This window comes from Octopus bimaculoides, chromosome 18, assembly GCF_046866305.1.
Source record: "Octopus bimaculoides isolate indiv1 chromosome 18, ASM4686630v1, whole genome shotgun sequence".
NCBI classification, from domain to species: Eukaryota; Metazoa; Mollusca; class Cephalopoda; order Octopoda; family Octopodidae; genus Octopus; species Octopus bimaculoides.
Window position 1 is genome coordinate 33,027,474 of NC_142945.1, and position 72,089 is coordinate 33,099,562.

A 72,089-nucleotide genomic window follows, 5' to 3' on the forward strand; every position below is an offset into this window, starting at 1 on the left:
ATTTTGTCCTATCTCTCTCCCTGTCTTACTCCTGCCACCTATATTATTGCTATTCTGCAATATATACCCGTGTTCACCACTTACTCCATCCCTCTTCCCACCTCTATCTCCTAATCTCCTTTTACACTCTTGTGAACCCTTTGCTCACCCTATCCAATCCTCTGTATCACTCCACTTACATACTCCTACTTGCACCTTGAGGGTACGTCCTGGTTCATCTCCCCCACCACCCCTTCTCTTGCTGCTCTCTCAGGGGTAACCATGTATCACCTCTACAACAAGAGACTCGTTTCTGTCTTTGCTTTGCATCATATCTTAACCTCTCATCACCTGGAACAAAGCCCTTCTTTTGAAACTACTACTCCCTTAGTTGAAGGCTTTTTGTTTTGCAAATTACTTTGTGACATCACAGATCTTGCTGATTTAGGAACAGATAACAACAGTGAGTAGAGCATATGATTGAAATTTGTATCAGTGGTTCAGCTGGCAGAAAACAGAAAGGTCCTAGAGAGAAGTACTAAGTCAAGTAGTCTCCTTATATTGGAGGATGCTCTTCAAAGTGGATGCTGACACAAAACAACCTCTCAATCAGATGTCTTTTATCAGCCTCAGGTGATGTATGTATGTATGTATGTATGTATGTATGTATGTATGTGTGTGTGTGCATGCGTGCATGCATGCATGCATGTATGTATGTATGTATGTATGTATGTATGTATGCATGCATGCATGTATGTATGCATGTTTGTATATATGTATGTATGCATGCATGTATGTATGTATGTGGTGTATGTATGTAAGTATGTCTATACTTGAGGTAGCTAGGAATTGGTTCAGAGGCTTCATTTGAATTTAACTGCTGATCTCTGTGTCTACTGCTCCTACGGTGAATTGTACTCTCAGCAGCATCTAATACTCCTAGCTTCAATCTGAAGCTAGTCCAAGAAAAGATTTATATATCACTTTGTTTCAATGAGAGAGAGAGAGAGAGAGAGAGAGAGAGAAAATTAATATCAATGTTTTGTGAGCATCCACAATAATGAACTTTCATTTGAGGAAAACAGTACACAATAACAAACGTAAGAATTAGTTTTGTTATAACCTTGGTAGGATATGTAACTTTGGTAGGAATATTATCTTTAATGATATAAATCCCTCCACTGTGTCATACTTGTGGAGAAATTATTCCTATAAGCATCAAGACAGTATTGCTTTAAAACAAGTTTTGGTCAATGCTTTAATTTTTCAAACAATATTTTATCTTTTATTTAGAAAGCAGATTTATATTAAAGAGTCTGTGCATTTTGTGCTTCCTGTGGATTTTCATCTAAGTATCAGTACTTTTATACCTTTAGTTGAGATGAATAATTTAAATCTACAATGGTTACATGTGTATCTATGTATACACACAAACACACACACACACACACACAGAATATCCATCAATTATTTGCCATTCATAAAGTAGGAATAGGTTACTTCTCAACAGAAATCAAGATTTGAGTTTGAATCTTTGAAGAAGCTGGACTAAATTAGTTTCTTTACACAAAGGAATTCTGTAGAAATGTTGCTTCTTTTCCTATTTACTATCAAGTAGCACTTTCTAAGAATTAGATAGCAAATTAGAGAGTATCACAATACAATTTGTCTTTGATTGGAACCGATGGAATTATTGTCAAAGCAGTAACAAGAGGGAAACCTGTTTACCGATAAAAGCATGAGTTTATCGTTGAAAGGCTAGAATAAATTTAACCAAACCATTTTCTTTATATGTGCCATTTCATGACCAAAGAAATGAGAATTACTCATCTTCTGAACATAATGTAATTTATTTTCAGTCTGCTTTTGTGAGAAGTTTATCTCCTATGTGAGTGCATATGTAGAATATTTAAGGTGATGTTCAACAAGATTTTGAGATTGGTTAGCTTAAGTAGCGAAGTTTATATAGATATTATACCTATCTCTTCTATTTATGCAAGTTGGAAAAATGAAATAATTGAAGTAAATGCAAATATGAAGACAACTAATTCCAATATTTTGTTTACTACTGTGCAAGGTTCTGAATTTGCAAGTACTTCTTTTTTTTCTACTGAAGTAACAGAAAATAATAATGATTGCTTTTTGATGCACAGATATCTATATTAGCTAACTTATATTACAATCTTCCCCTTATTAAATTTTGGATTAATTTTTTTTGTTTATAAGTATCTTAAATCAGTTATCACAACTGCTTGTGTAAAGTATTTCATTAGAATCTATGTCCTCACTTGTATTATTCATTAACATAGATAAAAGGGTTTCACTGCCAATTTAATCAATTATGTATTTGTTGAAATATATCACTATTTCAGTTATGTACATATGTAACTTTAACTAATTTGTGTATTTAACTACAGGCATAGTAATATCACTTCAACCTCTTCAACAAGCAATAGTAATAATAAAATGGTTTTTTTCCATGGCTTTCTTCTTTACCAAAATGGGATCATAAAAGTGGGAGCAGCAATGATGTTTGAAATGATCATGATTGTCTCGGTAGGAGGCCAGTACAATAATATTATTTGTTCATAATGAAGTTCATCTGGTAAACCAACCTTATACCTTTACAAAGGTATTAGTTAAATTTGGTAAATGTAATAAAACACTTTGCATTTTCACAGAAGAGATGCTGCTATGCAGTAGTGAATTATTCCACATTGTGGTACCCTCTTACAGCTGAGTGAACTCAGATTACATGAGTTAAGTCTCATTACTACAGATTAAATACATGTGTCAAGCGCTGCATGTTTTTGTGATTTTAATACTTGTCTTTTGAATTTTATTTTGTTATGGTTCTTGGTATTGCAAAGAGCATAACTACTTACTTCCTCTCATTTCTTCACCATTTCACTATTCTCCAGCCAGATAGTAATTTGCATTTTATGCTGTTGAACATATTGATCTTCCATACATGTCAAGGTAACACGTCATTCATCATCTGTTTTTTTTCCCCAGTCTGAGAGACTAGATGCATATTAGGACAACTCCAGAGTGACAGGCTACTGTCCTAATGAATGATTGGGCATCAGGAGGAAGGCTGTCATATCTGAACAGTGAATTCAATTTTGTGCATTCTTCATTTATCTTGAACAATTTCACACTTAACTTCTGAGAAACACAGACACCAGACCTTTCAAAAGTGCTTGTTATTCTGGTTGTAACACTCAGAATATGACACAAGCCTGTGGTTTTAAAAAATTGAACTCTTTGTTTCCTCCCCTGTGATTACATATGGTAGATATAACATAAATGATAGTGTATGTGCTATAAATTGATGGCATGTATCTCTTTGTTCAGCCAGTTATACAGGCCCTGTCTTTTTGCATCATTTTTCTCTCATGTATTTTGATTGTTATTGCTGTTACTATTTCTTAAATAAATAAATATATGGGAGAATCTTATAAAATCTGACTGAGTCTCTTTGCAATTGTATCTAATGCAAGAGAGAGTAAAGAAAAAATTATATATCTGTGCTTTTGGAAATACGGCAGTGTATTAGAATTACACTATAGACAGCAACTACAGCAAATACCCAAGAGTATCGCAGTAGAAATAAAAACGAAAGATTAAAGAAAAGTTACAGCACTACCTGCTTTAAATCTTAAACCAAAGACTCAAGCAAAACATAGAGTGAGATCATTAGATATTCCTGTGCTGATACATTTGTACTCAATACATAGGACAAAGAAATACAAGTAGGAGGTTAAGGGACACTGAAAATAGGGAGGATTAATGGCTGATTGCACTATGGGTAGGTGGTCAAAGCAGAATTGATGAAAGATTGTATGTGATCATAAGGTTTTCAAAGGGATTTGCAAGTACAAAGGGCTTTACAGCACCGTTACAGATCATAAATTCATGCTGGAACTGTACTCAACTTAGTGCACCACAACAAAATGTGTGAAATTGATGGCACAGGGGAAAAAAAAAAAAAAACTAATTGCTACATCTGTTGTAATAAGAACTACCTCCATGCAGCTCACTATAAAATAACTAAAAAGGCAGGACAAGAAAATGAGGTAGAAAAGTAACAAAGAACAGTCAACGAAGCAAAGCAAAAGGAATCTCAAACCTTAGTTTCTAAAGCACAATCAATCAAAACATCAGGAATGGAAGAGGAAATCACTTTGTACTCAGTCCTAGAAACAAATAATCTGGTACCTTGTTCTTTAATCTTAGCAACCAGTAGTACCACCCCGTGGTTGTGTGACAAGGAACATATGAGAAGAATGTATAAACTGTTGAAGGAAATACAAAAGAAAAAAACATGTCCAAATAAAAATCAAAGCAAAGAAACTAAATGGGTGAGAAGGAACAACTTCTTCAAAACAATGACAATATTTCTCTTTAGGAAAATAATAAAGGAAATAGAGAAGAGATCAAAGGACAAAGTTTCACTTTCATTTAGAGATCAAACCAAGAATTATGAGATAGAATCATGTATTTTCAGTGGCAGGAACATTCTGATGAAGTAAAATTAACTCTGGAACAGTTAGGGTTGATATCCTGAAATACATAGGCATGTTGAAAAAGGTAGGTTATCAGAAAAAAGAAAATGAAGATACCATAAGGAAGTGAAACGGTCCTACCATAAGGATGTGAATATTTCCAGCCACAAGAAACACTAAAAGTGTTAAAAAATGCCTTTGCAATGACAGCAAAGCAAAGTCATGGGGTACTTCAAAATAGGCCTTCCCAAACTTTTTGAACTGTGACACCCATTTTCAAAAGAAATTTGTTGTAATATTCTCTGCCCTGCTTACAAAAAAAAAAGATCAGATGCAGATAAATCTACATTAGAAAACAGCAGAAGATATCAAACTTCAGGGGAAATGCTACCCCTGAAAGAGTCTCTTGTTCTTTAAGAAAAATCTTAAAATATTTATTATTTATTCTTTCAAGGGACGTAAATTGCATAGATATTTCATTTGGGAAATGGACGATCTGGAATGAAAGGACAATTAATCGCATATTTAACAAAAATATGTCAATTGTTTTCTTTTAACAAAAATAATGAAATATATTTTTAGCCAAGAATTCAAATAAGAACTATTGAGTTTTTAAAAATCAAATTTAAAGTTAATGTTGTTAATATAAAATATACAAAATGAAGTGAGTTTAAAAAGTAATGCAAAATATACAAAAAAATCTTTTCTTAAAAAAGAATATAAAAAGATTATGTTTATATATTCGTTTTGCAAGATTCTTGATGTGAAATCATGTGTTGAAACAAATATTGTTGTATTTGGGGATGGTCATGTTGCCAGTTTAGCCAATAAAAACACACACTATAAATTTGGTGTTAATTTGCTTCAGCTTTATTTTATTTTTTACATTAATCATATTTCAGCCAGAGGTCTTTCGTCACACTTCTGTGACCTCATCAGTGGTCCTTTACTTTCTTCTTTCCTATTTGTGTGTCTTTCTTTACTAATGATCAGCTATTTTGTATTTTGTATTCCTATTGTACAATAGGAATACAAAATACAAAATGGCTGATCATTAGTAAGGAAAACAAACAAATAAGAGAGAAGAAAGCAAAAGACCACTGATGAGGTTACAGAAGTGTGACGAAAGACCTCTGGCTGAAATATGATTAATGTAAAAAATAAAATAGAGCTGAAGCAAATTAACACCAAATATAGAGTGTGTGTTTTTATTGGCTAAACTGGCAATATGACCATCCTCAAATACAACAATAATATAAAAAGAGTTATCTCAAAAACAATTTTTTCATCTGAATGAAAATCAAATTCAGAATTGGTGTTAATGTAAAAATATTAAAGAAAATTTTTTCTCTGTCAAGCTAAAATAGGTCCAAAATTTATCGCAGCCCTAATTTATTTTTTACAAAAACAATAAAAACAAACATTTCTCATTTTCAGCTATAAATTTATTACTAACAGAAAATATATTGTTACTGAGAAAGACGTACTTGTTTATTTTTCTACTACAAATAAAATCTTGGTTCAATATCTATTAATGCAGGTCTCAAGGAAATTTTAACTTTCTTAGTACTGGAGTTATTTTTTTTTAATTCTAGTCAGCTGTATATGGTGATTTGTACAAAAACATTGTATCAAATGGTAGAAGGATTTCAATCACTAATTTGGACAACACTTGAAATTCAGCACAAACACCAAGCCAAAAAGCATTTTAAATTTTCAAAGAAAATTCAAACCTGATAGTTTAATCACTTGAAAGTTGTATTCTACTTGGGCTTTTAATGTTTTACACATTCTGTTTCAACTGTGAACAGATTTTGGATCCTATCCAAATTGGTTGTTGTTTAATTATGGCAGAAGATATTTGTAGAAATCGATTTCTAGACTTTCCAAATGGTCAAGTATTATTTGCTTGATCAAATCAAAATTTAATTAATTTTCATAATTCCTCATTTTTTATTTTGTATTTCTATATGATTTATTTTCTATGAAGACTTAATTATAGATTTAAGTAGAAAAAGATTGTTCTCTCCTAGTAGAGAGAAAGCTCATTAACTTTTCTAACTTGCATAACCAATCTTCTTCATGAGACAAAATTTACTAAATCTGAACTGTGTCCTGACAGAAAAATTTTGACCTCATTTTTAAACTTCTAAGAGCAGATTCGAAGATCATCTATTTGTGAGCCATTACCTTTCTGTTAGTAAATGTTTGCTAAAAAAGGATCACATTTCATTATAGAGATTTGAAAAGATGCAGCTACTGAGTGCATAGCTCAATTCATAATTTTAACTGCATCTTGTAACATTGCATTCAGATCTGCAGAAAGTTTCTTGGACACTAATGCCTCTCAGTGTATCATGCAATGAGTGAAATAAATAAGATTTTGCTCACAGATTTGGCTTTAACTTGAAATTCAATTTTCCTTTCTGTCATATCTGTTGCACCATTTGCACATACTCCAATGCAATTATTTTATTCAAAGTCAGCTCCTCCAAAAAATTGTCAAGTTTTTGGAAAACAATTTTATCCATCCAGTGATCAACAGAAAAAGTCTTCTTGGACACAATTCTCAGGATAATAATGATATATCCCAATAACTGTATGCAATGTCATTTTATCCAACTGAATTGTAAATTTAGAGCTATTATTAATTCTTCCATTAAGTTGCTCAAATTAGTCATCCAAAATTTCTGGATTATGACTCCTAACAGTATTTTTCGACAGAGAAACTCTCTTTAATTAATCTGCATATTTGTTTCCATTAACAATTTGTGATTTCAATTGCTGCTGGTAACATTTTCTTTACTGATGCTGTATGATTTTTTTTTTTAGATCTTGCAATTAAATAGGCAGATTCAAAAGATGCCTTCAAGTATTTCACTATGTCAGTAGTGTGACTATGATCCTCAAGAGATTGCTTCTTTTGACTGAAGGATTCTGGTAGTCTTTCAAACAAATTCTGTAAGCTTACCACCACAGGAAAAATGTCTTGAATTAAGATGTTGTCTTAATTTTGTAGGCTTCATACTTCCAACCACAAACCACCAAACAATCATTACAAATTAAGCAGACAAGGAATTTCTTCATTATTTTTCAAAGTACAAGTACATCTATATTAAAATTAAGATTCATTAAATTTTCTGCTAGCTGAATGACCAAGCATTGCCCAAGTTACTATTTTTCTTATTCAGATTAGTAAACAATAAATATAATGATATATTCTCATAATTATTTTAAAATATCTATATTTTATTAAAAAACATCCAAATTGTGATAAAAGAATTTCGAAATGAAAATCTGTCAATGTTGAAGCACCCCAGGATAAACAATATTCATTGTGCAATTTTTTGGTGCTGTTGAAATGAATGAATTGTAAGCAAGCAACATAGAGTTGGCCGTGGGAGAAGTATGCAGTATAGAGATCAAATGCAACTACCTTGAGGGATTGACCCTGAGATTTGTTAATTGAAATACCAAAACTTAGTTTGACTGGAAACTGAAGTGTCTTAAATTCAAATGGAACATCTGTTAGTTTGAGAGGAATTTTTGGAATAAAGACATTTTCTCCTTTGTGACTACCTGTTATGATTGTTGCCTGTAGGATATGGAGTTACATGGAAGTAACAATTGAGTTCCATTATATAGGTGAGATGGGTCAAGATTCCTAAGCAACATAATGGGAGCACCCAATTTTAGTGTCAAGTTATGTGGTAGCATCCCAGTGAGTGTTTTCAGAAATTCAACAGGATATTGAACAACCTGATCTTGATCAGCTGTTGTCAATTGATTGAAAAGTCATTTCTGATGTATCTGTTAACTTTTGAAGAGGTTCATGATTGAGTTTATCAACCATTTTATTAGTTGGAGCTAGTATGGCTCTTTCACATAGCCAATTTACATCAGTGTAATTGACAGATAAATTAGGAAATACTTTATCCATAAGATCCCAAAGAGAAAGTATCATTTAACCGCATATAATTTCATGCTGCTGAAGTCTTGAGTTGGATGTTAATATCCTATTACCAATCTTACAGAAGTACGCTGATGCTGCTTGTAAGATGAAGTTTCTCCACGTGTCTCCAAAGTATGATTTTTTGAAGCATGCATTCACCTCATCAGCTTTTGATCCTATGGGGATAATTGGCAACATTTGACAAAAATCTCCTGCAAGAAGAACTGTTACTCCTCCTACAAGTGTGTTAATGTTTTTATGTCTCGGAGGGTACAGTCAAGTACCTCTGGAGCTCCACGATGTGACAGTGCCCTCATTCCAAACAATGAGGCAAGTTTGTTGGAGAATTGTTGCTATTGCAGAGTTTTTGGAAATGTTGCACACTTGAGATTCTTTCATTACATGGTTTAGAGGGCACTTAGACATGGAATGAGAAATTCTTCCTCCATTGAGGAGGGTAGCTGCAATACCAGAAGATGCAACACTGGAAGAAGGTTAGATTTTATTTCCTCCCATTTAGGAGTGCAGGTGAAAGTGACAAAAAGATCTGGTTTTCTATATGTCCTGACATATGTCATAGCATCTTGTGTTCATTCGTGCATATATTGAGGACTACCTGCGTGGGAGGATTATAAATTGCCCCATGTTTTGAATATCACCATCTGTTCTCAGAGCATCTTGGAGATGAACATGATTTTTAGCTCTTAACTGTTTTTGTAACCTTAACTTACGAATGTAGAGGAGACACTGATTCTCAACGTTAGCATACATATCAACCAGGTATGGCTGAAATAAATCATGATACATGTGTAATTGATTTGATTGTTCTAGTCTTAATATCAGTTGGTAAGAATAGAAGTCACCTTTTTGTTTGTAATTGACTCTCCTGTTGCAGGTTCAATCTGTTGAATATTGAAATGATATCCATCATGTCCATTCCACAAAATAAGAGGATACTGAAGAGAATCATAAGAGGGATGAGTCTCTGAAACACGTTTAAGATTGTTTTCTCGAGCACAAATGAGAATATAACAATTGTCATGGGGATCACCTACCATAAGGATGGGTACTTCATTATATGTGGGCTCATTAAAACAGCATAAAATGTCCCTTACTATAGTTTTCTATAGATGTAACGAACACGGCAACACACACACACACTCACAGACACATAGACACTCACAGAATTCTGTTAATTCTCTCCCTTGGATTTGCACTGTTTTAATGAAGCTGAATAAAACTAAGTCAAAACTGGTCATGATGGAATTTGTGTGCAGAGCACATAGAGTCAGAACAGATGTCATGAGGTAGAATATGATTCAGTTTACTTATGATTTTACCAATTTACCATGTGTGCTTCAAGCAGTGTAGCTGGAGTGGGACATCTTTGAAATTCAGGAGAAAAAATTTGGACTTGCTTTGGCACATTGCGATTTATTTTATTCAATATTAGAGGAGGGTTGTAAATGACAGGTATCTCCTCTGTAAAATAGGATCATATTCTCCAAATGTGTGTGCCTTATTTAGCACTGTCCGTGTGGTTTGTAGATTCTTTTATTCTTTTACTTGTTTCAGTCATTTGACTGTGGCCATGCTGGAGCAATTATGGTTTCTTTTATTCATAAATATAACAGATAGATAGGTAGGTAGGTAGAGAGAGAGAGAGAGCAAGTCATTTTAATTATTTTATTTAATATACTTAGTCCAAGTTTTCTTTATGATATTGTTTTAGTCTTATAGAAAATAAATAAATATTTTTTTAATAGTAACTGAGATCTATAACTTCTGTATGTACAATGTAATGGAGGAATAAATGGTCTGTTTGCTGATGCAACAAAAAATAATAACTTGCTACACTGAGTTCAACTTCTCTAGCAGCTATAATACAATAAGTTTGGCTTCTTTTGGCACCCATTATATACAATATGAAGAGGAGGTTTGGGTGCTTCCCTATATCTTAATGGGGAATAGGACTCACCACCCCATAATGTACAAACATGCTGAATATATAAGAAATGTATTATTAATATTCTAGTGCTAGATATTTTATAAATATGCCTCAGATTCAAGTATGAAAGGTCAGATTCTTCAAGTGATAGTGCCAGTTGGCATTGAGTGCTATTTAATTATTTCTATAATGATTTTTTGGCTACTTCAATTGTGTCTTTGATATAACAAAAAATCCTAAAAACAGTATTATTTCTGTGAGATTTATGAAAAGACAATAACCTAGTACTAATACATTTTCATTAAAATATATACATGTTAACATTAATCTATATGAAACATTTTAGCATACTTTGTTAAGCAATGCTAATTATCATTTATTGTTCAGTTTGATAGTGGGTGCTCTCATAATATCACAAACTGTTTTTATTGGATATATATTCAATTATCTCTCAATTGTATACATTGAGTAAGGAGATATATCTTCACCTTGCTTTTGCTTATTTTGGGACTATTAAATTTAAATTTGTAGTAAAATTGATACCAACATTATAACTTCTTCCATCATTGCAAAGGCTAAACTATTATTAACAGCAAAAGTAAAAAGCACTGGTGCAGGTGCCACGTAAAATGTACTGGTGCTGGTGGCACATGAAAAGCACTAGTGCTGGTGCCATGTAAAAAGCACTGGTGATGATTCCACATAGAAAGCACTGGAGATGGTTCCGCATAAGAAACACTGGAGCTCTAGCTATGTAAAAAGTACTGGTCATGGTGCCATGAAAAAAGCACTGGTGATGGTGCCACATAAAGGCACTGGTGATGGAGTCACATAAAAAGTACTGTTGATGGTGCTATGTAAAAATCATTCACTACATTCTGTGAAGTGTTTGGCATTAGGAAAGGCATCAATTTATAGAAACCAAGCCAAAACAGACTATGAAACCTGGTGTGGCTCCTGGCCTTGCCAGCTCTGGTCAAATCTTCCAACCCATACCAGCATGGGAAAACAGATGTTAGATGATGATGATGATGATGATGATGATGATGAAAACCAAGGTACATGCTATGAGAATTCAACTTAAGCATCTTAAAATTTCAGATTTCACACTGAAGTATTAAAGCAGTTCTCTTTTTCAAGTTCACTCTTACTTGTGAAATTACAAAGTCTAAAGACATTTTCTTACGTTTTTTATTGTTAGTGAGAAATGCCAGAGTAATGCAAACTTGATGAAGATTGTGGGTTAATAAGAAGAAAGAAAATTTTTACATATAAAAAGAATTTCAAGTAATCTTAGAACTTCTTTTGTTTTTAACAATGAAATATCAAACAATCCTCAAATATTTCTACTTTATGATCTAAATGAAATATATTTGTAAGAAAATCTTAATGTGAGATTGTAAGGCAGTATCTTTTGAAAGCTTAGACAATAAATATAAATGTATATTTTTGTATATTCAAAACTTGCTTATAATAAGCTTACAGAGATAAGTTTAACAAAGAAAATATACTTAAGAGAATTTGACAAAGATAAGCATTAGAAAAGAATATTGATTGAGAAACGTCTTAAAGATAGTATGTAAATGGAACTGAAGCATTGTTTAGTTTTAGAAAGATTTTAAGTTAAATATACTGAGAGATCTATTAATTTCACTTTTGCATTAATAAGTTTCTTATACAACAAAACTTCAAAATTATTGTGGGACTGGTGAATAAAGGCTTGTATAAATTAAAAGCAAGACTTAATTACTGTTGGGAAAATAATGTAGACTTAACAGACATGTCAAAGTAGAAAAATGAATAGGGGATGGACTGAATGTATAAAAATCAAGTAAACTCTTGAGAGGGATTATGAGGTTAGTTCAATTGCTAAGGGATTAAGCATGAAATGTCCAATTATGTTGCTATGAAAATGAACTTTAGCTGAAACTTAATGAGGTCACACCCAGAATCAGTGCCTTCTTAAGCATCGGTACACGGGGTAGTTGCTCAGGGGCCAGGGACCTCATAAGTGTAGGGGCCCAATTCTGACTAATGTATGCCTTGGTTTATTGTCAATAAATAAATACTACAGGCCCCAGTGCACTGATTGCTAACACAGTCCTGCTCAGAATCAAAAAGAAATAACAACAAATCAAACCAGTGACTTAGGTTAGTAATTGAGGGAAGGATATAAGTTTCAAGAATAATCATTCTAGTACTACATCGTTTTGATATTGAAATTATATTTATCCATGTAAACTGGAAATATGAATTGTTTCAGAATACAGGGGCCACCATTTTCAAACAAGATATAATATATATGAGGGGGTACCCAAAAGAAACCGGAATTTTCCAATATTATCTTATTCACTTAGTTTTATATGCTTACACTTTTATTGCCTTCAAATTATTCCCTATTTAAAGCAATGCATCAGTCCAGACATTCTTTTCACTATTCGAAGCAGTCCTAAGACTTTTGCAAAGTGATGCCTATTAACACCTCCAACGTTTTTTTCTTCACCTCTTCTACATCTGCAAATTCTGCAGGACTAGCGGATATCACCAGTGATGACCGAAAAAAGATCTGGATCAACTTTCAACTGTTCTTTCAGTTCATGACACATACTCAGTCATGACTATTTTTGATCTTCCATGAGCAAGTAAGGCATAAATTTTGCTGCAACTCTCTTCGTTGGCAATCCCTCACTCAAAATTTGTTGGCAGGAGCTCCAGGACATGGTAGTCATATCAGCAAGTTCATTAGTTCATAGTTTTTTAAGTTTTCATTTGTTTTGGAGGTTGACCGTCATCCTGAATGAGGTTGGTCTTCAAGTGATTATTCTTAAAGTGTGGGAACTACTCGTAAACTTGTGTTTTGCTCATGGCAGCATCCTTGTAAGTTGTTTGAAGTATAACAACTGTTTTGGCTGCTGTTTTCCCCACTAGAAAACAGAATTTCTCAGAAGTACACTGTTCATTCATTTCAGCCATTGCAAAATTGATGAACAGGGGAGAAACACTGCAAAACAAAGACGCACTATGCGGCAGTACGACTTCACAAAGTACTGCCAGTCAACAGACTGATGCCTGAGGGCCACATCAAGTTGCTTCTAGCGGTGGAAGTCTGAACTACAATGGCTTTGTCCCACAGAGAAAATTTCCGGTTACTTTTGGGTACCCCCTCGTATACATATATATATAGTTGTATATTGTCAACTTAATGTGACAATCCCAATAAGGGAATACACTACTGCCGTTTAGCCCTAGGAAGCCGGACTGCTTCCTGTCGGTCTTGACACAATTACTGTGTCCTTAAGTTTGCGAGGGGGAGACAAGCTCCTCCACCCAGCCTAGCCAGCATTCAGGGACATGTTTCTGAGTCTTTGCTCGTCATCAGCCTGAAGTAGCTTGCCAATTCTCTTTATTACGATAATAAAATATCATACATAGATGGGACAATACAGGACACTACAAACATTTAAGAATTGTCATTTAGTGAGTCTTTTTAGCTTTTTTTAAAAAAATATACGTTTAAAAATATATATATTTAAAAATTTTTCTACAAACCTTTGAATATTTTCAATGGTTTACACCTAATTCCAGGGTACACCAGTCTACACCTTTGTATTTTTTTCAGGAAAGTTTTAAGTAGGGCCGCTCACTCGCAACTTCCTTCCTACTTCCTTCCATCTTTCCTCATATACTCTTCTAGACAGGTGTCTTCTCTCCAGCCCTATCTTGCTTTTCAGGTGGTACCTGAAATAGTATAGCATTCCAGGGCCGGAGATGAAGGTTCTTGTCTTCATACCTTGCATTCGAGTTCTCCATGCACACTCTTTCATAACTGCGACTGTACATAGGAAACAAGCCTCACCTTCCTTAGGTAGTCCGGCGGGCGGTGCATTCTTACTCACAGACTCAGCCGATAGCTGTACTCTTCCTAGGTGCGACAGCACGTGTTCGACGTAAATTGTCATCTCTGAAAGATGGGTGCACTGAACAAGAGCGTGCCGGATGGTTTCCTTCTCCTGCCCGCATCTTGGACATTCGGGTGGCACTGAAATCCCGTGCCTGGACAATTTCTCGTGGACAGGTAAAGCATTCCTGAAACACTGCCAATTCAGGGATCTTTGGTAATTATCCAAATACCCCGCCCTGAAAGTGTTCCGAAACAGGTTGGATAGCTGGTTCTCATCGAGCCCCAGTGTCTCTCCTAGCACGTCGTCACTTTTAAACTCTACCAACCCTTTGTAAAACGCAGAGGTGGTATTCCCGCTGCCGGCCTTACCCGCCTTGTGGATTAGCTCAAGTGCCTGCCGGCATTCCTTTTGCCATTCAGTCGATTTCTGTCTTTTAATTAAACCGGGTTTAAATCCCTCTAGAGAGGCTGGTCGTGGAAAGAATTCCTCGGCGAGCAAATTCCACACCTGACCACCATCCAGGTAAGACCAGAGATGCCTTAGTCTCAGTGCATATTTGCACATCAACAACCACGGCATCCCTAGGCCACCCTTTAACGGTTCCTGACAGCACACGGAGCGCCTCACAAGCGGCTTTCCCCTCCACAAAAAGCGGAAGAGAATCCGAACCAGCTTGTTTAGCCACAAATCAGGGCAGGGGACGACGGTGAGGCGGTAGGTGATAACTGACGCAATAAACGTCTGCACCACCTCCGCCCTTCCTTTCAGGGACAGCGCCCTTCCAGACCAAGTCCGGGATAGCGCTTCTACCCTGTTCGTCACCTCGCTCCAATTTTTCTCCGTCTGGGAGTCCGGACCAAACCAAACTCCGAGCAACTTAACAGGGCCATCCGTCCAGTGTCCAACAACACTGGACGTTATCGGCTTGCTGCTCCAGGTGCCGAGCCGCAAACCTACAGACTTGTCCATGTTAACTTTTGCCCCTGCCACCGTCTCGTATCTTCTGATTGCCTCTGCTACGCGAGGTAGCTGAGTCATCTTGGATACGGTGATGGTGACGTCATCCGCATACGCCGAAACACCTTTACCACATCCGATTTCATTAGTGGTGCTTCCCAACTTCTCCAACCTCCGCAGCAATGGCTCGAGAGACAGAACATACAGAAGCGGAGACAGGGGGCACCCTTGACGGACTGAACGCCTGATCTCAAACGGCTCCGACAGGTAACCGTTCACCTGAACCGTGGATTTGATGCCACCATAAATGGCCTCTGAAGTAGCTTGCCAATTCTCTTTATTACGATAATAATATCTTACATAGATTGGACAATACAGGACACTACAAACATTTAAGAATTGTCATTTAGTGAGTCTTTTTAGCTTTTTTTTGAAAAAATATACGTTTAAAAATATATATATTTAAAAATTTTTCTACAAAACTTGGAATATTACCAATGGTTTACACCTAATTCCAGGGTACACCAGTCTACACCTTTGTATTTTTTCAGGAAAGTTTTAAGTAGGGCCGCTCACTCGCAACTTCCTTCCTACTTCCTTCCATCTTTCCTCATATACTCTTCTAGACAGGTGTCTTCTCTCCAGCCCTATCTTGCTTTTCAGGTGGTACCTGAAATAGTATAGCATTCCAGGGCCGGAGATGAAGGTTCTTGTCTTCATACCTTGCATTCGAGTTCTCCATGCACACTCTTTCATAACTGCGACTGTACATAGGAAACAAGCCTCACCTTCCTTAGGTAGTCCGGCGGGCGGTGCATTCTTAATCACAGACTCAGCCGATAGCTGTACTCTTCCTAGGTGCGACAGCACGTGTTCGACGTAAATTGTCATCTCCGAAAGATGGGTGCACTGAACAAGAGCGTGCAGGATGGTTTCCTTCTCCTGCCCGCATCTTGGACATTCGGGTGGCACTGAAATCCCGTGCCTGGACAATTTCTCGTGGACAGGTAAAGCATTCCTGAAACACTGCCAATTCAGGGATCTTTGGTAATTATCCAAATACCCCGCCCTGAAAGTGTTCCGAAACAGGTTGGATAGCTGGTTCTCATCGAGCCCCAGTGTCTCTCCTAGCACGTCGTCACTTTTAAACTCTACCAACCCTTTGTAAAACGCAGAGGTGGTATTCCCGCTGCCGGCCTTACCCGCCTTGTGGATTAGCTCAAGTGCCTGCCGGCATTCCTTTTGCCATTCAGTCGATTTCTGTCTTTTAATTAAACCGGGTTTAAATCCCTCTAGAGAGGCTGGTCGTGGAAAGAATTCCTCGGCGAGCAAATTCCACACCTGACCACCATCCAGGTAAGACCAGAGATGCCTTAGTCTCAGTGCATATTTGCACATCAACAACCACGGCATCCCTAGGCCACCCTTTAACGGTTCCTGACAGCACACGGAGCGCCTCACAAGCGGCTTTCCCCTCCACAAAAAGCGGAAGAGAATCCGAACCAGCTTGTTTAGCCACAAATCAGGGCAGGGGACGACGGTGAGGCGGTAGGTGATAACTGACGCAATAAACGTCTGCACCACCTCCGCCCTTCCTTTCAGGGACAGCGCCCTTCCAGACCAAGTCCGGGATAGCGCTTCTACCCTGTTCGTCACCTCGCTCCAATTTTTCTCCGTCTGGGAGTCCGGACCAAACCAAACTCCGAGCAACTTAACAGGGCCATCCGTCCAGTGTCCAACAACACTGGACGTTATCGGCTTGCTGCTCCAGGTGCCGAGCCGCAAACCTACAGACTTGTCCATGTTAACTTTTGCCCCTGCCACCGTCTCGTATCTTCTGATTGCCTCTGCTACGCGAGGTAGCTGAGTCATCTTGGATACGGTGATGGTGACGTCATCCGCATACGCCGAAACACCTTTACCACATCCGATTTCATTAGTGGTGCTTCCCAACTTCTCCAACCTCCGCAGCAATGGCTCGAGAGACAGAACATACAGAAGCGGAGACAGGGGGCACCCTTGACGGACTGAACGCCTGATCTCAAACGGCTCCGACAGGTAACCGTTCACCTGAACCGTGGATTTGATGCCACCATAAATGGCCTCTGAAGTAGCTTGCCAGCTGGTTAAAGAAGCCTGTTTAGCCCTCGCAAACTTATATAATCATAATGAAGTTTATTCACTGATTAGCAAAATTAGAAAGATAATATTTCTAAATCTCTCAGAGAGATTTAAGCAGTAGTGGAGCGATAAAGTTGTAGTATATTGTCAACTTAATGTGACAATCCCAATAAGGGAATACACTACTGCTGTTTAGCCCTAGGAAGCTGGACCGCTTCCTGTCGGCCTTGACATATATATATATATAAAATAAGTAGAAAATTGAGAAAAGTTTTGATCAACAAACAAACAAATTGACCAACATCGGTTAATTATTTTTTAATACAAAACTTAACATTGCTTATGGCCGTTTTGGCTACCAATGTCAGTCGGTGCCTGCAAAGAAAATTATGTATTTGTATTCACTCTGATGAAGCTCCATGTACTAGATCAAATGTGCTATAAAGATGATGAATATTATTTTCAAAATTTTCTCTGCAGGCACTGACTGACATTAGCAGCCAAAATGGCCGTAAGCAATGTTAAGTTTTGTATTACGAAATAATTAACCAATGCTGGTCAATTTGTTTGTTTGTTGATCAAAAGTTTTCTCCATTTTCTGCTTATTTTAAATTTGATTCCTGATAAACTCATGTTTATTGTTATTACCTGTACCCTATGAGCATAGTGTGCTTGCATACCCATGCGCAGGGTTAACATAGGTAATTGATACCAGTAGTAAGTACAGATATTCTTATCTCTTAGACGGTTATTCCAACCACTAACTCTGCTTACCTATATATCTATCTATCTATATATATATATATACATATACACACAGATAGACAGATAGATAGATAGATAATAAAGCATATTGTTAAGTATTCCACCTGTGAGGGATCAATACTAAATGGGTCGAAATGACTGTAGTGATTAATAAAGGTTCTTGTATCTTCCATCTTCTGTCTTGCATTAACCAAATAGATATACAAGGTTTCATCAATAAGTATCCGGACTATTATCATAGTAATGAAGCTAAAGCATACAGAGTAAAGCTGGGTAACACAGATTGACCTTGAACTCTGCTGTGCATGCGTACTAAGTTTCAACGTTCTAGCTCACTTCCACTATTTACAGAAGTACTTTGAAGGAAGGTGTATAGTGTGTGATCGTCGCATTGAGATTGACAGAGAAAGTTGCCATGCTGATATCTGCTCAGAGGCCTATGAAAAATAGCAGAAAGTGTATGGAGACACACACAAGTGTGCAGTGGTTCAGACGTTTTCATGATAACCGATATTGATGAACGTTCTGGGAGACCTGCAACCAGCAGAGCTGAGAAAAACCTCGCAGATGTGCATGCAGTTGTGAAAGGAAATCCTCAAATCACCATCCGTGAGTTATCAGAGGATGTGCAGATTAGTTATGGTTCATTTCAGTCCATTATCACTGAAGATTTGGGTATGAGATGCGTGTCTGTCATGCTTGTGCCAAAACTGCTTTTAGCTGACCAAAAGGACACTTGGGTTTCAGTAGCACAAGATCTCCTTGATTGTGTCGAGAACAATGAAAACCTTTTGAAAACTTTGCATAGACCTCTGAGCAGGTATCGCCAAGCTATTGGCAAAATTTAATGCAGATTCTCTGCTCAACTTTCTCTGTCATGTTCAATGCGACGATCACATGCTACACACCTTCCTTCCAAGCACTGCTGTAAACAGTGGAAGTGAGCTAGAACATTAAAACTTAGTGCACAGGCACAGCAGAGTTCAAGGTCAATCTGAGCTAAGCAGCTTCACTCTGCATGGCTTAGCTTCGTTACTATGGCAACAGTTCGGATACTTATTGATCAGACCTCATATTGTTGTTATTATGCAAAAGTGTCGTGAGTCCAAAACATTGCTTTTTCATAAAACAAAAAAAAAACAAAAATAGTTTCACCATTCCGTAGCAAAACCGTTGTCCTACACTTTGACAATTTTTGATATCTTGGCAGCTGAAGCAGTCAAAATCAGTAGTCACACCCAGAATCAGTGGTTATAAAAATATTTGTTTCTCTTTAGAAATTGAATGAATGCATATGTACTATTTTGACAGGCAAGTGTCTGAACATAGTAATAATCATCATCCATATCATAGCAACCATGTATGATGAAGATGGTGGTAATGTTGAAGTGGAAATATAGCAGCAAGGAAAACCCTGTCTCTCATGCTGTTAACATGACAATGGTAGAGGTGGTAAGCTTTTCAGCACAATTCAGCAAAAGGTGAGCAGGTTGTCAACTGCTCTGGAATTAATTCTGCCCTAGCTTATTTATGATGTTAAGTAGATGGTTAACGAAGACAGAGCTCACAAAACATTGAAAAAAACTAGGTTTTTCCATTTCCAGAATAGATGAAGAGTTGATCAGAAGATCTATGGAAAAATAAACTGAGATCTATTATAAAAAAATCGAAAGCCTGCATCATATCTTTGTGAGATTTTTTGCTGCATATTCAAAATATTATGAGTGTTAGAAAATAAGAGCATGTTTCGTTACTGATGAAGAAGTTTTATATAGTTGTTGTTATGTAGTGCTGGCCAGTCCTAATTGAGTAAACTAACCAAGCAATTAAGTTTTATCCATAAACACAGTATTCTGGATATGCTATGATGTTTCCTGAACATGAACCTAAATGCACTGATCTATTGCATCAGATGAAGCATAGTTGCAGGATTGCCTTACATTTCTTCCTATATCCTCTCTATCTACATGCCTGTAGACTCTTAGATGATCACCAGAGAAGCAGGCAGGGTTAACTTAGTCAAAACCACCAATGTTTGGAGCTTAAGAGATTCTCAACACTGATGCTATCATTGTGTATCTTGTGTATATTTCCAGGGGTTTGTTTCAATGTTTTCTATTGATTGGCAGAAATGGGTTGTCAGACAAAATATACTTGGTATTTGTTCCAGCTCTTTATGTTTTAAGTTCAAATCCTGCAGGAGCCATCTTCACTTCTTATTTTTCTGGGGCTGGTAAAACATGGTATCACTTGTGGGTGGTGATTTAGAAGAATTGTTAAAATATTGAATAAAATGCATTTTGATATTTGTTCTGAACCTTTACATTCTTTGTTTGTCTGCAACAAAACAGATGTCAAAGTGTACTGGACTTTGTTTTTCTGTTGGAGGCATAAAGATGAGTTGCAGTTGCATGTGCAAGTGCTCGTCTTTCATAGAGAAAATTTCACACTTTGACCATACCTACACTCTGGAAAGAATCTTTCTAGGTGCAGAGACACAGTCACACCTGGTTGATGGGGATACTGGATAAGCGATAGATATCTTGTGTAGTGGGGCTACTGAAAAGAAGATGGTTTCAAAGGTGTTATTATTTGTTTTGTTTCATGGTGAATAAACACATAGTCAAAGAAATTGATTGCACATGTACACACACAGACACATACACACACACACACACACACACACACATACATACACACATACATACACACACGCATGCACACATACATTGTCTGTCTGTCTATCTATCTATCTACCTATCTATCACACACTCACTCATTCACACACACACACACACACACACACACACACACAGAGCACACATGAAAGCACACACATACATTTCACATACCAGCAAACATACAGTGAATATTCATATACTTAATACTATTAAAGCATCCAGTAAGTTATATTTCTCTGCTACATAAACTCTTGAGAATATTTAGCCCATTAATGCATAAAGTCTAATTTTCATTCCACAATTAATTTCAACCAATAAACACTTCATATTATATAATTTTCTGACTACTTTTGGGAACACTATACATTAGTGAGGATTGATGCAAATAAAGTTTTATTTATTTATATTTTTGTGAAAATCTTTCACTTTCTACAACTTATGAATTATTTATGATGAAATTTCAAATAATTGCAAATTAAACTAAAACATTTTCCTCTGCCTCTAGTATTTTTTTTTATCATGTGGGACTTCTATAACATACCAACTTCTTTAATAGAAAGATATCATTTTTGAAGATTATTTTTGTAAGCCTTTTACTATTTGAACTTTCTTACGTTTCTTTTCAACACAGGATCTGATTTAGTTGATACATTATTCCTGCTTTTAAATCATCAGACTATTATTTTTTAATGGAATTGAAGGTTTATGATACCTGTGGAGTATCTCCTTCTCCCATTCTCATCATTTCTGTAGTCTTAAGGATCTGGAACACGAAGAAGAAGTTTACAAGTGGAGTACAATTCAATAGTCGTTTATTTTTGAGTTCTCATCCATGTGGTTTGCTCTCAGTGACCATCTTTATAGCAGCACGTGGTTCATTATAGCTCCGCACACATGAGGTTCATTACCTCTGGAGATAAACAGGTGGAGTTAGAGTGAGACAGGAGTCTGCTGTGAGCTGCCAGCTTTGCAGTGTTTCTCAGGATAAGAGAGAAGGAAAAAAGAGACGGAATGTCTTAATTCTCCTGCTTAAATAGTGGTTGCTGACGAGTATCTTGTTGTCTCATGCATGGCAAATGGTTGCAGGTGAGATCTTGTTCTTATCTTGGACATGGTAATGGCTATCAGGGAGATCTCCTTTAAAATTGTGCTGGCTTCTTGTGCCTTGCTATAATTTCTTCTTATTACTGTTAATTAAAAATAGTACTATATTCCATAATTCTTTGTAATTTTACTGTTTGTGAAACAAACATTGCATTATTGAGAAAATTAATACCAAAAGAAAATGAGGCACATGCATGCAAATGCTAAACTCCATATGATATGTATTCAGAAGAAAAATATAATTAAATTATTGTTAATGTCATAAGAACCTTATATGAAATAATACTTGTTTTTGGAACACAGAAGCACATACACATCTCAAAGCACACGAAACCACAAAATTTAGCATGCCAACATTGGGCCAACTGAAAAACAGCATTTATTGTAGTTGTTAAATAAGATGGGAAGTGTGCAGTAATGAAATATATCAAGGAGTTAAATGTCACTCTCTTGTATTAAGCTCCTGTAGCAAAAAACTAAAGAGGAAAACATTAAAAAAAATTGTGCTATTTGGTAACATTGAAGACAATTCACACCTGTCTTGACACACTCCTATCAGTGAGAAACAGTTATAGCTCTCTGAGAAAGTATCACTATAACTTGGTAAAATTAATGCTTAGAAAAGTCTCTTGCAAGTAGCCTTCATGACAATGTACACCTATTCCTTCATAGGGATATCTGCAGGTAGTGGTTAATTAAATTTGAAGTTGGTCATAATAGTTAGTCATGATTGCAAGGCATTTCTTAAAATATATATTCGCACAATCATCAGTCTCATGATTTCTTCTGATACATGCACAGGATTTGCTTAGTGGGATATTTCAGAACAAATGCAACTTAAACAAAGAACTGTGTTCTTCTGAGAGTAACTCTTTAAGGAAAATGTATAGTTAAAGTAATGCAGCCCTAAACAAATTCCTTTAAAAAATGGTGTTGAGTTAAACTAAACAAAAACAAATAAGAAACAATTTGAAATCACTAAATCCTGCACATGAGCCTCTAATCATTATTGTTAGTTATAGTATATGTAGATCAGCTCTAGCAAGCAAAGCTGTGGTTTGAGCCTTCCAGCCAGGAACCTCATTATTTCTAGTTATAGTATTTATAGGGCTACATTAACCAATGTACCCTTATATTAAGGGAGTAGTGTAATTTGGTTGCTTTCTTTAGGAGGTTTTCTTTGAGCAACATCTGCAAGATAATTTGAATTCAGCATTGCAAGCTAATGAAGCTCATTAACTTTATGATGTTTCTGTCATTGCTTAAATAGTTAAATTGTCCAATTATGTGGTTTGTCTTTAAAGCTGTATAAAATTACTTGTCTTGGCCAGGGACTGAACACAATTTTGATTACAAGATCTTTGTTTGTTCTTTTGGTTAGCTTAAATTAAACTATACAAATTCTCTTCCAGAAAATTTATACCAAAAAGGACATAGATATATCCTTTAAGCAGTACCAGCCAGATTAGTAACTTTATAGCATGAGTCTTGTATTTTGAGGAGATCCACTCTAGACAGTTTATTACTTTAGTACTCTACTGCTATCAACTTCTATATGAATTATACACAGAAATCCTATTTGTTCTATCATTAATGGACTGTTTTGCCTTCCACTTCTATGAATGAATATGTGTTTAATGTAGACCCAATATTACTTCTAAATTTAACACATTACAGTTATCAAATTGAATAGTCATGGTTAATAAGCAGACCTACTAATTTTTGGAAGATGCTAATTAATAGGCTTACCATTCTATTTCCATATTTTGTCATACAGTAATTGAGCCTAATTATTATTTTTCTAATAGATAGTATCATTTCAACGTTGGAGCACAAAAACAAATTTTTATTAGGGTTTTGTGTCAGAACAGACTATTTAACTTGAGTATCTTAGTTCCTTAAATAGAAATGCTATATATTATTGAATACATGTAATGTATTAACTGAGCTCTGTGTTTTTAGGTTTAGTTTAAAATAAAATCAGGTTCTATAGAGGACAGGTCCATCCATTCAATTTTGTTCCATACTTTACTGCTTCTAAGTGATCATCTTTCAATGTTAACCTTTTACATGTTTCAGACTTGATGACTATCATATAAATACTGTAATATTTATTCTGAATATGCCACCACTTGTACAGCTGTTCCATAAATATTGGTCCCTCAAGTATACAGTTGGATTCATAAAAAATAATTACAATTTAGTAAAAAAGCTAGTTTCTTTCTTAAATTTTGGTCCATTTTAAACATGCTACAGACTCCAATTTGCTTAACCTGGATTGCATATTCAGTCAGTAATGTCACATCCGCAGTAAATTAGACATTTGGTGCATTATATTTACAAGAGCTATAAGATCACATTTTATAATTATGATGAAATTTATTATACTTGGGTTAGCTTCCAATCTACTCAGCTGAATATCTTTCAAGTACAGAGTTAATGTGAAAAATGTGTCTTACTCTTGCCTATATATTCTTGCCATTGCCTTAAGAATTAGATCATCTCTTAAAGAATGGATAAAAATGAAAGCTACTGATGGAAATGGGAACAAGCTAAAATACATGAGAAAAATATATAGAAAGTAAGTTTAGCAGATAAAATGAAATAAGTAGACATGTTATTGAAATATCATGAATGTGTTTCTGTTTTCATATCCTGCTTCTTTTCACCGTATTCTCTGATCTATGTTGGGTTTCTTTTATTTGTTTATATTCTTGACTGTTAACAACCTTGTCTCTTAACATATATGGAAACATACTGAGATAATAATTGAATTTTCATAGACCAGCTTGTATGTGCAAGCTAAAGCAAAACAAGGGAAACCAAAAAGAAATATAAATAGATAAATGAATAATGACGACGATAATGATGATAATGATGATGATGACGATGATGACGATGACGACGACGACAACAACAACAACAACAACAACAATAATAATAATAGATAACATTTATACTTGCATGAGGAAAATGGCTCTAGGCAAATGAAGAAATGTCATTTATAAAAGAGGAACAGAATTTATTGAAGAAATCATAAGACATGTTATTGCTCAGTTTGAAAAAGGAATAAATAAATTTTTTTGGCTGCCTCCAACATAATACTAATAATACTAATAAGAAGATGAATAATTGAAAAATATCACAAAAACAGAATGAAATGGGTAATTCACACATAGTCTTTGGTCTTTGGAAGTAGAGAAATTTACTATTAGACCATAAATTTATTTTGGATGCTATGACAGAGTAAGATATATTTTGTTGTTCTGCACATTTTTGTCCATTTCTTACAACTATTCATTGCTTTTTGATTTGTTATACTCACATCTGGCTGACTTACACTAATGAAACTTTCTATTCATTCAAGGATTTTGTTTGCTTCATTTATAGCTGAAGGTGTCTAGTAAATTCCCTGCTTTACAATAAAACAAATTTTAAAACAATATAGAATGAGTTCATGCGAGAAGCCAGGCATAATCTATCATCATTTAGTTCATTTAAACAAAAGCTGTTCAGTTCCACATTTCTTTATTTAATTTGCTGTGTATAGCAGAATCTATTTATATTGATATAATTGTGATTTTAGGATATGTATGTATGTATGTATGTATGTATGTATGTATGTATGTATGTATGTATATGTGTGTGTGTGTGTGTGTGTGTGTGTGTTTGTGTGTGTGTATGTGTGTGTGTGTACATGTCTTTTGTCTTTTATTTGTTTCAGTCATTTGACTGTGGCCATGCTGGGGCACCACTGTGAAGACTTTTTCTTCTAGTTGAATGCATCGACTCTAGTACTTATTATTTTTTTTCAGCCCAGCCTAGTACTTATTCTATCAGTCTCTCTTGCTGAACCGCTAAGTTGCAGGGATGTAAACACACCGACACTCGTTGTCAAGCACACACATATATATACATACAACAAGCTTTTTTCAGTTTCCATCTGTTAAATCCACTCACAAGGCTTTGGTTTGCCCAAGGCTATAGTAGAAGACACTTGACCAAGGTGTCGTGCAGTAGAACTGAACTCAGAACCATGTGGTTTGGAAGCAACCTTCATACCACACAGCCATGATAAGTGCCATGCATGAAACTCCAGGCCCTCCCTTCCTTGACATTGTAACTTCTGCCAATTAGAAATGAACAAATAGAAATAATATAAATGTTGAACAATAAGAATTATTGCTCAACACCGCATTGGTGGATAAAGATTATTTGTGTATCAAGACTACCGTTGGTTTCATGTTAAGAAAATATCTTAATATCTTAATATCTTAACAATTTTTCGAGCCAATCACATGGATCAATGGTGTTCATCTCCATTTTGTTTTAAAATACAAGTAAACACGAGAATTCATGAGAGAGATTAGAGATATTATCATGAATCCCCATGTTTTTTTTTGGGGGGGGGGGGGGTTAATGCAAAATGGAGACAAACAACATTCCTCCATGTGATCAGCTTGAAAATTGTGAAGATTAATGGAAATCACTCCTTAAAACTCCTTAATAGATATTTTCTTAATATGAAACCAATGGTAGCCTTAATGCACAAATAAAGCATGATATATATATATATATATATATATATATATATATATATATATATATATATATATTATATACAAGAAAATAAATTGACAAAGGAATAGATGATCATCTTATGAACTTCTTTAGCTTACAGCTGTTTCTGCTATCATTGAGTATTTGAGTAACGCCTTATAGCTTCATCGAAGCCTCGAATATGAAGTACCTTTGTTCCTTCATCATCCTAACTATTCAACTAACACTTTGTTCTGAAGTATATGTATATTGAATTTACACTAAGTTATTAGTTTCACACTGCCTAAGTGAATACATACATTAGTATCTATATATACTGAGTGCCTTTTTTGTAGCACCAGCACAAGTGAGGTCGCCAAGTAACTCAAAAGATATGCCCATTTAACTGAGTGAAGTATATAATAGAGAGGGCAGGGGCTTTGTGCCAGGTGTTGAGAGGTTAAAGTATATATAGATGAACAGGAACAGGTGCTTTGTTATTGAGGAAGTACATGGCTACTCCAGATGGAAAGAGAGAGAAAAGTTGGTGGTACTTTCAAGGTACAAGAAAGTGAATATAAGAGAGAATAGAGACAGAAGTACCATGTAAGGTGGGTGAGTAGATACTTGAAACTGAGAAAGGAGAGTGATAGATCATTAGAAATGGAAACAGAGGTAAATACAGAGAATGGAGAACAAGGGTGGATGTATGTAGGGGTGCATTTTAAATCCTTTGAAGAGGACTTGGGAATAATGTGACAAAATTGTATGGGGACTATACAGCTAAAAGCAAAAAACAATAGCTAGTGTGTTTATAGGTTTTCAACAATATAGATATTTCAGACTGTGACAATATTGCTGTCAAAAATTTATGAAACAAATTCAAAACTGAAATATATATATATATATATATATATACACTTCAAACATACACACACACATGCATGATTATATATATATACATATATATGTATGCTAGTGTGTGTGTTTGTGTATATGTGTGTGTGTGTATCTGTGTATATATATATATATATCTGTATATTTGCGTATGTGTGTGTGTGTGTGTGAGTGTGTGTGTGTGTGTGTGCGCGCGCGCGCTTTGAAATTTTTGCAAAAATATATATTTGAAAACAAGAAGCAATAACAGGTCAGTGTGTTTGTAGACATCAATAATATGACTATTTTAAAATATAACAGTGTTTGCTTCACATCAAAATTCTTCTAAACAAATTCAGAAATAAAATGTTCATACATACTTTTTATTATTATTATTATTATTATTTTTTTTATTATTATTATTATTATTATTATTATTATTATTATTATTATTATTATTATTATTATTATTATTATTATTATTCTCATTTATATAATTTTACAGTCTCATAGCAGCCAGTTTATGTTATTGAACAATTTCAAGCTAATAACCTTTCAGAAAGAGAGAGGCAAATTAGCAATCATTGGACATGTGTATTTTTTCCATTTTTTTTTTTTCTGTCTTATGAAAATATACCAGACAGCTACATGCACACACACACACACATACACACATACACATGCACTGGCAGTTATGCACACACGTGCACACACATACACATGCACTGGCAGTTATGCACACATGTGCACACACAGACACACACGAAACCAATATTGTCACATTTTGAAATGATCATATCATTAGAGCATATAATCACACTGACCAGTTACTGTCTCTTGTTTTGGTTACATATTTTCTCAGAAATTTCAAGATAATCAGATGATTATGTGTGTATGTATGTATGCATGCACGCACCTTAATCACAGTTTTTGGCAGCTGCTGATTACATGTGTTTGTGCTTCACAGAAGAGTGACATAATAAACATTTGCAATTATATCTGTCCAGTTTGTTCATTAGGTGTTTCCTAGCTATCACCTGCTCATGAATTACAAAAGCATAGCCTCTGAGATTTGATGTGATGTTGTGGTTATGTGTCTATGAAAAGCTACATTTCATGTTAACATTATTATCCTCTTTGAGTTTATGGGAACATACCCATGCATAACCATTTTGTGGTCTGCAGAATTTTCTCTACCAGATCTGTCCTGAGATATATTAACTATGCACATCCAGGTTCATACAAGAGGCCATGAGAACGGAATGTTTCTTGAGGAGTTCACAATTGACTCACAGGATGTTATTCACTTCTTTTTTGAGTACTTGGTCAATATATTTATTTTTACTGCTACTGTTTAGAAGAGGTTGGGTATAGGACATGTGTCATTGCAGCACATTGCTGCATCCAGCATTTATCAATATTTGCTTGGGTTAAGGTGACGAACTGGCAGAAATGTTAGCATACATACATACATGCATACATGCATACATGCATATATACATACATACATACATACATAATCATCTGATTGTCTTGAAATTTCGGGGAAAATGTGTAACTAAAACAAGAAACAGTAACTGGTCATGCTAATGTTAAGGCGGAGAGCTGGCTGAAATGTTAGCACGCTGGGCGAAATGCTTAGCGGTATTTTGTCTGCTGTTGCGTTCTGAGTTCAAATTCCGCTGAGGTAAACTTTGCCTTTCATCCTTTCAGGGTCAATAAATTAAGTACAAGTTATGCACTGGGGTCGATGTAATCGACTTAATCCCATTGTCTGTCCTTGTTTGTCCCCTCTATGTTTAGCCCCTTGTGGGCAATAAAGAAATAAGAAACATTAGCATGCCAGGTGAAATGCTTAGTGTCTTTATGTTCTGAGTTCAAGTTCCGCCAAGGTTAACTTTGTTTTTCATCCTTTCGGGGTCGATAAATTAAGTACCTGTTGTGTACTGGAGTAGATCCAATCAACTGTTCCCCTCCCCCAAAATTTTGGGCCTTGTGCCAAAAATATTTGCTTGGGTTGTCCTGGACAGCCCTCTGAGCAGTGTTCTAGTCAATCTCCCTTCTCCATGAGACACTTCCCTACTTGCTGTGACCATGTTGCATGTGGCTGATCAACATGATCCATCATTGCAGTCAGATCCCCAGAGAAAAGAACATGATACACAGGACGCTGTTTGGAAAATTGAGCAACATAACCAAACAGTCAGAGTTGATGCTTCCAAACCATTCAAGTAACTGGCTGCATCTCAGTTTCTGAGTATAGTCATTCGATAGATACAAAATTTTATCAATGGTAACCCATTACCTTGTGAAGCATCCTGATACAAAAGTAGTTCAGACAGCACCTAAAGCCTCTGGACAGTGTCCAAGTCTCACAAGTTTAAAGCAAGACAGGGAAGACCAGAGCCCTGAAGACTTGAGCTTTTGTCCTACAGCTCAGAAATTAGCAGCACCAAACTCCCTTGTCCAGTGAATCCACAACTGCACCAGCACATCCAAATCTTTTTGAGACTTATTGACTTACAGCTAATGCTGAAAAACGGTTGGCAATAGAAACAGATAAAGTCCCCCAGGAAGCTAAAGAATGACTGGATCTTAGTCTTGACCCAAGAAAATCAAAGGCCAAGTGGTTCCACTTCTTCACTTAACAAAAAGAAAGCACTCCTTAAAACATCCAGAGACTCAGAAAGAATAACTGTATCATCAGCAAAATCCAAGTTAGTAATCCTAGTTTCACTAACAAGTGCACTACAATTCAATTGAGCTAAGTATGCAGTCCACACAAGCATTGAACAGAGTGGGAGCCAAAAGATACAAGTCTGATGGACACCAGATCTAACTAGGAAAAAGTTAGAAGTTGAGCCCCCAATCCAGACTGCATTCACTGTTCCAGTACATAAGGCCATCATGACCTAATCTTGGGGTTCTCAAGTCTTAGGCTTTGATGGAGCCCAAGGTGGTGGCTCAATGAGCATCATATTTTGAGATGCATCTAGACCTACCTACAACTGTTCTGAATACTATGATGCCTTCAGCACTAGTGACTGACCTAGCAGTCAGTTGTGATCTACTGTCCATTGATGAGGTTCTTACAGCAGTAATTCAGCTGAAGGGTGGAAAGGTAGCTAGTGTTTGTGTCATCGAGATGATCAAAGTGAACCTGTTGCAGTTTTGTCCACATGTAAGATCACGTGTTCTGTCTAGAGCAATGGCATCATACTACTTGACTGGATGAGGGGCATACTTATCCCACTTTGGAAAGGTGACCACTATGACTGGAACAGCTATAAGACTGTTACACTCCTTTCAGTGCCCACTAAGGTCTTTGCCATGGTTATTTTAAACAGAGTGCAAAATCATCTGCTTGCCTCACAGTGGCTGAAGCAGTCAGGGTTCACATCAAAGAAGCAGCTACTAAGAGAATCCTGGTTCTCCAAATACTATTCACTGGAAGAGTTTTCAACAGATGTGGCTTGCAGCCTGTGTCAGTTTCCGTAAGGCATTTGATTCTGCAGGCAGGAATGTGCTCTGGAGGATTCTGGAGTTGAGAGGTTTAGAAAAGGTTGTCTGAATAATTTAATAATCACTCAAAGTCTGTCTATACTAATTTAATAAGCACTCAAAGTCTGTCTTCTTACCTTTTTTCTTCTGAAATATAGTTTGTTAATATTTTTTCCTGTGGAAATTTGTAGTAAACATCTGGTTCTTGTGGGTTTTGATGTTTATGGAGCAGATTTCCTCTATAAACTAGTTGAGTATCCAAAATGTTGGTGAAAATATGGGTACTACAAATGCATTTTGTGCTCTTGTCTTGTAAGCTCTGACTGCCACATCTTTTTGAGTCAGGTATATTTGGTTATTTTATCTTTGTACTTTTATATGATATATTTTCATCAATACCTAGGTACTTGTAGCACTCATTTTATGAAACAGAGTTAGAAAGATAATTGATTCAGATATTTTAGGTTTAGGGAACAGGGTTTCTATGTCTCAGTTGTTAAATATGAACATTTCTTTTTCATATAAGGAGAAAGTGTAATTAAGTCCGGCTGTGTTTCAGCATTGTATATATTTTGGGCTTAGATCTTTAGATCGTCCACAAAAAGCTATGGTGACATTAATGCCCTTTGCTGTTGTAGACTCTAGTACATAGCCAGTAGATTTTCATAGAAGAAATGATGGTTGATTAAGGGCTGAAATATACTAAAGTACAAATTTTTGCCTTGAAATATTCTAATAACTGAGACAATCACTCCAGTTTCAGTTTTGAATTTAAGAATTGTAGTAGTAGACCATGGAAGTGACTGAGTCAGCAGGTCCGTTTATGTGTGTGTGTGTGTGTGTGTGTGCGCGCGCGCGCATTCATGCATGCTCTTGTTTTTCTCTTTTTCCATTTAGAATTAATTTCGATTGGTCATTTACTTGGTAGCAAGATTATGAAGCAAAGTATCTTGCTATATTCATCATTCTTTAAGTCTTAAGAAAGTCTTGCAATTTTCTCTTGTCACAGATATGATTATTTGTAGCATATGAATTAAAGAGTTGCATTCCTTCCTGCAAACCCAAGTTCAGCCATACTTTGCTCTTGGAAAGTATCATGTTGCTCCAAAAATAATAGATATGAAACTGAATGTGTATCTTACAGACTGGGCTTGTGGACTCCTTATCAATAACCTATAGATATTCTCTTTCTCCTGTATTTTTCAGATCATGGTGGTGTCCAGAGGGCAGCTGATTTCCTCAATAGCACCTGATTTTTCTTGTGGTCCCCCACAACAGTATCTGACCAGTTATATTTTAACTTGATAGCTGTTTTAATTTCTAAGTTCTACCAATATTCATTTAACTCATTGGTCTCAGTAATGTGTATGTATGCCTGTATGCTTATGTGTATGAGTAAATAAATGTCTGTGTATATGTTAGTGACTTCTCATTCTTTTGAGGCTCTTTGTATGCTGCATCAAGCAATTCCATTGTATTTACAGTGATGTCACTATTTACGTTCTATCATGAAAACATGTCCAACCATTGAGCCATTCATTGTTGAAGGATTGGGCGAAATAGTACTTTATTTGAAAACTTGTGATGATTGGATACAGGAAGTGCATCGGTCATAGAATAATTACCCCTATAAATCTAACCTGACTTCCGTCCATAAGGAAATGTGAATGTTAAAATGATGGTGAGGAGGATGACAACAAGATACCTCATACCTGGGGGAAACTGCAGAAGTGACACTTTCTTATTTCTTTTTCAGTAAATAAATTTTAGATCTTGTGGTTATGTAAGAAATAAACATTATAAAGTTTTATGTCTGGAAAAGTTGAGAGAAGGAAAACGTTTTTTCTATTGTTCGTAGAATAGACAAAATATAAATATAATAATGCTAAAAACTTAAAAAGTTTTAATAGAAAAACTGAATTTTCTAAAATCAAACAAAAATTTGAGGATGAAAGTTGTTAATAACTGTCTTTGACATCATGTTTGAAGTTTCACAGCATTTGCCCTTCTTCTGGCTATTCTGTATTTTTTTTATTGTTATTAGCAACAAAAGATGAAGTAAAAGAAAAAAAAATCACAGAATTGCACTGGATGTCTATCGAAGTTCATTATTGAACATCTGTGGCAATTCTGTAAATTTTATATATTGTATCTACACTAAGAAACAATATCAGGTGTATTGGTGGTATTTGCTTGTGTGCAGTTTGATAATGTTTCTGTGATCACACTATTACTTCCTTTAAAGAAAGTCTGTTGCATGTGAGAATGTATGTTGGTGTGTAATTATGTGTATTTATGTGTTTGTGTATGTTTGTATACACATGTACACATGTATGTAGAATCAACAAGAGTATAGAACAGACTGTCTTCTAAGTTGAAAAGGTAGTGAGCAACATTAATGATTTCCTTATATTACCTCTTGGTCTTACTATCTTCCCCCCTCCCACTACTTCTATTGAAACAGCTTTGGTGTCACATTTATTTACTTTTAAATTGATTTTTATTAATTTATGGAATTTAGTTGTGTCACACTCTAGTTTATCACTACAGAACCATGTTATTGTTGGCACTGCAAATGTGCTGTCAGCACTGAATGTTGTTTCTGTTTGGATAAGGCTTTAAAATTTTTTCAACTCTCTCAAATTATTCATTTCTTATTCTTGTGCTAACATTTTTCTCATACATACCTTTCCTTTCATCTGTGCTCAAATATTTGTAGAATGTAAAATAGTGCAGCACTTGTATTATCTCCCTTCCCAGGACTTCCAAATTATCGGTCCAGTTAGTCTGTCTACCTCATTAAATTGTCACCTTGCCTAACTCCACCAAAATACTCCCTTGTTACATTAATTGCCAAAACTGATGAGACTCTTAAATGGGATTATTTGCAGCACACAGTTTTATGTAATCTTTGAAGAGAAAGACAATTTAATGTCCTTATTAAAACTGATTGTCAATACAAGGAGACCCAGTTTCCAGGAGAATATTTTCAGAATGAAATTTTAGGTCATCCACAAAGAAGAGATGCATGATGAAACTTATCCTCTCTGCTTTGATACAACATTCGAAACTGATTTTTTTTTTATTTACCAACTTAAAAGTCACACACATGATGAATTGAAAATAAGAAGTACTGTCTCCTTGGAATATTCCAGTAGATACACCTGTGAGACTGGAGCTTACAGTCATGGTATTCAGAGAATTAGCAGAATCCTGAGAGCATCGGGTAAAATGTCTTGCTGTATTTATTCCTGTTCTTTCAGATCCTGCTAAGGTTAACTTTGCCTTTCAACCTTTTGAGGTTAGTAAAATAAAGCACCAGTCAAGTACTGAGGACAATGATCATGAATGAACGTCTTCACTAAATTGCTGGCCTTGTACCTAAGACAGAAACCACCACCACCACCACCATCATCATCATCATCATTCTTTAAGGCAATGAGAGCTGACCATATATTTATACCTTTATACAGGGCTAGGAAAAATTTATTTTGTAGAAAACTAGCTGCTTTCCATACATGTGAGCCTTTCCTCTCCATGTCTTCATGTCACTGAAGTTGTTCAAGAGAAAAATAAGAGAAGAGCCTTTACAGCTTAGTGCCTGTGTTGTCCCAGACTTTCTTGTCAGAATGTAAAGAGTCATAACAGATATCACAAAACATCTCATCTGATACTCTAATGGTTCCACCAGTCCAACACTCTGGATTGGTATTTTTCTAATTGATTCTGATTGGATGAAAGGCAACATGGTTTCAAATCATAAGGTCAGACCAAATATTGTGAGGCAGTCTATCCAAAACTCTAATGACTCTACCAATTCATTTGATGCAATGAAAGACTATGTACACAAGAACCTATTTATAAAGGCAAATAAGTTCCAGCTTCATGCTGTAAACACTTGGGCTATGTCTGTGATCTGGTACAATGCTGATGTCCTGAAGAGCAGTAAGATTGAGGTTGATGGAGATATATACTGCCAGACAAGAAAAATAATGATCATGCTGGAGGCATTATATTGGAAAACAAATGTAAGTTGGCTACACAAAAACTGCAATGTTGGATGAAGTGGTCTCATAAATATGACATGAGAATGAGAGGTTGAGTATTTATTATTATTGGGTAAATATTGATGAATCACTGCAAGTTGGCAGTCATTAAAGTATCAAACAGAATACCTTGTGGTTTTTGTTCTAGATCTGCACTCTGAGTTCATATCCCACCATGATTGACTTTGCCTTTCATCTGTTTGGCGTTAATTAGTAAAGTGCTAGTCGAGTATTGAGATTGATGCTGGTAGCCAACTACAAATGACTGGCCTTGTGCCTAAATCAGAAATCATAGAGTTAAATATATATAAATACAACTGATTAAAGAGTTTTCTGTTATGGATATGATGACCAATATTTTTCAACAGGTGAATGTGGCATTCAACCTCTCATGCCCTTGCAAGTCAATCTCTCTTCCATGTGTGTGTTCTTGCTCAGATGTTTTGTCTGATGGACTGTTTGTTTTGCTGATTGATATAGTATGACTTCTAATCAAGTGAAATGAGTTCTTTCTTCTTCGTTGGCATTTAGGGGGTTATATTTTTGTCATCTATTACTCAGGGCCCAAATTACAGTTACAGTTATAACATTTGCATTATTAAGTTTTTTCTCTTAATTTGGCATTAAATCTATCCTGTATCAACAATATACGAACCTGCAAAATATTTGAGTTAATTCTAGTTGAATATAACCCTCTTTTAAAAAAATTTGGGACCTTGGTAAACACTGTAAGGAATCAGACTAAAAGTGTTACTGTTTTTGGTTTGGTCATTTACTTATTAAAGTCATGCTGAAACTAACTGTCCTTGCCTTATCATCAATAAAATATTGATGAGGAGTTTATTCTATCACAAAATATGCATCTCATCTCTTCAAAGGCTGATTTTGTGCCCACTAGGGTAAAAATGTAGATTTTAGGTTTTCCCGTTGGAATATGAAAAAGTAAATAAACATTGTGGTTGAGAAATGTTAGAAAACCAAATAATTAAAAATAATTAAAAAGATAATACAAATCTTTTTCTTTTTGCCTATATTTCTCTTGAATTAAGAACTTTAAATATAAATTCTCTTACAAAATACTTTAAAATTGGGTATATTAAAGAGAAAGGCTAATGATAGAGGTGTTGTGACAGACTCTGTACATATGTACAGATTCCACTTATTTTAATGGGCAATAGTTTCAGACAAGGAATTCTAATTTTGGTGGTGGAAGAGTGGTGGATGAAAGTCATTGTGCTGAAGATTGTTGTTATTTGAATTTGGCTATTTTTATTCCACTTCTTAAAATTGCTATTTTAATCAAACACAGCTTTTACTTAGGATTAAAACTATCCAACCACAATATTTACAGATTTTCTAAATACATCATTAGAAAATTGTTTATAATTTTTCTGTTTTCACACTCTAAGAGGAATCAAAGCACACTGACATTTGGTCTGTCTGTCTGTTTCTGTCTCTGTCTTTGTCAATCTGTCTGTCTCTGCCTGTCTGTCTGTCTGTCTCTCTCTCTCTCTCTCTTCATGTGCCATGTCTACAAGCATGACCAATCATGGACAGCCCCTTACCAAAGTAAAGATTCATATTTTGTGGGGTGGGGAATACTGATGATATTTCCCATTGCCTGCTGCCAGTTTATTTACAGTTTACTCTGTTGACCTCCTTTCATTCCTAAGTTTGGCAAGAGACTGTTTCATGTAACATCAGGATATGTCTACATACATGTCTAATGATCAGCCCTCCTTAATTCTGTATATCTGAATTATTTCATAACTTGTTGAACTTAGTTTCACATGTAAAATATTTTAAAATTTCTTAGTTAATCTCCAGAGTTTAAAATTTTTCAATAAATATTCTTAAAACAGTGTTATGCAGTCGTACATATTGTGAAGCCTTACTGAGAGTTTAAAGGTTAAATTTCACAGTTGAAAGGATGACAAGAATGCCATTAAAGTGATAGAAATAGATCACTTTGAAGATTTTTGATCATAGAATATCTATATTTTATTCCTTTATCAATGATTCTGTATGTTTCTATGTTAAATCAATAACACTATATATTACTTATACGGTTTTCCATTATAAGATATCAGTTTCATAAAAAAGATATTTTCATCTTCAAACCGACGTTTGTATTGATGTGTAATAGATGTTTGACTGCTGATTGATGTGTGTAACAAAATGCTAGCATCACTGCAGTCAGCAGTCTTTCTTTAAAGTTTGATTATGTTTTACTAGATTTGAGAGCAAACTTGTTTTACAGAAAATGGGCTACAGTTGACTGAATATACTCTGATAAATATGTGGCACTTATCAACTTTTGAAGTAAGAATGATAAAATCAGCTTAGAGGGAAGAACAACCAGTAGGAAAGAATATTGAAATTGACCAAAGTATGATTTGAACTCAGGAGAAATAAGAACAAGGTTTATTACTCTAATATATTTAGTCTAGTGCTGTATTATAATTACCTCACTCCATTCTTGCAATAACAGACAGTATTTAATTTTATTATTAATTTTATAATGTTGTCAGTGAACAAGAGCATTGTTGGTTACAGGTTTCTAATGAACCAATCAGGATTTACTGTATTACCAAAGGTGCACATGAAAATGAATGATGTGATTATTTAGGTTACATGATAGACTTAATTCAGTGGCCAGTTTAATACCACCACCCCTGTTTCTTGGACACTTTTAGTGGAATATACTTCATTCTCTCTTCCAAGCACCCAGGACAGGTTTCTAGTCTGGTGATAACTTCCTTCTTTCTCTGAAGACGACCATTGGCAATACTGTCCATTCTTTACTGACAAAGGTATTCCATCCACCAAAAAACAGAAAGTGCTTAACTCTATTTGAGACTAAAGGCTGATATTGTCCATCCATTAAATTTTAAACGTTATGTAATAATAATGCTTTGTAGTTTTCAGGTCATCTTCTCTACACTATCCAGTAATAAAATGCATTTTGTTCATGTGGCTATTATACAAACTTTGCATTTGTATTTCATATGTTGAATGCTCTTTCTTTTATTTATGAAGACTATCTTATCTGATAGTGTGTGTGTGTGTGTGTGTGTGTGTGTGTATAATACACACATATACACACACACAACATCTATTTTTCAGCCTGTCTGCTTGTATATATGTATGTATGGGACCAACGTGGATTTTAAATTACAGGTACTGCTCATCTGATGTGCTTCTACATAGTTTCTGTCAGCTCAGTTTCTCTCTAAATTTTTAAGGTTGACTTACGATTGTGATAAAAGAGATTTACCTAAGATACCATGTGATGCGACTGAACCTGAACCTCATAGCTGTCAACAGAATTTCTTAGTCACCTGGCCATGCTACACCCACTATACATATTTGGTATAAAAAAAACACATAATAATTCATCCAAACTTCAACTGGTCACAAATTCACATCTGATGCCATCTGCTGTTACTATCTTTGACAGTAGCCTTTCAGTGGCCATGTAACAGAGTTTATCCAGTAATTGAATCATTACTGGACATGGTTATATGTATGGATAGATTGTGTATTGTTCAGTATCAGCATGTTAATTGAAATAGTTTATTACTTCACTATAAGCAGTGAATTGTTCAATTTGGCAAGACATGAGGAAAATTTAAAACATTCTTTATCACACAAGGGATCTTCAAATTATTTCTGTGAGCTTTGTCTTCATGTAATGCATCAAAGACAAGATGGAACTACTATTTATTGCTGCACAATTGCAAATAGGAGTAAAAGTAAAAAGATTGGTTCAGATAGGAATGGAATCTGCATCTTATGTAATTATGACCAAATTAACAATTTAATTCTCATTGGATTTTTTTATGAACAAATCACTTGTTAGAGTGCTAGCAATCAAAACCAAAGGCTATGTCTCCTTTGCTCATCAACCCAATTAACCCAGATATTTTTCCTCAAATTAAAAACAATGAAAATAACGAAATCCACCATTTTACTACTTAACTGTAGTCAGCAATCCCTTTATAATTAGATTTTTAGAATAGTTAAGTTCTTTTTTCTGAAACTATGGAAGTTCACAGATACTTTTATATTTCTTTTGAGTCTTTTTGAATTATTTGAAAATTTATGTCTTTGTTAAGTTGTTAGCATTTACATTGCAAAATGCCAAGCTCAGCTTATTGATGAACATGGAATTACTGTTAATTAACAGTTAATTTCACTGATTCATTACTTTTAGTAGTGGTAGAATTTTGTATCTAATTAAAGATTCATAAAAGTGTGCTACCTCCTGAGATGGCAGCAAATAAATAGCTTATTACTTGAATTGTTAAGGAGGTAATATTGTCAGTAATACAAGGCATTGTTAAATGTAAATAAGAAACTTGCACTGAAATTAATGAGTGCAAAGGATAGATATGGATGACATTTGTTAACATTATTACCAGCATCATCACATTGACATCTCTATCACTACCAACAACATCACCACCACCAACTCACTATTGCCATCATCACTACTTATTTTGCTGTTGCTGCCACCACCGCTTCCACCATCAAACCATCATCATGACATGATCATCATTATTTTTTCCTGTTTTATCTGTTTTTTTTATTATTATTATTATTTCTGTGTTTAAGTAGGTTAACAAAGAAGTAAAAAAAAACAATAACACTATCTACAATAGTCTCTGCACTATTCTATACTTTATATTTCAGAAAATATTTATTGAGTGTTGAGGGGGAAAAATTGACCACTGACTGCATGTTAATCCAGGTTAAAGTGGACTGGGGCAAAAATACTGTAAATATAGGAGACAATGGTTTGTTTGAAATATTCGATGTACAGGTGCCAATAGGATACAAATCAGCTTGGGAATTGCTTTACAGTAGTTCAATTAGTTAGTTAGAAAAACTAGCTATATTTACTTTAAATCATGAACCATATCTTTAAAAAAATTGGAAGAAAATATTAGATATTAAAATCCTTAAAATGCAAAAAGATTGGTTTGTCATGACTAGAATGCTTTTGATTATAGACCCACTCAGTTAGTGCTGATCTTGGATGGAAAAATACTGCAAGACAGCAGCATTGTGATGAATGCTTGTTGTACATAAGAGGCTCAATGTGTTATACAGTATTGAGCATTAGCCAAAGATATAATCTGTGTTCAGAAACATTAGTTCCAATTCAAGGCAGACTGAAGTGATGGGTAACTTTGGCTTAGGAGTGATTTGTCTTTTATATTTCCGGTTCTTCCATAAACACACTTGAGCACAGCATTAATGGAAGCATGATAATTATATAGTCAAATAATAATATGATTAAATATATTAATAAGTTTTACCTACACACAAGGAGATGCAACTTATATTGATTTATTTCACTTACTAATATATATACTTGCAGCAAGTAATTGTCTTTTACTACGGAAAACTTTAAAGAACTACAAAAGAACAGGTTCTTTTTGAAGAGAGCGCTTGTAAATCATATCACCTCAATCAGTTTAAGCTTTCAACATTCCCTTTTCATCAACATTTTGCTCCTTATATTTTGTAAAATGACATAGGCTAGAAAGGTCTGCAAATTTCCATGTTTGTTGGTTCATGACTTGTTGTTGTTCCAAATGTTATCTAATCTTAGTGAAACAGAACTGGCATCCTTTGTTGATATAATAATTAGAACATGATTTCATGTTAAATATTCAGTGAAATTCATAAACAAGGGAGTGTGGAAAAGTTCCTTACTTGAAGGTTGTCATGAAAGGTTTGGCTGACATTAATATCAACAGTGACATATTATGAATTTAAAGAACTTAAAATTTTGATATGCTTGGCTTAAAAAGTTTGCTATTACTCTCTTTAGTGCTTGCATACTAAAGTTACAAGTAAGTTTAAATATGGTTATATACAAATAAACAATATTTTATGTGTTCTGTGAGGAAATGTATATTTAAGTATAATCTTCTGGCTAATTATTGATGTCAGTGGGATTATGGCAGCAACTACAAGATAAAATAATGCTTCCGTGATATTCTTATCAATAACCAACTTACAACTAAGTGATTGCTGATCTATTTTATATATCATTGGAATATTTTCATTCAAGAGAAACACATGATCTAGAAACAATAATCTTTAATAATTGATTTAATATGCTTTCTTTTCTACTGCTATTCTTTTGTTATTCATGACTTTGTATAAAACAAATTTATATCTTTTCACTATTACTGACAAGCCATCTGCTGTTAGACATTTCAATAGGAATTATTAAATCATCATAATAGAATTCTTCCATTTTGAGAAAGAAAAAACATGTTCAATTGGAATCAGTCAACTTTATCTGACAATAGAAATAAGTGTTCTACTGAAATAAGTCCCTGTTTATGGATATTATCTTAAACTAATGCTAAAGATTTTTTTTTAAGGTTTTGCATAATGCATTAACTTTCCATCAGCACATTATCTTTCTATACTAACTGTGTCACAACAAGACACCAGAGAAATAACAAAAGGAAATAATATAATAATCATTGATATTTTGAAACTTAGTTTTGGTTTATTTGATTTTTTTCATTGCTCTCGGACAATTTTGCAAATGGTAGTTCCTGACTGATTTTTTGTTTTTTATCTTATTTATTCAAACCATTTTAGATTTTACATTATTTCATGTTGTAGTTTCCTCTTTTTTTAAAATTTTACATCTGCCATACCACAAGACATTTAGCTGCCAACCAACTGTTGCAGTGTTAAATTTTCGTTCATCACTCCATTTGATCTGTCAATATATTGTGTTAAAGCATCGTTTAACAATCTCTGGAAAAGATTTTATTTAGACTTTAGATGACTTCCGAATTATTTATAGTCAACGTAATCGTCAGAAATAAGATTAGAGATCAGTATTAAATTTAAAACTTTACAAATATATAACAAGTGAAAATATATTTAATGTAAGTAAACTCTTGTTTTATTATTATTTTCATTTTGATAATAGAAAAAAAAGTGACTATGAAAATGTCATCTCAAGAAGATTAGTGAAGAATGAACAGATATCATAGTTTCGTTATTAAAAGAAGCTTATAACTAACACCATTGAAAAAATTTTACATCAAAACCAATAATGTGTCCATTGAACACACTCATCATCATCATCATCATCATCATCATCATCATCATCATCATCATTATCATCATTTAGTGTTTGTGATCAATGCTGGCATCTGTTGGATGTTTTAACAGGATCCAATGCATCCAAGGATTGCAATGTGCTCTGATGTCTATTTCGGCATTGTTTCTATGGATGCTCTTCCTAATGTCAACTACTTTACAGTGTGGGCTGAGTGCTTTTTATCATATCACCTACACTTCTGAGGTCACCTTGCAGCTTGAAGAACTACAAACCCCATGCTAGGTGACAAAAAAATTGAACTATGAGAAGTGTGTGTGTGTGTGGTGGTGGTGGTGTGTGTGGTGGGGCTGCAGTGCAGGTTCTTGTCCAGAATCTTCATGGCTACTCACATCAAGTAGAGTAAGGGTAGAGAAAGGAAAATGAATGGTAGAAGTTGCAAAAACACAGATAATGGTGGGGGCTGGCTGGCTCCATGAGGTACAAAGTGAATTGAAGAATCAGTTTTCAAAGCTGTATGGAAAGGGGATGAAGGGTTGAGGAGGCGGACTGCCAAAATGGGTAGGATAGAAGAGCGAATGAGTAAGAAGCTATGAGTTGTGGTGGGGATAGAGAGATGCAGAATTAATAGGGTGAGCAGCAAAAGTAGTAAAGATGATACAGCTGTCAGAGGGGGAAGACATGTTTGGATAGTCTAAGGAACCAGGGATGGAGTGGATTAGGGGCAGGCCTAATGCATGGGAGTCGGGTGATGAGTCACTGTAATGTGAGCAGAAAGCATAATGTATAGCATTTCTGAGACTCAGGTTTGGTGATGAAGGTGGGTCTTTTTGAGAAACTCATAGTGCCAGAGATCCTGGTCCTTTGTCATATCCTCTGTCAGGCTCAGGGCCCTGAGGTCAGTCTTAAACACTTCGCTCCATATCTTTCAGGGTTTCAAATTTAGATATTAAATTCAGTGCTAGTGAAAGGCTCAATCAATATTCTTATTTCTAAGATATTAAAACCCTTTTTCATATTAGCAAATACTCAACTAGTTTTGTTTTTTCTACAAAGCATGATTGATGCTATTTTTGTACATATTCCTTCATACCTAATCTTCAGAAATAAATGCCCCCAAAGCCCAAAGAACTCTTAAAGACTGCACTCAAATCTGGTAATTTAGTAGCAAACGGATGTTGTAATAATAGTTACTCCCAGTATTGATGTACTCTAAATAACTTGAATTTAAGTAGTTATTATCAGATATACTCCAAATACACCTTATTTGAATGCTAATGATCTAATAATCTTCTATCATAGCTAAAAGCAACAACATTAACTGTTGCCTGAAAGTTTGTAGAGAAATCCTATTTTCATATCTCCACAATAAATGTTGTTATTGTAGTTGTAGTTTAATCACAAGTCAACACTGATTGAACAGATCTATGATCAAAAGCATTCTAGCCATGACAATCTTGTCTGTTTATGACATTACCTAAAGTTACTTCATAAACTAATGTACAATTTATTTAAAACAATAAGATGCGATTTAAGGGAGATGAGATTTTGGTGTTATTTGTAGCAGATCAAGTAACCTCCTTTAAAGGTTTGCCCCATGTAAATATATCAGTTAAAGGTTAACACCAGTCAATGTACTACAAGTACAGATATACAAACTATAATAATCTTAACAGAATCTCAGTAGAGACATTTAAACATCTAAGTCAGTGATCCTGAATCTATTTGACATCATGATGCACTGGAGATCAGGCAAAAATATTACTGGTGCATCTTGCACGGAAAGTTTTAAAAAAACTAGTTCAAATTTAAAATTTTAAAAAATATATAAAAATTTATCACATATGTTATTCTATTAATCATACAGGTGTATGATAAATTTATGAGTAACACAGTTTCAAGACATTCAACCTTTAATTATATTTTGAAAATCTTTAGTACACTTAGAAACTCCTTGCAGCACATCAGTACACCGTATTCGAAACATTAGTCTATACAGATGTGTAATATGTAGCTTAAAGGCTCAGGGATGCATTTTCACAATGTTAATCACAATGTGAGGTAGTCAGGTGCATTATGGCAAAACTTTCCATGTCTCTTGAAAATTTCTGTTTTCTGTATTTTTTCTAATATTTCTTTTGAGTTGCTTTCATACTTTCATTTAACGTTGATATTACAAAAGAAGTTGTTAGGAGTATGCATGAATGTGTGTATGTGTGTGTGTGTTGGCACTTGCATGTATAAAGATAAAAGTAATTTAATATTGTATCCAATGTGCACTTTACATGGAACAGTTTCTAATTTAAATTGACAGATTTAATTTGTTTTTCAAAAATTGTTTTAATCATCTTAGGTGTGTATGTGGAAGGATGGGGTTATTATCTGAATTTAAATATTCCTACTACATAATTATTTCAAATTATTTGGTAGATATAGTGATGCATCATCAATGGCTGTTGCCATGTTGGGTACATATTCTAAGCCTGATACTTATTCTATTGGTCTTTCTCCCACTTTGGGAAATTAAATTATGGGGACAGAAACAAACACTAATTTTCATGTAATGAGAAACAAACATAGACACACACACACACTCATACACACACACACACACATATACACACACATATATCCACACACTATCATGCACATACACATCAGTGTGTTTGTGTGTGTGTGAGAAAGGGTTCTGTGCAGTTTCTGCCTACCAAATTCACTCCCAAGGCATTAGTTGTCCAAGAGTTATAGTAGAAGATATCTGCCTAGGGTTATAGTAGAAGATATCTGCCTAAGATGCTATGCAGTGGAACTGAGCTTGAAACCATGGTCACAAAATAAACTTCTTGACCACAAGTCATGCCTGTATCATAAATATAGTTTAAATATTTCTCCAATAAACTTGAGGGTAATCTTAAACTTTTACAAAATATTTTAACACATTTTTTTGAGCTGAAGGAAAAATAAACAAACAAGCAAAAATAAAAAAATAAATATTTTTAAAATCCTCCTTCATTTTGGATAACCAAATTTTACCAGTGTATTATTGAATAAACCAATACATATATTCATTATAACCTATAAACTTTTATAAACCATTGCTATTAAGATCATTTATTCGAAACTAAAATCAAAATAAAAATTTAAACATTTCTTTTCAAGAGTTTGGCTGAAAAGTTGTTAACTGAATTAAATAAAATCACATGAAATTCATTAATTTTTCTACTTTCTCACTCTTATATTCATCTAATAATTTTAGGCATCTGATATATTGGCACATGTATGCTGTTTTGTAAATGTACATGCTGGTTTACTATCATTTATCTTTTACTTGTTTCTGTCACTGGACTGTGCCCATGCTGGGGCAGTGCTTTAGTATATTTGTCTACAAACTTCACAAGTCACTTTGTTACTTCTGTCAAATATTAAGAAAAAATATTGAGCTAATATTTATAAACTTCTCAAAACTTATAAGACTGTACTCTATTAGAATGGGAAAACTGCTTTGGGTACACTCCTTCTTTGTGGAAGGAATGAAAGGTGTGATCATAATATTGGAAAATGTGTGACATATGATGGGAAGGGGAGCACAACCTGGCAGTGCTAATAGTTGTAAATGCCAAAATAATAAGGCCAGTCATAAAGGAGGTGAAGAAAACAAACATATTAGAACTCATTTTTTTATATATATGCTCAGAAATATACACACACACTTAAAAACATGCAGACACATGTAGGTGAATGCAGGTGTAGGGTTAAGAAAAATATGTAAGGTGATATCTATGTATAGAAGCAAAGAGAAAAGATATTGTATCACTTTACAAAGATTGTTTCATGACCCTCGATAGAATTGCCTGCTAACATATTTATCCAGACTCTTTGATTATTTTCTTTCTTTTATTTGAGACAGGAATAGTTTTCCAAGATATCATAGGATCATTAAACAATGTATGTAATACAATATCTTTTCTCTTTGTTTGCATTCATCGATATCATTTTACATAATTTACTTAACTTCTCACCTGCATTGCTGTAAGGATTTTTCAAACAGTTATCACATATATACATATTACAATGCTTCAAGTAATTTAGAATACTATATTATATATTGCATATATATATTCTTATATATGTATATAATATAATCGCTTCTCCTATTTATATCTTTTACACCTAAGCCTCTTCTCTTTCTCTATTTCTCCTCCTCTTCCTCTATCTATCTATCTATCTCTCTCTCTCTATATATATATATATATATATATATAAATATATATATAAATTGGGTCATCTCATAAATAATGCTGTTTTCTTATACTTCTTTTATTTTTCAAAATTAAGATAAACGAAGTTCTTTTTTAATCTAAAATATACTCTCCTTCATTTTCTACAATGCTCTTCCTTCTATATAGTAGACTTGCAAGGCCTCTCTTCCAAAATTCTCTTGTCTGTGATGAAAAATACTCCTCCAGTACTATACTGACATTGTCTGCAGAATTCATATTTTTTCCATCCAAATGATTTTGAAAACTGCAGAATAAATGATAATCAGATGGGGCAATGTCCGGTGAATATGGTGGATGGGGTCTCATTCCCCATTAAAACTACTCTATTGGAATGTCATCCTCTTTGTATGTGACTGAGCATTATCCTGACGGAAGAACACCTTTTGTCTTCAAACCAAAGATGGCCATTTCTCATCTAGTGCTGACTTAAGCCACTCAAGCTGCTCACAGTAGATCTCTTTTGTTATCATTTGGTTTGGGTTTAAAAGTTCCAAGTGGACTAAACCTTTCATATCCCACCAAACAGATAACAACACCTTATGTGGATGAAGACCTTTAGCCTAGGGTGCCAGTGTTTCTCCTTTCCCTACCTAATATCTTTGGTGATTGACATTTTTATAGAGAACCCATTTCTTATCACCAGTCACTATTCACTCCAAAAAAGGTTCATTTGTGAGATGTGACAGCAAAGAAGAACACACATTCACTCTCTGTATGCAATTAGACTTGGAAAGTTTGTGAGGAACCCATTGACCCAATTTGCTGATTTTCTGATTGCATGCTGGAATCAATGAATGGATGATTGACCAAATCCAAGCTTCTCTGCTAGTTTCTCAACAGTTATGATGGGATTTTGCTGCACCAGGGTTTGCAGGACATCCTCGTCAAGCTCTACAAATCTTCCAGGATGAGGCTCATCTTCTAGGATGAGGCTCATCTTCTAGGCTGTAGTTTCCTACTTGGAATTTCTGGAGCCACTGTTGACACTGGTTTATGCTTATTGTCTGATCCTTATATATACTGCATTAATATTCCTTGCACTTTCCATTGTATTGTTGTCTTTGTTGAACTCATAAAGCAAAATATGCTAAATATCCTCCTTTGTCACTTCCATTATAGCTTTGAAAAAATAACTGTTAAAGTGGAACTGCACTCTTCAAAACCTGCACTAAGAATAAGGACAAAGTAAAATTACTACCTGCTTTCATAGCAAGTTGGTGCAGGTAGTTTATCCTGTTCCCTTCCGACTTTTAGTTCATGCAATTGAGAAAACCATATTATTTATAGGATGACCTATAAACATCCTTTTCCATGCTGGCATGTGTTGGACGGTTTGACCAGAGCTGAAAAGCTGGGAAACTGCACCAGGTTCCAGTCTGATTTGGCTTGGTTTCTACGACTGGATGCCCTTCCTATGACTAACCACTTTACAGTATGTATTGGTTGCTTTTAACATGCCACCAGCATGAGTGCTTACACATGACACTGGTGCGAATGCTTTTAATGTGGCACCAGCACAGCACTCTTGCAGGTCAAATCTCTTCACCAGAAGATGTGATCATAACACTTCTACTGTGGAGGATGGGTCTTCTTGAGTACAACCAGGTGCAAGGTTTTTCGGTACTTTATTTTATCTCATCCAAAAGATTAAGCATCATTCTGAGGTTGTCCTTCAGTACTTTATGTGTTTATATATATATATATATATATATATATATATATATATATAGATAGATAGATAGATAGATAGATAGATAGATAGATAGATAGATAGAAGTTTTGGAACTTTTTCAGGATGGCATTTATTCATTTCAAAAAAATGCAAAACTCTATAACCTCCTTCAAAGCAGAGTTTTCTTACTTCAGTGCACTTGTTGTAGCACTCCAACCACTTCATGAAGATCCCAAAGTAGTCCTCCAAAGTCACAATGTCTAGGATCCTTATCACAGCCTCCTTCATCTTCTCCTTCAGCTTGGGAAACAATCAAACAATGTCTGGACTTTAAGGAAGGTGAGGAACAGTTTTCATGCTCATCTCTGTCAAGTTGTTCATTTACCAGGATGGAATTGTGGACTGGCGCATGTGCCCTGGCCTTTTGCAGTAAAATTTCTTTCTCAACCCCCTCAAAACCTCCACAAAGTATATTTTGTTGACCATCTGACCAAAGGGAACCCAGTGGATGTATCCTTGCTGTTGAAAAAGGGAACCACCATGAGCATCCCAGAGGACTTGTTTTACTTGGCCTTTTGTGCCAGTGAAAAGCAGATGCTTGGAGCATGCAAGTTAATTTATAAGCAGTCTGGAACATTTCACAGGTTTCTAAAGTGCTTTTGCCCAGTTTAATACAAAACTTCATTGCATAGTGAGCTTTCAAATCGTCTTCATGTTCTGACAGCGTTCTACCATCTAGTTAGCTGTGACAAGTAGTGTTTAATAGGGTGTGTTCAAAGTGCTGATACAGCTGCCCCCTTCAATGTGGAACAACAAAAGTTGGCAGATCATTTTGTTATATGTACTGCAATGATATTAAGATTACAGTTTTCTAGAACAGTTATAACTGCCTCTCCTAAAAACAGGTCTCAAAACTTTTGGTATGCACCTTATATGTTTAGTCCACATTACTCTATAAGGAGCATAGAGTTGGTCTCCTGATTTCTCTGGCAAATGTATTCCTCCCTGAATGGGACACTGGTCTGTCACAGGATTTCTCATTTTCACCACATGAGTGGATTGGAGAATTGTGAAGTTTTTTTTGCTCAAGAACATAATGCATTGCTTAGTCCAGGAACTGAAACCACAATCTTAGAATAATGAGCCCAGCACCCTCACCACTATATATATCCTGTTTCTAACAAAGAGCTTTGCTTGAAACATAAAACCTCCTTTCTTTCCTTCCCTGGGTGTCTGCTAATACTTTGCAAGTACCATGTCACGTTGCTGTTTTTTTTCTTGTTGCGTTTGTTCCAAATCCACTCACAAGGTTTTGGTTGGCATGAGGCTATAGTAGAAGACACTTGCCCAAGGTGCCATGCAGTGGGGCTGAACCCAGAACCATGTGGTTGAGAAGCAAGCTTCTTACCACACAACCACTTAAAAGCTCAGGGATGCATCACATGGAATGCATGGAATGCATACATGAATGAACAAATGAATGAATATATATTTATACATGGCCTCCTGCCTTTGAGAGATGGTATTGAAGCAATATTGTCCTTGATAGCAGTACATCCTTTCACTGAAGCTTTCCAGTCAGGCCATTCAATAGCTGTGTAAACTGATGACTTTCTCTCTGATCTTTATTCATTAAATTCTCATGCTTTCCAAGGGTTGATTAGGTCTTCCCTTTTCTATTTTGTACATTTCTAACCTAAATGCTTTCACTTTTAGCCATACAGAACTTGAAATCTGATTCCAGATTTGTTCTGCCTCTCTGAACAGAATGTGCAAGAATACATTTTAGTGTGAACAGAAATTAGTTTTCTTTAACAACACAGAAACACAATCACTACACATGTCAAGAAAACAATCTTGATCTATAAACTATCTATATATGTGTGTATATATGTTTATATGTAGATACATACATACACATACATATATACAGGGTGTGTAAGATATTTGAAGACAGATTTATGCTTATAAAAAAACAGATATATAATAGCAGGTAATAACTTTATTTATCAAAAAATGCTATGAGGATAAAAATAAACCTTCTTTTCTATAATGTTATTCAATAAATCTACCTTCAGCTTCAACAACTGCTTTTATATGAGATATAAATCATCTACATGCTCGAATAGAGTGGTCCTGTTTCATTTTGGACATTACTCTGACTATGGCAACTTTCAAAGAATCTTTGGTGTTATGAGCATGTTCATTGACTTTTCTCTCAACAACACTCCACATGTAATAGTCCAATGGATTGAGATCTGGGGAATTAGGAGGCCAAATGTTAGGGGTTATGTGATCATGAAAATTTTCAGCCATCCATTCCAGTGTTACTAGAGCCATGTGTGATAGTGCAGAGTCTTACTGAAAGATATATGGCCTTCCATTGCATACACTGTCTATCGAGGGCTTAACAATTATTTCCAGGACCTCAATGTAGGTGGCAGAGTTAACTCTAAGGCCTTGAGGAAAAAAGTAAGGAGGCATCACATGTCCTTCATTGCTGACAACCCCTAAAACCATGACAGTTGCAGGAAATTTTGTATGCATAACACTTGGAACTTCAGAAGGGTCTGCACATAACCATCTGTCATTTCTTCGGTTAACTTTTTGATCTTGGTCGAAGTTTTTTCTCCTTTGAGAAAAACCAAATCAAATCTTCTGCTGGATTTTTCAGTTTGTTTAAGAGCCTTTTAGATCTGATGTAGTGATTTTCTTTTGCTTTTTCTGGCGAATTGACTTTTTCTCATCATATTATACAACATTTCTGACTATTCCTTCTAACACAAGGAGATCTTTTGCAATTGAGCTCATGGACTTTCTGAGATTGTAATCAATGGTTTGTTGAACTTACTGAATAAATTCAGGTATTCTGATGATTTCAGAGCGTTTAGAATGCTTTTTATGTTTTGATACTGGTGATATGTTTCTATCTTCAGTCTCTAGCTTCTAACAAACTTTGCAGATGAAAGATCTGGCAATTTTTAAAAATCTAAATACTTCTAAATCGCTATGCTCAGCCTTTCTAACTACAATAACAGCATGCCTCTTCATTTCTTGAGTAAACTGAGGGTCTGCCATTATTATTTTCTGAAACAAAATTATACAGAGTTAGCAAAAAATGCTGCAATGACTTAAAAAAGGTATGTCCTTTATCAAGTATAATTTTGATTTATTTCACATGGCTATTATCATGAATATGAAGTTTTAGGGTAAAGGTAAGAAATTCTCCGTCTTCCATAGTTTAGTATTTTGACTTTTGTTTTAAGAAAAGAACTGTACAAATATTTTAACATATTTTATGAATATAATATTTGTGTTAGTGATCATGTGTTGGTTTCTAATAATTTCATCAATTTGTAGTATCAAGCAAACATCAAAATTTGTCATTGTACATTTGTTTTAAATTAAAGGCCTGACCCAACAGACTCCTATATTGGTTAAAATAACAATTATTACAAATATAAACGACTATAACAATATTTTTTTCTTTTTTTGAATTCGTGGAGTAGCATAAGACATTCACATTATCAGAATGGAGCTTTCAGAATAGCTGTCTTACATAAACCAGAATTCCTCATTTATGTGTGTGTGGGGGTGGGATATTTTCTTATCCATCCCCTCATTATACTTGTAGTATTCCACGTTTTGAAACACTTATAATCTGTATTTTCACAGAAAAAAAATCTGAAAAAGCTACCATAGGTGCAGGTGTGGCTGTGTGGTAAGAAGCTTGCTTCACAACCACATGGCTCAAGGTTCAGCCCCACTGCATGGCATCTTGGGCAAGTGTATTTTACTATAGCCTTGGGCTGACCAAAGCCTTGTGAGTGGATTTGGTAGATGGAAACTGAAAGAAACCCATTGTGTATATATATATATATATGTATATATTCTTTTACTTGTTTCAGTCATTTGACTGTGGCCATGCTGGAGCACCTCCTTTAGTCGAACAAATCGACCCCAGGACTTATTCTTTGTAAGCTTAGTACTTATTTTATGGGTGTCTTTTGTCAAACTACTAAGTTACAGGGACATAAACACACCAACATTGGTTGTCAAGCAATGGGGGGGGGGGTATCGGCACACACACAAATATATATATATATATATATATATATATATATATATATATATATATATATATATATATATACGACAGGCTTCTTTCAGTTTCTGCCTGCCAAATCCACTCACAAGGCTTTGGCCTGAAGCTGACACTTGCCCAAGGTGCCATGCAGAGGGACTGAACCTAGAACCATGCAGTTGAGAAGCAAGCATCTTACCACATAGTGACACTGCACCTATATATATATATATTTATGTATGTGTATGTGCATGTGTATATATATGTATATATATATATTTTATATACACACACACACACACACACACACACACACACATATATATATATATATATATATATATATATATATATATATATATAATAATATAATATATATATATGTGTGTGTATGTATATATATATAATATATATATATATATCATCATATATATATATATATATATTATATATATTATATATATGTATGTGTGTGTGTGTGTGTCTTTCTGTGTGTTTTTGTTCCTCCCATCACTATTTGACAACTGGTGTTGGTCTGCTTATGACCCTGTAACTTAGTGGCTTGGCAAAAGACTGATAGGAATAAGTAGTAGGCTTAAGAAATAAGTCCTAGGATCGATTTGTTTGACTAAAACCTTTCAAGGTGGTGCTCCAGCATGGCTGCAGTCAAATGACTGAAACAATAAAAGAATAAAAGACTAAGAGGATGCATAAATTGGACTATCTTGCTTTTTTGTCCTTGGGTGGATGGGGAACTTTAATGATAAAAGTTAAAACAAAGTAGTGGAAATGTGAAAATTTTTCTCTAAAAATGTGTTTTGCAGTTGTTTTAAAATTTGGAATATTATAACAATGTAGATGTATTGTGCAACATACATAGAACAATTAAACTTAGCTTGCAGTTAGATTAGTCCCCTTTGCCAAGCAGTAAAAATATGTTTCTTGCTTATGTTTGCCTCATCAAAGATTAATGTTTGGTTCGAGAGCTATTATTTGTAAAACAATTCGAAATAGGTACAAATGGTGAGTTAGTATTTCATCTTTGATCAAAGGCAGAACATCATCGATTGAAGGTTGTCAAAGCTGCTTCATTAGTTTTTTGAAAGAGTTATGCCTAGCATGTTTAGTGCACACTCTATAATCCACAAACAACATTTGGTTGCAAATAACCTATGTGGCATGCTAAATAAATCGTTGAGCACTGTTGTCACAGTAGTAAATAGAATCAAGGTATACACTCTCTTAATTTCCCACTGTTTCAAAAGCCCTGTACTAAAAACAATAAAGACTTTAAGCATTTATTGTTGCACACAGAAGTTCAATGGCTGTCAAAGGGTAAGTTTCTATTCCCTTTTTAAAACAGCTGTTGACTTCTGTTCTTTGTGATGAACCAAGAAACATGAAGCATGACATTGCTTATATGGCAAATATATTCATGAAGTTCAAAGAAATTAATTTGCAACTGCAGGGAAATGAAGTGAAACCTTATCAAAGTAAAATCAACCCTCTCCCTGTTTCTGTCCAAGGTATAGCTTTTCAAATGTAACATAAGCTATCATTAGTTCTTCCAATTTCTGAGCCTATCTGAATCGGTGATGGAACAACGCATACCAGAAAATGTGATCCAAATGTGCTATTCACACTGAGATATGTCAGACAAATTTCATGATATTTATTTTTTAATTAAAATATCAGTCTGGGTCATTCCTAGATACCAGTAATGAGGTAACAAGAATATTGGAACAAGAACTGGTTTCACTTTAACTCATTCCTCAGTAACTTTTTTTGGAGAAAATGTTTCATTTTCAGACGAATGTTTTTATTGCTTTTTTTATAGTATTTTTAATGCTGTTTATGGAAATAACTTTTGTTTTTATCTATTTCCTATATTTTACTTGAAATCTTATTTTGAAGATACCATATTCAGCAAAAACGAGATAACTCATCTTCCCATATTTTTTTATATTTCTTTTATTTATTGCTTTTTTCCCAACTTTATCATCAAAAGTAAAGGAGAATTACACATTTATTTCAGTCTTTTTTTAGCATGTCTTTTCAAAAATCTTTTTTTATATATATTTGTCTTTTCAATTTTCATAAAAAGTAAATGTAAATAAAATCCTGTACTTATTTTATCTTTTATTTTACCTCATCTTCCCATACATATATACTATACATATATCGTGATTCCTTCCTGGCTGGTTTCCCTCTATTGTCACATTTCAGACAACATACAGCACATTTTCTTGTTGAATTTGTCTTCTTTTTTGTTGTTCGGATTTCCATTGGAAAATGTCCTGGTGTAAAATGCAAACATCCTGGTGAAGTCAAAGGTCTCCATACTACTTTAGTAGATTGTAAATCTGCCCAATATTCTGCGATGGTATCTCGTATTATCTGCATACAAAATTTCAAGTGTATGAAGGCTTTTTTACTGCCTCAGCGACTGCTACATTGTACAATATGTAAGAATTCCATACCACAAGATCGATCAAATGAAAGAAGACTTTCTTGTAATATTTCTTACCCCATTTTCTTGTGATAGGATAATCTACTAGTTGTTGGTTCACCTTGTCAAATCCACCCATTGTAAAATTGTATTCATATACAACTGTTGGTTTCTTCACAGGCCCTTGTCTTATCTCAACATCCTTCATAGTGGGGTTGTGAATGGTTGAAAGCATCACAACATCCTTCTTGTCCTTCCAACAAAGAGTCATTATCTTACATCTCTGACATGTTGCAACTTTACCTTTTTTCAATTTTGCTCTTTTCAGCTGTTCAGACACTTCCTTTCTATTCAAATGGAGAGTTCCATAAATATCAATGTAGTGACTAACCAGAGTATCAGCTTATTGTGGACTAGTGTAAAGGTTATCCACAGTAACACAATAACTACCAAGTAAAAGCTTCATCAGAGACAACACATCACGAGAATTCATGGGATATTCACTACATTCAAAATCAAACTGTGTTCCTTAGCCAACATAAATGATTATTCTGTACACATTTCCAGTCTTTGCTTCACACACAAAAAAAAAAAAATACTTCACTTCAAACCTCCTCCTTTTTAGAGGTATGTACTGCACCCATCCTAACCTTCCCTCGAACAGCATAAGGCTTTCATCTATAGATAAATCTTGGTTAGGGGTATAACACTTCGTAAAGTTCTCACTAAACATCATAAACACATCATAAACTTTATACAATTTTAGGTTGGGATGTGTTTCGGCTTCAAAAGTTTCATTATTCACAAAATGAAGATATTGTTTTATCTTATTATGGCATTTCAAGTTGATCAGCTTCCAGAAAATTGGCCTTTCAAGTAGTTCATCTTTCGACCAGTTCATTTCTTGATCTGCCATTTTCACAATACTCCCAAGCATTTTCAAGGTGAAAAACACACAAATTTCTGCCTTTGTTACAGGGTGCTACATGCAATCTCTTTCTCCAGTTTGTTCTGCAAAGCAATTAGTTTCATCCACAACTCGATCAATAATTCTGTTGTCACTAAAAAGACTAAAAAATCCAAAGGAATCATATCAGCTGTGTTTTGATCAATTGATATTCCAAGATTTCCAGTGAATGGGAAGTGTGGTGGTGGAGGAAGTATGCATTCTTCCAACACCACATGTTGACACCATAAATTCTTCCTCCTCCTCCTCCTCCTCCTCCTCCTCCTCCTCACTTGAGAGGAAATAGCCATTATTAGACAAGCTTGCACTCTCATCTGATGTATCCAAGCTTCTAATAGCAGGTTCATACTCATTGTTATCTTCTGAGCTCGACATCTGGGTGTAATTTGTAAAAAAAACAAAAAAAAATTTTTTTAAATGTGAGAAATGTCATGAATTGACGTATAAACTCATCTGTGGTTGTTTTTGAAATTATATGTTTTGGACGAGTTTACTCATCATACTCTGAAAAAAACAAATTGGGTGAAGACAAGTTAACTCATCTTTGCCAGGTTAGGGGTTAAAATGACATTGAGCTGAGGCCAAAGTATAAAAAAATCATGTTAGAATTTTTGATTGCAAAAGGACATTACTGATTGCTATCTTGCACTGTGGAACAAAGGCAAGATGTACTTCATTGTCTTCCTGACATCATATTTTGTAGAGTGAGGCTTCAGTACAGCTGCCCAAATTCTTTCAAGCCAAGAAACAGACTAAAAATTATTGAACATTGAGGTCTAAGACTACTTCTTAGTAACTTTCAGCCTGATTTCAAGAAGCTGATATCCCAGCAAAATGTACAGCCATTGCATTAAAAATATGAAAACAACATAGTTACAGGTGAAATGTAAATTTACTCTTTCACATTGTAAAATCAATAAAATAATGGATTAATTATATAAAGTTTTATTTGTGAAATACAATCGCTTTGAATTCATGTTTGTGGTGGTGGTGATGTGTGTGGGGTGGTGGTGCTAGGAATGTGGCCTAGGTGCCAAGGTGACAGCAGTTCCAAAAAGTTTGGAAACAACTGCTCTATATAGGTAACTATTTATAGGCATGCATAAAATATAGACAGAATATGAACGTTAATACAGGTTGTATATGACAGACCATAAAGAAACTAGATAGGAAAAAGGAGGACGGAGACATAAAAAGTGACCAAAACCAAATCTACAGAAAGAGAGAGATAGAGAGATAGAGAGAGAGAGAGAGAGAGAGAGAGAGAAAGAGAGAGAGAAAGAGAGAGAGATAGAGAGAAAGAGAGAGAGAGAGAGAGTGTGTGTGTGTGTGTGTGTGTGTGTGTGTGTGTGTGTTTGAAAGGCCTTTTGCAAAGTTGTAAGACTGTCCAACATAAAGAGTCGTCAGATTGACAAATTAGCAGGTTAGTACATTTGGAAACATTGATATAACATGGATATAATCTCTAATGTGTATGCATATATATATATATATATATATATAAATATATATATGTATATATACTCTTTTACTTGTTTCAGTCATTTGACTGTGGCCATGCTGGAGCACCACTTTTAGTCAAATAAATTGACCCCAGGACTTATTCTTTTTGCCGAACCATTAAGTGACAGGGATATAAACACATGGACATTGGTTGTCAAGTGATGGTGCAGGGACAAATACGGACACAAACAACAAACACATACATACATATATGTACATATATATATGATGGGCTTCTTCCAGTTTCTGTCTACCAAATCCACTCACAAGGCTTTGGTTGGCCCAAGGCTTTGGTTGGCCCAAGGCTTTGGTTGGCCCAAGGCTTTGGTTGGCCCAATGCTTTGGTTGGCCCAAGGCTATAGTAGAAGGCACTTCCCCGAGGTGCCACACAGTGGGACTGAACCCAGAACCATGTGGTTGGGAAGCAAGCTTCTTACCACACAGCCACTCCTGTGTGTGTATGTATGTATGTATGTATGTATGTCAGGTCGCTCTTCAGTGCTACTGGTAACATGTAATCCAGTACAACCTGTTGCATGGTCGGGTCGTCGGCGACTAAACTGGCAACCCCACCAGGCTTGCTTGGTGAGGAGGGTGTTGTTGGACACCCTGCAGGACGAAAAATAAGACCTGTCAAAGGGCGGATGAACTCCTGAACAGTCAACGACCATCCAACAAAATGTCTGTAAATATGTATATATATATATATGTATGGGTGTGTATATGTGTGTGAATGTCTGTAAATATGTATATATGAATAATTTTAATTTTATATATATACTATTTTTTATCTTTTATATTTTATTTATATATATATATATATATATATATATATTTTTTTTTTTTTTTGATGGGCTGCTCCACATCGGTCACCGGAGTGATATTTGTTCACTTTACAGAGTGTCTGAGTGTCGGTTAGGTGTCTGGAATGGGACGGCTTACCTCATGGGCAGGTAGAAGCTCTTTAACCTTGGTTGGTAATCTACCTAGGAGAAGGAAATCTCCGAAATAAAACCTGAGGCCTTGGAAATTCCTGGTTTTGTCAATTCTCTTGTCACACCTGTGAAAGTCTTCTTGGGCTAATAAGTGGGGGTAGTGCAGTGCAAGCTACACCCACTAAAAATTATTCATCTGCACAGGTACTTCCTGTACTCCAAATCTTAGTAAAATCATTCAATTGGTTGGTTGGCAGAAACCTAAAAATGCACCTGTAACTTATTTTAAAATGTCTGAAACAAATTCAGTAAATGGCAAAAAAGGCTTGGGAACATCATGGGAACAGGTCTGGCCCGGCAGGTGTCCCAGTGTATCACAGGCTGGACCCGGTCGTCATCCTGCCACTGTGGTCAAACAGTCCTCAAGAAAAAGTAAAAATAAACATCGTTTGAATTTTGGCTGTTGGAATGTGCGCACACTTCTTGATGATAATTTCACGAAGAGGCCAGAAAGGCGTACTGCACTTATTGCATGTGAGCTAAAGAAATATTCCCTTGATATAGTTGCTCTCTCTGAAACTCGTCTCTCTGGTGAGGGTCAAGTAATGGAATCTGCTTATGGATATACTATCTTCTGGAAAGGCCTACCTAAGGGTCAGCGTAGAGAATCTGGTGTTGGGTTTGCTCTCAAGAATACATTAGTGTCCTCCATTGCAGAGCTTCCAAGTGGTATATCTGACCGGATCATGTCATGCCGTATCAAACTGACAAAAGGTAGGTTTCTTACCGTTGTCAGTATTTATGCACCAACAATGTCCCATTCTGAGGAAACTGTGGGACAGTTTTATGACAATCTAGCAAGATTATTGAGGAAAGTACCAATTTCTGACAAGCTGGTCATTTTGGGAGATTTCAATGCAAGAGTTGGAAGGGACTATGTTTCATGGCCTGTTTTAGGTCGACATGGGATTGGAAAATGCAATAGAAATGGAGTAGCTCTTTTGACGTTTTGTACTGAGAATGATCTGGTTGTCACCAACACTCTGTTTAAGCAGAAAAATAAATATAAAGCCACCTGGATGCACCCAAGATCTAAGCACTGGCATCTCATAGATTATATTTTGATTAGGAAATGTGATATGAAAGACGTTTCTAGCGTTCGGGTCATGAGAGGGGCAGAGAGCTGGACTGACCATCATCTACTGCGTGGCAAAATAGATTTTTCGATAAAACCTAAAAACCGACAGTCTGGTCCTAAGATACCCAAAAAGTTAAACGTTGCAAACTTTAAATTATCAAGCAACTTGCAAAGATTCCACGACGCTATAGAAAGTATTAATCTTGACCCAAACAATTTATGGGAAGATTTCAAAACAAAAGTATTTCAGGCTGCAAGTTCGTCAGTGGGATTTAAATCTCATAAATCCAGAGATTGGTTCTCAGATAGATCAGCAGAAATTCATGATCTACTTTTAGAAAAACAAAACTTAGGCAATACACTGCTCTCTCAGTCATTGAATCCCAACTCAAATGAAACTTACAGAAAGCTGAAAAGGAGGGTGCAAACTGCTCTAAGGAAAATTAAACAGGAATGGTGGAATGATAGGGCAAAAGGGGCACAAGAAGCAGCTGATAGAAATGATGCCAGTTGTTTGTATTCTTATGTTAGGGAGGTATATGGTCCAAAATCTTCTTCAGTAGCTCCAGTGAGAACAGAAGATGGATGCTTTCTTCTGACTGACACCGCTTCTATTCATAAGCGTTGGGTAGAACATTTCTCTGCACTTTTGAATAGACCATCATCCGTTAATATGAGGACGATAGAAAAAATTGAACAACTTCCAGTTATAGAAGAGATGGCATCTGAACCAACTCTAAATGACATTTATTTAGCAATTAATAAGCTGAATAACAACAAGTCTCCAGGATCTGATGGAATCTGTGCAGAAGTCTTGAAATATGGGGGTGACAAAATGATGGAACTCTTAAATATTTTAATTTGTCACTGTTGGAGAAGTGAGAAAGTGCCTCAAGACTGGATTGATGCCATTCTTGTCTCCTTATATAAATCGGGGCCAAAGGATCTGTGTGGTAATTTTCGTGGGATTTCCCTTTTGTCTGTGGTTGGAAAGGTGCTCGCCCGCATTTTGTTAGAACGTTTAAATACCTTTATAGTTCCAAGTATGGTGTCTGAGTCTCAGTGTGGTTTTCGTTCCTCCAGGGGCACAGCTGATTGTATCTTTACTGTCAGACAATTACAGGAGAAGTGCATTGAACAGAATCTTGCTCTGTACCATTGCTTTGTTGATTTGAGCAAAGCATTCGATACTGTTAATCGAAGTGCTCTGTGGCTAATTCTGGGGAAAATTGGTTGCCCAGAAAAGTTTATAAACATGGTCAAGGCTTTGCATCAGGATATGAGAGCTAGGGTTAATTTTGGTGGTAGGCTTTCTGAATCTTTTGCTGTGGAAAATGGAGTAAAGCAGGGAGACCTTGATGCACCCACCCTCTTTGCAATATACTTTGCCGTTGTGGTGTCACATTCCTTTCAAAACTCTGAGGAGGGTTTCTACATAAAATATCGAACAACGGGGAATGTTTTTAATTTGACCCGACTGAAGTTTAAAACGAAGGTTTTTACTTCACTTATTAGGGAAATTTTGTATGCTGACGATTGCGATCTGGTTAGTCATTCTGAATCGGGTCTGCAATCCCTTGTATCTGCATTTGATGCAGCTTGTGATGATTTTGGCCTGACCATCAATCTGAAAAAAACAGTTGTGATGTATCAACCTGCGTATGGTGCTGTTTGTAACCTCCCTAAAATTTTTGTTAAGGGAAAGTTACTTGAGGTTGTAAATTCATTTGTCTACCTGGGAAGCTCTGTTCAAGATGATGGAAATCTTGATACGGAAATACACCTGCGAATTCAAAGGGCAGCAAAAGCATTTGGTGGCTTGGAGTCATGCGTCTGGCACCAGCGACATATAAATAACAATACAAAGCTGGCTCTTTACAAATCATTTGTCTTAACATCCCTATTGTATTCCTGTGAAACTTGGACCTGTTATGAAAGGCATTTTAAAATGTTAGAAAAATTCCACCAAAAATGCCTTCGTCATATTTTAAGAATTAAATGGAATTCTTTTACTCCAAACACAGATATCCTTGCATCTGCAGGCATCCCCTCAATTAAAGCCATGATTTTGAGGAACCAATTGAGATGGTGTGGCCATATTGTTCGAATGGCAGATGAACGCATGCCGAAACAGCTGTTTTATGGTGAGCTTGCAGAGGGGAAACGTTATCGGCATAAACCTAAAAAAAGGTTTAAGGATGGCATAAGGACTGCTATGAAGTCAATTGGAATGGCTCCAAAAGATATAGAAGTCCTCGCTTCAGATCGAGTTGGATGGCGAACAAGGGTGTGGAGTGGAGTGAAAGCATTTGAAGAGGCCAGGATGATGCAAGCAGGGCTCAAGAGACATTTAAGGAAAAAGGTGAAGACTGAGAATGTGAATGACAAGGACCTTTTTGTGTGCACAGTCTGTGACAGACCATGTCTGTCCTTGGCTGGCCTTAAATCTCACCTGCGAACCCATGGAAAACAAACCTCACCCAGCTATTCTGATTATATGTCTGTGCACACGTTTGAATGTGGTGTGTGCCAGAGGGTTTGCAAATCCAATGGGGGTCTTAAAAGACATGTTAGGATCCACAATGAGCAGAACTTACTTGCAGGTATTGGTAGTGCAAATCAGAGGTGCAATCTGTGTGGGTGTTTTTTCAAAACACTGTCTGGTTTAAAAAGCCACATCAGACGCCATGAAAGGGCTAAGGTGTAGGTGCAGGAGGTGGTCAAACTCTGTTTAAGGAGTAGACAACCACCACCACCATGTATGTATGTATGTATGTATGTATGTACGTATGTATGTATGCATGCATCAGTTAATATACACAATATTTAGATATGTGCTACTATTAGTTTCATACTGTGAAAACACAATAAACTGGCAAGCTCTTATATAAAATCTTATGTTTCTAAGAAATCTTTCAAACTCAAATACACAATATGGGCAGCCTTTTTTTAAAAAAATTGAGAAAGGATGCTGGTCTTTGAAAAAAAACAACATACAGGAAAAGACACTTGGTCTTTCAGAAAACCCAAGAAAGAATGAGACAAAGGTAAAGATAAAAAGTGGAATAAGAAAAAAGCAAATAGTGGAATGGGAACAATGAAAAAGAAAAACAAAACAAAACAAAAATTCGAGAGTTGCATCCTTTTGTCCATTCAGATCAGAATCAATATGGATAGCGTTTGAATCAGAGTTAATATAGTTGCTGTAAATTAATTCTACAAGGAAGAGGTCAAAGTCTGTAAGATTGCATGCTTAATGCGAATAGAATAGTGTGCTCCAGTCCAACAAATGAAGTTTGTCCAAATGTTTACATTTAATAAAAATTTCAAATCTTGAATTTAATAGACCCATGGAGTTCTTAGATCTGAAAAGAATATGAGATCTTTCAGTTAGACTAAGCCTGCATCCATTAATATATGACATGGATCACTTCATAATGCTTCACCTAATGGTGCATAGTGTGCTATTGACCTTCAAATCCCTTATATGGTTAGCTAAATTTGTGGCTTTCTTTTTATCCATATGCTGGAAAGACGACTGGTAGTCTGCAGGTCATTTTCTAGAAGTTACCTTTGCATAAACCAACGTAATTTTTCATTTGGGTTTCCTTATTTTGGAGCATTGCTGTGACTTCAGCTGTATAAACCACTGAGCTAATCATGCATGCATATATATATATATATATATATATATATATATATATAATGTAAAAGGGTAAAGGTATTCATTGATTTTTACATTCATTTATCTGTGTTTGCATGGGTTAGATAAATGTATTATTAAGGCATTGATTTTTCAAGTCAGTGATTTATTATTTGATGTAATTTCAAAGGTGTTTTTGCTTGTAGCTTGTGGTGTTCAGAGAATATGTAAAGAAACATGTCAATCACATACACATTCATATATATATGTATGTACACACACACACACATGCTTGTACATACATGCATGCATATATACATACACACACGCACACATACATATATACATTAGAAGATGCTTACTCAAGGTGTCCTACAGTGGGACTGTATCTAAAACTCTGTGGACATGCAGACAGGAAGTGAACTTCTTAACCACACAGCATGATTGTTGGGTAAGAAGTTTGCTTTCCAACCACATGGTTCTGGATTTGGTCCCACTACATGACACCTTGGGTCAGTGTCTTCTATTATAGCTTCGGGCTGACCAAAGCCTTGTGAGTGAATTTGGTAAACCAAAACTGAAAGAAGCCTGTTGTATAGATATGTGAGTGTGTGTGTGTGTGTGTGTGTGTGTGTGTGCGTGTGTATCTTTGTGTCTATATTTGTCCCCCACCACCACTGGTGTGTTTACATCCCTGTAACTTAGCAGTTTGGTAAAAGAAAGCGATAGGATATGTACCAGGATTTAAGAATTAAGTACTGGGATTGATTTGTTCAACTAAAATTCATTAAGGTAGTGCCCCAGCATGGCCACAGTCTAATGACTGAAACAAATAAAAGACAATTATAAAAGACACACACATATATAAATACAGCTAAAGTTCTCCAGTTCTCTAAGATGCTACAATTGCTAGGCTACACAATCTCTGATGATCTAACATAAAGTCTTCACATATCTAAAATCGCCAAAATGTTTAAGCTACACTAATATTAGCCCTTTCTGAAAAATTTCACTCTTTTGCATGCATTCAGAGTATGTCTAAGGAAAACTCACGAGTTCCTCTTCCTTTCTCAGCCTTGGAGGCTTTGTAAAAGGTCAAGGGCTCTGACTTTTTTCCTCTGATTAAGTCAGAGGAAAATATAAAAATGCCAGCACTCTAAGTAACTGAAGTGTGATCCACATTTTATTAATGCAAATCTTAAGATGGTGAGTTGGTTGAATCGTGGGAACACTGAGAAAACATTCAGCTGTATTTGTTCTGGATCTTTACATTCCAAGTTCGAATCTTATCTGAGTCAACTTTACATTTCTTTCTTTTGAAATTGATAAAATAAAGAACCTGTGAAGTAATGGGTATTGATTAATGTATTGACTAATCCTTTCCACTCAAATTTGCCAAAATCAGAGACCATTCTTGCATGCATTGATTAAACAGTGTTATGGTGTCTGGTCAGCTACAACGAGTGATTCACAGATGCCATGCTTTTTCTTCTTACCTCTTCTACCACTTTTGCAATGGTTCACATTTCCATGAACTAGTGAGCTACACACGCCTTGTCATACACTCTGTCTTCTTTCATTATACATGCCGAGTTTCACTGTCTTGTTTTTCGTTAAAAATTTGCATAATTGTTTGACCCCAAAGCTGCATCTTTCTACCACCAACAACTTTTTATATAGGTGTTGGCTTAGAGAAGTTAAACTGAATATCAATCATATGGCTTTTAGCAATTTAGAAGGGCCAACAGAAAACATTGAGACTGACCCTTCTCTCCTGTATAATTAATAAAATATCAACTGTCAGAGTTCTAGAGCAGTACATCAATATATCATGCATGTTTCAATACACATATTAATAGATATGAGATGTATTCACACATACATACACACATTTAGGTATACATATAGCTATACATACAGGCACATATATGAACATGTATATCCCTATTATATTTACACAATGCAGAAACACAAACACAAACATCCCTGCACCATACACATGCAAACACATATTCAGGGAATCATTAAAAAAATGTGAAAATATTTTCCTTCAAGATAAGTGGCAAAAATAATTAGTTGCAATATTTAGTATTTAATAGGGAGTGATGATGGAGGTGGTGATGAAAAGGAAGAAGAGGAGGGGTTTACTGTTCCATAAGTGAACCTGTCACATCTAAAGTGACACCAGCAACTTTTTCTAATCCTTCATCAACTTGTGATTTTTGGCCAAAATTGGAAAGTTTATCTTAAGTTTCTTTGGTGTTTAAGTTCTTTTTTAGTTGTAGAAGTATTCTGACAGGAAAAATTTAGTTTTATCAAGATATAGAAGCTAAAGATCGTGCTCCAACTTCATCAAACAATTTTACTGATAGTGATGACAACACCACTGCCACAGCTGTTGCTGCCACCAACACTATGACTAACACTATTGTTGCAACTTTTGCTGCTGCTACTACCTTTGTTGCTGTTGCTACTGCCATTGCCACTTCCGATGAAGAAAATTTCATTGGCAATAGCAGTGATGGTGGTAGTGGTGCTGGTGTTGCTGCTACTGTAGCCACTACTGTTGGTGCTGGCAATGATTTAGTAATAGATTAATCTCTTTCAACTCAAAGTCTTCTGTTATAATTGATCATTCTGTGCTGGAATCAACAGTCAATATTCTTAAACAGAATTCCTTTTGCTTGTTTTATTTTTACAAATGAAATTTTCCTAATTTCGTTTTTATTCATATAAGTAGGGTTTCCATCATACCTCATATCATAGGCAATATCCCACTTTGGAATTTCAAATTGAAATTCACAAAAATAGTGTATTTTCTAACAACAGCTTAATTCTTTCAAAACAGAATGTGATATGTATACATTTTTGTTAGCTTTTACCATTTCTCTGTTTGATTCAAATTATTTTGATTGAATTTTCAAACACAACTGACACATAATAGCTGTTGTTGATAAATGTTTGAAATAGCTGTGTCAATAGGCTGATTAGACAACTTGTAAAGAGTTTGATGTTCTGTATCCCTTTGCCAATGCTGTACTGTATCCATGCCAAGATAACACTTAACAGCCTAGTTCATGCATCAAGTGAAAAATGTCTATATTAAAATTACAAGACAACTTTCATTTATACTGCTGTATGTATCTCTTGCTTGGCTGTTTATTGTCCATTTCCTATCGATTCATCATAGTATGTCTATCAAAGGTAGATTGGTTGAAATCATATTCATCTAACTGATTTGTCTGTCCTTATCTGAATCTAGTCATATCATGTAAGTTGGCAGCATACTTCTCATCAGAATATGCCGACTCTTATAAAACAGTCAATGTGAAACTGGCCATAACCAATCAGATTAATGTACAATCAACAGGAAACTAGTAAAAGCAATAAATCTTTTGAACACTGCATACATCATCATCATCATCATCATCGTTTAACGTCCGCTTTCCATGCTAGCATGGGTTGGACGATTTGACTGAGGACTGGTGAAACCGGATGGCTACACCAGGCTCCAATCTAATTTGGCAGAGTTTCTACAGCTGGATGCCCTTCCTAACGCCAACCACTCAGAGAGTGTAGTGGGTGCTTTTACGTGTCACCCGCACAAAATGGTGTCTTTTATGTGCCACCCGCACAAGAGCCAGTCCAGGGGCACTGGCAACGATCTCGCTCGAAAACCCTACAAGGCCAGTCAGGCGGTACTGGCAACGATCACGCTCAGGATGGTACATCTTATGTGCCACCCGCACAAGAGCCAGTCCAGGGGCCCTGGCAACGATCTCACTTGGCTTGCCGGGTCTTCTCACGCACAGCACATTTCCAAAGGTCTCGGTCAGTAGTCATCGCCTCGGTGAGGCCCAATATATATATATATATATATATATATATATATATATATATATATATCTACATCTACAATGTGTTTCACAAGCTGTGAAAATAAAAGGCACTTAGTGACCCCTGTAAAATGTGGTGATATCTTGTGGCCTATCATAGGAATATGATTTTACATTTACTCTTGAAAATGTACATTATATTGTTGTCTATGAAAAATGGATGGTGGATGGTCATTGGTGCATCTGTGTACTTGGCTGCTCTGCTTAAACCATATTCACCTTTACCTTCTCGTATGCCAGAACATAGTAACAAAATAGCACTTAATAAGAGAGCCAATTTTTTTTACCTAAACCACATATGGAAAAGCTGAAAAGAAAACACACACACACACATTCAATACCATGGAAAAGCATATAAGTGTATGTGCATATGTGCATGTATGTGCATGTGTGCTTGTACAGACATGCATATGCTTATATATATATATATATATATATATATATATATGGGAGAATATACAAAAAATAACAACAGACGAGGACAGGTGGTGTAAATAACAAAAGTATATATTAGTATGACGCTCGGGAATACGGAAAGTCTTTGACGTTTCGAGCTACGCTCTTCAACAGAAAGAATACGGAGACAACACATACACATACACACACACACACACACACACACACACACACACACACATATATATATATACATGTGTTTTAAATATGTTTATAAACCAAAACAATGCAAGTTAAAAGATTTGAAGTACGGATTGATGGTTAATACTATTAAATGGTTTTTGGCACTGTAAGTTTGTGTGTAATTAAGGTCTGTTTTGTGTTGCTATAGTTGCCAATCAGCTGCATGCAGTTCTGGCTTGTTATTCATTTGTGGAGTATACTTGTTAATTAAAATTTCTCTTTTTATTCTTTCTGTTGCTTCAACGGAAACTTGGATATCTAGGGTGTGGCATTTCTGTGGCTGTTTTTTGATGGAAGAAACATTAGCACTTCTCTGTGAATTTGTCTGATGGTACTTCTGATGTAGAGTTCCTTACATTTACTACATGTGATGTAGTAAATATAAGACTGGAGGCATATTTTCAACTTTGATTGGACTGTTGGGCAATGTATATAAAATGTTGTTTTATCTTGTCCTATTTTTAGTCAGACCGCTCCTCGGGGAAGATCCAGAGTATGCCAGTTCTATATTCAATCCCTCTTTATGGATTGCACAGCAGATTGCAGAAGTTGTTTATGATTAAAATGCGGCAGTTTAAAAAAAAACATGTTACCTTTGAATGAGTGGGCTTTGTTAGATGGTTTGGTGATGTCATGACAGCTCTACAACAGGGCTTTTTGAAATTGTATGATGTTGATGTTTTTGCTTCCTACATCATAGCATTTACTGCTTATCCTGCTATCTACAGTAGATCACCTTAGCTCTGATGGGCAGCAATGAATTATAATGTACAAATTAGGTCCTCTACTTTATCTGCCTTCAAACTCTTGTTCCCTTTTCCACACATGCTGAAACTCTCTTATCACTTTGTTTCCTGGATAACATTGCCTTTTGTCATCATTCCATCCTCTTGGTTAATTGGATTGAATATACATATTTCAGAATACTGTGTACTCCTATCAATTATCACCCTATCACACAACCCTCCTACTATGTCTCACTCTGTAAACAGGTTGGTGAGCAAGCAGAGACATATCCTTTAGTTGTGTCAAGGACATGGCTCTCAAAACAAATAAAAAGAAAAGTGAAAACCTAATACATGCTATTAAATGTAAGATTGTTTGGACATGACAACTCTCTAGGGCTAGTGACATGAACAAAAGCATGCAGTATACTCTGTAAAGTGGTTCATATTAAGAAGGGCATTGATCCATAGAAACCTTGTAAAAAAAACATAAGGCAGCAAGCTGGCAGAAACGTTAGCGCGCCGGGCAAAATGCATAGCAGTATTTCATCTGCCGTTATGTTCTGAGTTCAAATTCTGCCGAGGTCGACTGTGCCTGTCATCCTTTCAGGGTCGATAAATAAAGTACCAGTTACGCACTGAGGTCGATGTAATTGACTTAATCCCTTTGTCTGTCCTTGTTTGTCCCCTCTATGTTTAGCCTCTTGTGGGCAATAAAAAAATAAGAAACCTTGTAAAAAATGTAATACAAGTGAGATGCAGTTCTTCTGATTCATCTCTGTGAAGAGCACTCCATGTATTGAAAGTGACAACTTGCTCAACCGATACCAGAATGGAAAGGAGATGTAAAAGGATATGTGTGTGTGCATACTTGTGTGTTTGTGTGAGTGATTTCACATTGACCTCTCTGGTATGCCTTGCTCAATGGTTTCACATGCAAAGACCATTAACATCAAATACCATCAAAGGTTGGAATGAGGAAGAGCATTTGGCTATAAATATAGCTTCAAGAACTCTTGCAAAAATGATGGTGGTGGCGGTGGTGATGATTATGATGATAAATGCACACACACACACACACACACACACACACACACACACACACATAGAGGCACATGCCTTTTGCTCTAAGAAATATGCATATATCAATGTTTGGTTATGAATTTATATGCATACACATGCATATATTCATAGGTATTTGTTGCAAAACATGTATAATCTATATATTTGTAATGAAGTTTATGTGTGAAATTCAATACCACTGAAAATATTAGTTATATGGACTTGTCTCATGGAGACAGTCGATTTGCTAGCTCTCTTCTAAATAAGTCACATCCTATGTTAACAGCAAAATAACAATATTTCAATACTTTGTTTGATAATTAATCAAATTTGCTATTTCAGTGGCAACAGTTGTTTTTATTGTCTCATGCTTACTTTGTCGATTCCAATAACTTATCTTTCTCAGATATTCAACTAAACGAAAAAGAAATGCAATATTTACCTCTTTCTTATCTACTGTCTCCATCTCTCTCACACTAGTTGTATCTGTTTGTCTGCCTAACTGGTTAACACACACACACATAGTTCAACGTCAACTAAAAATGCGCTCAATACATATAAGTAGTATGTATTTTCAGTATGAGAATTATTTTCACAAGGAACATGCTGATAATATCTACAAAGCTTTTCCAGTAGTTAAACTGTTGCACAAAGCCAACCACTACAGAAACTGTATTTCTGCCTATTTAGACTCCCACCAATATTATTATTATTATTATTATTATTATTATTATTATTATTATTATTATTATTATTCTTATTATTATTATTCTTATTCTTATTATTATTATTCTTATTATTATTATTATATAACTGTTCAATATTTGATAGATTGAGGCAAATTTTTACTGCATCATCAGCTACACCTCTTTGTTGCTGGGATGTGTACACATTGTGTTTTCTTTTCTACTGTTGGGAGTGTGCAAAATCTTCCCGGTACTGTATTGTGTAAGTTTCTTTTTTTCTCTTGAGGTGTGGTGCAGTCTTTTTGTTGTGTTACTGCTTGTATTGTGTGTTGAGTGTGTAATGCTTTGGTTTCCTAGCTTCCTGGTGGAAGTTTATTTCACTAGATAAATGCTGAACAGAGTGTGTCTTGTATTTGCGGGTTGTTTTGTTTAGGTTGTATTATTGGATTGATAGTGTCTTGCATAGGATGTAGGCTGCTTCTAGTAGGGGTGTTTTTTTGGACAGTGTGTAGTGTTGAGGATCCAAGTATAGCTTCTACGTTTTTGTTCATAAGTTTTTTTATCATGCCCAATGCTTCAATTATTATTGGTATTGTTTTAACCGTGATTATCATCATCATCATCATCATCATCATCATCATCATCATCATCATCATCATCATCATCATCATCATTATTATTACTATTATCATTATTGTTATTATTATTTAATTTGTTATCATCATCATTATTATTATTATCCATACTGGAAGCATGCGTGTCTCCTCATTTTTAAGTCTAACCTTTTAATTTGTGACCCCAAAAGTCATTAATTGTTTATTTTCTTACAAAATGCTTGTTAAAACTGCCATCATTGCATAGGTTTGACTTGTTAATTTATTTGTTTGTGCCCCTTTAAGGGCACAATTTCGAAAAGTAAATTTACATTTCACTTTGGGAGAAATAAGTTTATAAGCAGGCATTGCAATGACAGCCTTATTAAAATACATGGAAGAGGAAGTAAGAGGTAGCTTTGACAGTGAGTTACAAGACACCTCAAAGGCCTCCACCTTCTACTCTCAAATGGAAGTTTAAGTGTCCTGTCACCATGTTCAAAGTACAGTGGACCACACTTCTATTATGACAACAAACAGCAGCAACAACAACAGAAATGACAACACAGCAGGGAAATTTAGTTCCAATTATGAAACTGAATTCTTCACAATAAATGTAACAATACCAAAAAAAGATCAACTAACAGAGTCAACACTAAGACAATGAGCACCACCACCACCACCACCACCACCACCATCATCATTGCAACAACAAAAATTCGGTAAAAGACAAAAACAACCGTAGTGTTGACAAGTTAAATGGCAACAATATTTCCATTGTGAAAGGCTACGAGCTGGCAGAAACGTTAGCATGCTAAGCGAAATGTTTGGTGGTATTTTGTCTGTCTTTACGTTCTGAGTTCAAATTCTGCTGAGATTGACTTTCCCTTTCATCCTTTCAGGGTCTATAAATTATATCCCAGCTGCGTACTGGGGTCGATCTAATTGGCTGGCCCCCTCCCCCTAAATTCCAGGCCTTGTGCCTAGAGTAGAAAAGAATATTTCCATTGTGAATAACAACAACAACAATGCATTGCAGCAATGACTGTGAAAAGCACAGAGCTATATTAGATGGATGTCCATCAGAAGGATATATGTTTGGCCTAAGCTGCCAAACTAATAAGGCTGAAAAAGCTTAGGTGTGGACATTTCCATCCCCACCAAGGTGTTGGCTGAAACAGAGAAAAAAACTGTAATTTATAAATGTGTCAATAAACGCAAAGCAGCTGGAGATGGCTGGTCAGGCAGCTGTCTCCAGCACCTGTCTCCAGCACCTGTGGAAGCTGCATTTAAAGTGATAATGCCTAACATTCATGAGAGTAAAGTAGTTTGCGGATATTTCAAGGCTCTTCAAGACTGAAGCTCTGGCCACCAAATACTCCATGGTTCCCTGTCGGAGCAAAAATGATGTGCCCCACACATCGTATTTAGAAAAGAGAATGGTGAGGATAAAGATCTCAAGAATTCCACAGGAGGTAAATTTATGGTATATTTTAACATATATTGTTTTGGAAGGGAGTAACAATCTCCTGGCAGTGAAGCAGACTCATAATGAAAATTGGTCTGGAATCAGTGTGGCGGTGATATCCCATATTAAAACAGATATGATGAACAAGATCTCAACTCTCTTTCACTTTCCAGGTCAGGAAGAGCTATGTGTTATGGTTGAGGGTAGAAAACTATGGTACTGTCTCTATGGGGAAACTCTATAGATTTAATCAATTTCACTCTTTCCCCCTAACTTGCTGGCATTGTGGCAAAACTTGAAATCATCATCACCAGCATCACCATCATTATTATTATTATCATTATTATAATCATCATCATTAGGGTGGC